Raw genomic sequence first — 65,004 nt, forward strand, 5'->3', positions numbered from 1 at the left:
AAGCCAAATTTGTGAGCGAATCGTTAGACTTCCTTTTTTATGCCCCTCCATCGGCAAATAATTGGAATCCGTATTTCGGGTAACAAGGTAGGCTATATTCAAACGAGAATAACTCTCTTGATTTCCATCGAAAAAATACAAAATTTGTGTTCAAATTCAAGCTCCGAATGCGTAATTTTCAAAACACCTAGGCTGCGTCCAAAAATTGCTTACCACTCCAAAGTTGTTGTCAAAATGGTGACCTAAGGTCACTTTTCAACATTTTCTAAGTGATTACAGTTCAGGAATAATTGGCTACCAACGTCATTTTTACCCAAAATCTGATGTCGAGATCAATGATCTCGCGATATAGGAAAAATATTTCCAAGCCAAATTTGCAAGCGAATCGTTAGACTTCCTTTTTTATGCCCCTCCATCGGCACATAATTGGAATCCGTATTTCAGGTAACTCGGTAGGACATATTCAAATCGGAATAACTCTCTTGATTTCCGTCGAAAAACTACAAAATTTGTGCTCATACTCAAGTTTCGAATGTGTACTTATTAAAACACTTAGGCTGCGTCCAAAAATTCCTTACCATTCAAAAGTTACTGTCAAAACGGTGACCTAAGGTCACTTTTGAACACATTTTCTACGCGATTACGGCTCTTGAATAACTAGCCACTAATGTATTTTCTACCCAAAATTTGATTTCGAGATTATTGATCTCGCGATATAGGAAAAATATTTCCAAGCCAAATTTGTGAGCTAATCGTTAGACTTCCTTTTTTACGCCCCTCCTCCGGCAAATAATTGGAATCCGTATTTCGGGTAAAAAGGTAGGGTATATTCAAACGAGAATAACTCTGTTGATTTCCGTCGAAAAAATACAAAATTTGTGTTCAAATTCAAGCTCTGAATGTGTAATTTCTAAAACCACTAGGCCGCGTCCAAAAATTGCTTACCACTCAAAAGTTGTTGTCAAAATGGTGACCTAAGGTCACGTTTCAACACATTTTCTAAGTGATTACAGCTTATGAATAACTGGCTACCAACGTCATTTTTACCCAAAATCTAATGTCGAGATCATTGATCTCGCGATACAGGAAAAATATTTCCAAGCCAAATTTGCGAGCGAAACGTTAGGCTTCCTTTTTTATGCCCCTCCATCGGCACATAATTATAATCCGTATTTCAGGTAACTCGGTAGGACATATTCAAATCGGAATAACTCTCTTGATTTCCGTCGAAAAAATACAAAATTTGTGCTCATATTCAAGTTCCGAATGTGTACTTTCTAAAACACTTAGGCCGCATCCAAAAATTCCTTACCATTCAAAAATTACTGTCAAAACGGTGACCTAAGGTCACTTTTGAACACATTTTCTAAGCGATTACGGCTCTTGAATAACTAGCCACTAACGTATTTTCAACCCAAAATTTGATTGCGAGATTATTGATCTCGCGATATAGGAAAAATATTTCAAAGCCAAATTTGTGAGCGAATTGTTAGACTTCCTTTTTTATGCCCCTCCATCGGCAAATAATTGGAATCCGTATTTCGGGTAACAAGGTAGGCCATATTCAAACGAGAATAACTCTATTGATTTCCGTCGAAAAATTACAAAATTTGTGTTCAAATTAAAGCCCCAAATGTTTACTTTCTAAAACACTTAGGCCACGTCCAAAAATTCGTTACCATTCAAAAGTTATTGTCAAAACGGTGACCTAAGGTCACTTCTGAACACATTCTTTAAGCGATTACGGCTCTTGAATAACTAGCCACTAACGTATTCTCTACCAAAAATTTGATTTCGAGATTATTGATCTCGCGATATAGGGAAAATATTTCCAAGCCAAATTAGTGAGTGAATCGTTAGACTTCCTTTTTTATGCCCCTCCATCGAAACATAATTAGAATCCGTATTTCACGTACCTCGGTACGACATATTCAAATGGGAATAACTCCCTTGATTTCCGTCGAAAAAATACAAAATTTGTGCTCATATTCAAGCTCCGAATGTGTACTTTCCAAAACATTCAGGCCGTGTCCAAAAATTCCTTACCGTTCAAAAGTTATTGTGAAAACGGCGACCTAAGGTCACTTTTGAACACATTTTCTATGCGATTACGTCTCGTGAATAACTAGCCACTACTGTATTTTCTACCCAAAATTTGATTTCGAGATTATTGATCTCGCGATATAGGAAAAATATTTCCAAGCCAAATTTGTGAGCGAATCGTTAGACTTCCTTTTTTACGCCCTTCCTTCGGCAAATAATTGGAATCCATATTTCGGGTAAAAAGGTAGGCTATATTCAAACGAGAATAACTCTGTTGATTTCCATCGAAAAAATACGAAATTTTTGTTCAAATTCAAGCTCCGAATGTGTAATTTTTAAAACACCTAGGCCGCGTCCAAAAATTGCTTACCACTCCAAAGTTGTTGTCAAAATGGTGACCTAAGGTCACTTTTCAACACATTTTCTAAGTGATTACAGCTCATGAATAACTGGGTACCAACGTCATTTTTACCCAAAATCTGATGTCGATATCATTGATCTCGCGATATTGGAAAAATATTTCCAAGCCAAATTTGCAAGCGAATCGTTAGACTTTCTTTTTTATGCCCCTCCATCGGCACATAATTGGAATCCGTATTTCAGGTAACTCGGTAGGACATATTCAAATCGGAATAACTCTCTTCATTTCCGTCGAAAAAATACAAAATTTGTGCTCATATTCAAGCTCCGAATGTTTACTTTCCAAAACATTCAGGCCGTGTCCAAAAATTCCTTACCGCTAAAAAGTTATTGTGAAAACGGCGACCTAAGGTCACTTTTGAACACATTTTCTAAGCGATTAAGGCTCGTGAATAACTAGCCACTAACGTATTTTCTACCCAAAATTTGATTTTGAGATTATTGATCTCGCAATATAGGAAAAATCTTTCCAAGCCAAATTTGTGAGCGAATCGTTAGACTTCCTTTTTTACGCCCCTCCATCGGCAAATAATTGGAATCCGTATTTCGGGTAAAAAGGTAGGCCATATTCAAACGAGAATAACTCTGTTGATTTCCGTCGAAAAAATACAAAATTTGTGTTCAAATTCAAGTTCCGAATGTGTACTTTGTGAAACACCTAGGCCACGTCCAAAAATTTCTTACCATTCAAAAGTTATTGTCAAAACGGTGACCTAAGGTCACTTTTGAGCACATTTTCTAAGCGATTACAACTCATGAATAACTTGCCACTAACGTATTTTCCACCCAAAATTTGATTTTGAGATTATTGATCTCGCGATATCGGAAAAATATTTCCAAGCCAAATTTGGGAGCGAATCGTTAGACTTCCTTTTTTATGCCTCTCCATCGGCAAATAATTGGAATCCGTATTTCGGGTAACAATGTAGGCCATATTCAAAAGATAATAACTCTCTTGATTTCCTCCAAAAAACTACAAAATTTGTGTTGAAATTCAAGCTCCGAATGTGTACTTTGTAAAACACTTAGGCCACATCCAGAATATTTCCTAGCCAAATTTGTGAGCGAATTGTTAGACTTCCTTTTTTATGCCCCTCGATCGGCAAATAATTGGAATCCGTATTTCTAGTAACTCGGTAGGATATATTCTAACTAGAATAACTCTCATGATTTCCATAGAAAAAATACAAAATTTGTGCTCAAATTCAAGTTCCGAATGTGTACTTTCTAAAACACTCAGGCCGCATCCAAAAATTCCTTACTATTCAAAAGTTACTGTCAAAACGGTGACCTTAGGTCACTTTTGAACACATTTTCTAAGCAACTACGGCTCGTGAATAAATTGCACCTAACGTATTTTCTACGCAAAATTTGATTTTGAGATTATTGACCTCGCGATATAGGAAAAATATTTCCAAGCCAAATTTGTGAGCGAATCGTTAGACTTCGTTTTTGATGCCCCTCCATCGGAAAATAATTGGAATCCGTATTTCGGGTAACAAGGTAGGCCGTATTCAAACGAAATTAACTATCTTGATTTCCTTTAAAAAAATATAAAATTTGTGTTCAAATTCATGCTCCGAATGTGTACTTTCCAAAACATTCAGGCCGTGTCCAAAAATTCCTTACCGTTCAAAAGTTATTGTGAAAACGGCGACCTAAGGTTACTTTTGAACACATTTTCTAAGCGATTACGGCTCGTGAATAACAAGCCACTAACGTATTTTCTACCCAAAATTTGATTTCGAGATTATTGATCTCGCGATATAGGAAAAATATTTCCTAGCCAAATTTGTGAGCGAATCGTTAGACTTCCTTTTTTGTGCCCCTCAATCGGCAAATAATTGGAATCCGTATTTCGGGTAACTCAGTAGGACATATTCGAACGAGAATAACTCTCTTAATTTCCATCGAAAAAATACAAAATTTGTGCTCATATTTAAGCTCCGAATGTATGCTTTCCAAAACATTCAGGCCGTGTCCAAAAATTCCTTACCGTTGAAAAGTTATTGTGAAAACGGCGACCTAAGGTCACTTTTGAATACATTTTCTAAGCGATTACGGCTCGTGAATAACTAGCCACTAACGTATTTTCTACCCAAAATTTGATTTCGAGATTATTGATCTCGCGATATAGGAAAAATATTTCCAAGCCAAATTTGTGAGCGAATCGTTAGACTTCCTTTTTTACGCCCCTCCATCGGCAAATAATTGGAATCTGTATTTCGGGTAAAAAGGTAGGCTATATTCAAAAGAGAATAACTCTGTTGATTTCCGTCGAAAAAATACAAAATTTGTGTTCAAATTCAAGCTCCGAATGTGTAATTTCTAAAACACCTAGGCCGCGTCCAAAAATTGCTTACCACTCAAAAGTTGTTGTCAAAATGGTGACCTAAGGTCACTTTTCAACACATTTTCTAAGTGATTATAGCTCATGAATAACTGGCTACCATCGTCATTTTTACCCAAAATCTGATGTCGAGATCATTCATATCGCTATATAGGAAAAATATTTCCAAGCCAAATTCATGAGCGAATCGGAAGACTTCCTTTTTTATGCCCCTTCATTGGCACATAATTGAAATCCGTATTTCAGGTAACTCAGAGGGACATATTCAAATGGGAATAACACTCTTGATTTCCGTCGAAAAAATACAAAATTTGTGCTCATATTCAAGCTCTGAATGTGTACTTTCTAAAACACTAAGGCCGCGTCCAAAAATTCCTTACCATTCAAAATTTACTTTCAAAATGGTGACCCAAGGTCAATTTTGAACACATTTTCTAAGCGATTACGGCTCGTGAATAACTAGCCACTAACGTATTTTCCACCCAAAATTTGATTTTGAGATTATTGATCTCGCGATATCGGAAAAATATTGCCAAGCCAAATTTGGGAGCGAATCGTTAGACTTCCTTTTTTATGCCTCTCCATCGGCAAATAATTGGAATCCGTATTTCTAGTAACTCGGTAGGATATATTCTAACTAGAATAACTCTCATGATTTCCATAGAAAAAATACAAAATTTGTGCTCAAATTCAAGTTCCGAATGTGTACTTTCTAAAACACACAGGCCGCATCCAAAAATTCCTTACTATTCAAAAGTTACTGTCAAAACGGTGACCTTAGGTCACTTTTGAACACATTTTCTAAGCAACTACGGCTCGTGAATAAATTGCACCTAACGTATTTTCTACGCAAAATTTGATTTTGAGATTATTGACCTCGCGATATAGGAAAAATATTTCCAAGCCAAATTTGTGAGCGAATCGTTAGACTTCGTTTTTGATGCCCCTCCATCGGAAAATAATTGGAATCCGTATTTCGGGTAACAAGGTAGGCCGTATTCAAACGAAATTAACTATCTTGATTTCCTTTAAAAAAATATAAAATTTGTGTTCAAATTCATGCTCCGAATGTGTACTTTCCAAAACATTCAGGCCGTGTCCAAAAATTCCTTACCGTTCAAAAGTTATTGTGAAAACGGCGACCTAAGGTTACTTTTGAACACATTTTCTAAGCGATTACGGCTCGTGAATAACAAGCCACTAACGTATTTTCTACCCAAAATTTGATTTCGAGATTATTGATCTCGCAATATAGGAAAAATATTTCCAAGCCAAATTTCTGAGCGAATCGTTAGACTTCCTTTTTTATGCCCCTCCATCGGCAAATAATTGGAATCCGTATTTCGGGTAACAAGGTAGGCCATATTCGAACGAGAATAACTCTCTTGATTTCCTTTGAAAAAATACAAAATTTGTGTTGAAATTCAAGCTCCGAATGTGTACTTTCCAAGACATTACGGCCGTGTCCAAAAATTCCTTACCGTTCAAAAGTTATTGTCAAAACGATGACTAAAGGTCACTTTTGAACACATTTTCAGAGCGATTACAGCTTGTGAATAACTAGCCACTAAAGTATTTTCTACCGAAGATTTGATTTCGAGATTAATGATCTCGCGATATAGGAAAAATATTTCCAAGCCAAATTTGTGAACAAATGGTTAGACTTCCTTTTTTATGCCCCTCCGTCGGCAAATAATTAGAATCCGTATTTCAGGTAACAAGGTAGGCCATATTCTAACGAGAATAACTCTCTTGATTTTCTTCGAAAAAATACAAAATTTGTGTTCAAATTCAAGCTCCGAATGTCTATTTTGTGAAACACCTAGGCCACGTCCTAAAATTCCTTACCATTCAAAAGTTATTGTCAAAACGGCGACCTAAGGTCACTTTTGAGCACATTTTCTAAGTGATTACGGCTCATGAATAACTTGCCACTAACGTATTCTCCACCCAAAATTTGATTTCGAGATTATTGATCTCGCGATATAGGAAAAATATTTCCAAGCCAAATTTGTGAGCGAATGGTTAGACTTCCTTTTTTATGCCCCTCCAACGGCAAATAATTGGAATCCGTATTTCAGGTAACAAGGTAGGCTATATTCAAACGAGAATAACTCTGTTGATTTCCTTCGAAAAAATACAAAATTTGTGTTCTAATTCAAGCTCCGAATGTGAACTTTCTAAAACACCTAGGCCGCGTCCAAAAATTGCTTACCATTCAATAGTTGTTGTCAAAATGGTGACCAAAGGTCACTTTTCAACACATTTTCTAAGTGATTACAGCTCATGAATAACTGGCTACCAACATCATTTTTACCCAAAATCCGATGTCGAGATCATTGATCTCACGATATAGGAAAAATATTTCCAAGCCAAATTTGTTAGCGAATCGTTAGACTTCCTTTTTTATGCCCCTCCATCGGCAAATAATTGTAATCCGTATTTCGGGTAACAAGGTAGGCCATAGTCAAAAGAGAATAACTCTTTTGATTTCCTTCGAAGAAATACAAAATTTGTGTTCAAATTCAAGCTCCGAATGTGCACTTTCTAAAACACTTAGGCCGCATCCAAAAATTCCTTGCCATTCAAAAGTTACTGTCAAAACGGTGACCTAAGGTCACTTTTGAACGCATTTTCTAAGCGATTACAGCTCTTGAATAACTAGCCACTAACGTATTTTCTACCCAAAATTTGATTTCGAGATTATTGATCTCGCGATATAGGAAAAATATTTCCAAGCCAAATTTGTGAGCGAATCGTTAGACTTCCTTTTTTATGCCCCTCCATCGGCAAATAATTGGAATCCGTATTTCGGGTAACTCGGTAGGACATATTCAAACGAGAATAACTCTCTTAATTTCCGTCGAAAAAATACAAAATTTGTGCTCAAATTCAAGCTCCGAATGTTTACTTTCTAAAACACTTAGGCCGCGTCCAAAAATTCCTTACCATTCAGACGTTATTGTCAAAACGGTGACCTAAGGTTGCTTTTGAGCACATTTTCTAAGCGATTACGGCTCTTGAATAACTAGCCACTAACGTATTTTCCACCCAAAATTTGATTTTGAGATTATTGATCTCACGATATAGGAAAAATATTTCCAAGCCAAATTTGTGAGCTAATCGTTAGACTTACTTTTTTATGACCCTCCATCGGCAAATAATTGGAATCCGTATTTCGGGTAACAAGGTAGGCCATATTCAAACGAGAATAACTCTCTTGATTTCCGTCGAAAAAATACAAAATTTGTGTTCAAATTCAAGCTCCGAATGTGTACTTTGTAAAACACTTAGGCCACATCCAAAAATTTCTTACCATTCTAAAGTTATTTTCAAAACGGTGACCTAAGGTCACTTTTGAACACATTTTCTAAGCGATTACAGCTCTTGAATAACTAGCCACTAACGTATTTTCTATCCTAAATTTGATTTCGAGATTATTGATCTCGCGATATAGGAAAATATTTCCAAGCCAAATTTGTACGCGAATCGTTAGACTTCCTTTTTTTTGCCCCTCCATCGGCAAATAATTGGAATCCGTATTTCGGGTAACAAGGTAGGCCATATTCAAACGAAAATAAATCTCTCGATTTCCTTCGAAAAAATACAAAACTTGTGTTGAAATTCAAGCTCCGAATTTGTACTTTCCAAAACATTCAGGCCGTGTCCAAAAATTCCTTGCTATTCAAAAGTTTTTGTCAAACCAGTGACTAAAGGTCACTTTTGAACACATTTTCAGAGCGATTACAGCTTGTGAATAACTAGCCACTAAAGTATTTTCTACCGAAGATTTGATTTCGAGATTAATGATCTCGCGATATAGGAAAAATATTTCCAAGCCAAATTTGTGAACAAATGGTTAGACTTCCTTTTTTATGCCCCTCCGTCGGTAAATAATTAGAATCCGTATTTCAGGTAACAAGGTAGGCCATATTCTAACGAGAATAACTCTCTTGATTTTCTTCGAAAAAATACAAAATTTGTGTTCAAATTCAAGCTCCGAATGTCTATTTTGTGAAACACCTAGGCCACGTCCAAAAATTCCTTACCATTCAAAAGTTATTGTCAAAACGGCGACCTAAGGTCACTTTTGAGCACATTTTCTAAGTGATTACGGCTCATGAATAACTTGCCACTAACGTATTCTCCACCCAAAATTTGATTTCGAGATTATTGATCTCGCGATATAGGAAAAATATTTCCAAGCCAAATTTGTGAGCGAATGGTTAGACTTCCTTTTTTATGCCCCTCCAATGGCAAATAATTGGAATCCGTATTTCAGGTAACAAGGTAGGCTATATTCAAACGAGAATAACTCTGTTGATTTCCTTCGAAAAAATACAAAATTTGTGTTCTAATTCAAGCTCCGAATGTGAACTTTCTAAAACACCTAGGCCGCGTCCAAAAATTGCTTACCATTCAATAGTTGTTGTCAAAATGGTGACCAAAGGTCACTTTTCAACACATTTTCTAAGTGATTACAGCTCATGAATAACTGGCTACCAACATCATTTTTACCCAAAATCCGATGTCGAGATCATTGATCTCACGATATAGGAAAAATATTTCCAAGCCAAATTTGTGAGCGAATCGTTAGACTTCCTTTTTTATGCCCCTCCATCGGCAAATAATTGTAATCCGTATTTCGGGTAACAAGGTAGGCCATAGTCAAAAGAGAATAACTCTTTTGATTTCCTTCGAAGAAATACAAAATTTGTGTTCAAATTCAAGCTCCGAATGTGCACTTTCTAAAACACTTAGGCCGCGTCCAAAAATTCCTTGCCATTCAAAAGTTACTGTCAAAACGGTGACCTAAGGTCACTTTTGAACGCATTTTCTAAGCGATTACAGCTCTTGAATAACTAGCCACTAACGTATTTTCTACCCAAAATTTGATTTCGAGATTATTGATCTCGCGATATAGGAAAAATATTTCCAAGCCAAATTTGTGAGCGAATCGTTAGACTTCCTTTTTTATGCCCCTCCATCGGCAAATAATTGGAATCCGTATTTCGGGTAACTCGGTAGGACATATTCAAACGAGAATAACTCTCTTAATTTCCGTCGAAAAAATACAAAATTTGTGCTCAAATTCAAGCTCCGAATGTTTACTTTCTAAAACACTTAGGCCGCGTCCAAAAATTCCTTACCATTCAGACGTTATTGTCAAAACGGTGACCTAAGGTTGCTTTTGAGCACATTTTCTAAGCGATTACGGCTCTTGAATAACTAGCCACTAACGTATTTTCCACCCAAAATTTGATTTTGAGATTATTGATCTCACGATATAGGAAAAATATTTCCAAGCCAAATTTGTGAGCTAATCGTTAGACTTACTTTTTTATGACCCTCCATCGGCAAATAATTGGAATCCGTATTTCGGGTAACAAGGTAGGCCATATTCAAACGAGAATAACTCTTTGATTTCCGTCGAAAAAAATTACAAAATTTGTGTTCAAATTCAAGCTCCGAATGTGTACTTTGTAAAACACTTAGGCCACATCCAAAAATTTCTTACCATTCTAAAGTTATTTTCAAAACGGTGACCTAAGGTCACTTTTGAACACATTTTCTAAGCGATTACAGCTCTTGAATAACTAGCCACTAACGTATTTTCTATCCTAAATTTGATTTCGAGATTATTGATCTCGCGATATAGGAAAATATTTCCAAGCCAAATTTGTACGCGAATCGTTAGACTTCCTTTTTTTTGCCCCTCCATCGGCAAATAATTGGAATCCGTATTTCGGGTAACAAGGTAGGCCATATTCAAACGAAAATAAATCTCTCGATTTCCTTCGAAAAAATACAAAACTTGTGTTGAAATTCAAGCTCCGAATTTGTACTTTCCAAAACATTCAGGCCGTGTCCAAAAATTCCTTGCTATTCAAAAGTTTTTGTCAAACCAGTGACTAAAGGTCACTTTTGAACACATTTTCAGAGCGATTACAGCTTGTGAATAACTAGCCACTAAAGTATTTTCTACCGAAGATTTGATTTCGAGATTAATGATCTCGCGATATAGGAAAAATATTTCCAAGCCAAATTTGTGAACAAATGGTTAGACTTCCTTTTTTATGCCCCTCCGTCGGTAAATAATTAGAATCCGTATTTCAGGTAACAAGGTAGGCCATATTCTAACGAGAATAACTCTCTTGATTTTCTTCGAAAAAATACAAAATTTGTGTTCAAATTCAAGCTCCGAATGTCTATTTTGTGAAACACCTAGGCCACGTCCAAAAATTCCTTACCATTCAAAAGATATTGTCAAAACGGCGACCTAAGGTCACTTTTGAGCACATTTTCTAAGTGATTACGGCTCATGAATAACTTGCCACTAACGTATTCTCCACCCAAAATTTGATTTCGAGATTATTGATCTCGCGATATAGGAAAAATATTTCCAAGCCAAATTTGTGAGCGAATGGTTAGACTTCCTTTTTTATGCCCCTCCAACGGCAAATAATTGGAATCCGTATTTCAGGTAACAAGGTAGGCTATATTCAAACGAGAATAACTCTGTTGATTTCCTTCGAAAAAATACAAAATTTGTGTTCAAATTCAAGCTCCGAATGTGAACTTTCTAAAACACTTAGGCCGCGTCCAAAAATTGCTTACCATTCAATAGTTGTTGTCAAAATGGTGACCAAAGGTCACTTTTCAACACATTTTCTAAGTGATTACAGCTCATGAATAACTGGCTACCAACATCATTTTTACCCAAATTCCGATGTCGAGATCATTGATCTCACGATATAGGAAAAATATTTCCAAGCCAAATTTGTGAGCGAATCGTTAGACTTCCTTTTTTATGCCCCTCCATCGGCAAATAATTGTAATCTGTATTTCGGGTAACAAGGTAGGCCATAGTCAAAAGAGAATAACTCTTTTGATTTCCTTCGAAGAAATACAAAATTTGTGTTCAAATTCAAGCTCCGAATGTGCACTTTCTAAAACACTTAGGCCGCGTCCAAAAATTCCTTGCCATTCAAAAGTTACTCTCAAAACGGTGACCTAAGGTCACTTTTGAACGCATTTTCTAAGCGATTACAGCTCTTGAATAACTAGCCACTAACGTATTTTCTACCCAAAATTTGATTTCGAGATTATTGATCTCGCGATATAGGAAAAATATTTCCAAGCCAAATTTGTGAGCGAATCGTTAGACTTCCTTTTTTATGCCCCTCCATCGGCAAATAATTGGAATCCGTATTTCGGGTAACTCGGTAGGACATATTCAAACGAGAATAACTCTCTTAATTTCCATCGAAAAAATACAAAATTTGTGCTCAAATTCAAGCTCCGAATGTTTACTTTCTAAAACACTTAGGCCGCGTCCAAAAATTCCTTACCATTCAGACGTTATTGTCAAAACGGTGACCTAAGGTTGCTTTTGAGCACATTTTCTAAGCGATTACGGCTCTTGAATAACTAGCCACTAACGTATTTTCCACCCAAAATTTGATTTTGAGATTATTGATCTCACGATATAGGAAAAATATTTCCAAGCCAAATTTGTGAGCTAATCGTTAGACTTACTTTTTTATGACCCTCCATCGGCAAATAATTGGAATCCGTATTTCGGGTAACAAGGTAGGCCATATTCAAACGAGAATAACTCTCTTGATTTCCGTCGAAAAAATACAAAATTTGTGTTCAAATTCAAGCTCCGAATGTGTACTTTGTAAAACACTTAGGCCACATCCAAAAATTTCTTACCATTCTAAAGTTATTGTCAAAACGGTGACCTAAGGTCACTTTTGAACACATTTTCTAAGCGATTACAGCTCTTGAATAACTAGCCACTAACGTATTTTCTATCCTAAATTTGATTTCGAGATTATTGATCTCGCGATATAGGAAAATATTTCCAAGCCAAATTTGTACGCGAATCGTTAGACTTCCTTTTTTTGCCCTCCATCGCAAATAATTGGAATCCGTATTTCGGGTAACAAGTAGGCCATATTCAACGAAAATAATCTCTCGATTTCCTTCGAAAAATACAAAACTTGTGTTGAAATCAAGCTCCGATTTGTCTTTCCAAACATTCAGGCCGTGTCCAAAATTCCTTATTGCTATTCAAAAGTTTTTGTCAAAACAGTGGACTAAGGTCACTTTTGAACCATTTTCAGAGCGGATTAAGCTTGTGAATAACTATGCACTAAGTATTTTCTACCGAAGATTTGATTTCGGAATAAAGATCTGCGCGATATAAGGAAAAATATTTCCAAGCCAAATTTGTGAACAAATGGTTAGACTTCCTTTTTTATGCCCCTCCGTCGGTAAATAATTAGAATCCGTATTTCAGGTAACAAGGTAGGCCATATTCTAACGAGAATAACGCTCTTGATTTTCTTCGAATAACTTGCCACTAACGTATTCTCCACCCAAGATTTGATTTCGAGATTATTGATCTCGCGATATAGGAAAAATATTTCCAAGCCAAATTTGTGAGCGAATGGTTAGACTTCCTTTTTTATGCCCCTCCAACGGCAAATAATTGGAATCCGTATTTCAGGTAACAAGGTAGGCTATATTCAAACGAGAATAACTCTGTTGATTTCCTTCGAAAAAATACAAAATTTGTGTTCTAATTCAAGCTCCGAATGTGAACTTTCTAAAACACCTAGGCCGCGTCCAAAAATTCCTTACCATTCAAAGTTGTTGTCCAAAATTGGTGACCCAAAGTCCACTTTTCAACACATTTTCTAAGTGATTACATCTCATGAATAACTGGCTACCAACATCATTTTTACCCAAAATCCGATGTCGAGATCATTGATCTCACGATATAGGAAAAATATTTCCAAGCCAAATTTGTGAGCGAATCGTTAGACTTCCTTTTTTATGCCCCTCCATCGGCAAATAATTGTAATCCGTATTTCGGGTAACAAGGTAGGCCATAGTCAAAAGAGAAGTAACTCTTTGATTTCCTTCGAAAGGGAAATACAAAAATTTGTTGTTCAAATTCAAGCTCCGAATGTGCCCTTTCTAAAACACTTAGCCGCATCCAAAAAATTCCCTTGCCATTCAAAAGTTACGGTTCAAAAACGGTGACCCTAAGTCAAACTTTGAACGCATTTTCTAGCTATTACAGCTCTTGATAACTAAGCCACGAACGTAATTTTCTACCCAAAATTTGATTTCGAGATTATTGATCTCACGATATAGGAAAAATATTTCCAAGCCAAATTTGTGAGCGAATCGTTAGACTTCCTTTTTTATGCCCCTCCATCGGCAAATAATTGGAATCCGTATTTCGGGTAACTCGGTAGGACATATTCAAACGAGAATAACTCTCTTAATTTCCGTCGAAAAAATACAAAATTTGTGCTCAAATTCAAGCTCCGAATGTTTACTTTCTAAAACACTTAGGCCGCGTCCAAAAATTCCTTACCATTCAGACGTTATTGTCAAAACGGTGACCTAAGGTTGCTTTTGAGCACATTTTCTAAGCGATTACGGCTCTTGAATAACTAGCCACTAACGTATTTTCCACCCAAAATTTGATTTTGAGATTATTGATCTCACGATATAGGAAAAATATTTCCAAGCCAAATTTGTGAGCTAATCGTTAGACTTACTTTTTTATGACCCTCCATCGGCAAATAATTGGAATCCGTATTTCGGGTAACAAGGTAGGCCATATTCAAACGAGAATAACTCTCTTGATTTCCGTCGAAAAAATACAAAATTTGTGTTCAAATTCAAGCTCCGAATGTGTACTTTGTAAAACACTTAGGCCACATCCAAAAATTTCTTACCATTCTAAAGTTATTTTCAAAACGGTGACCTAAGGTCACTTTTGAACACATTTTCTAAGCGATTACAGCTCTTGAATAACTAGCCACTAACGTATTTTCTATCCTAAATTTGATTTCGAGATTATTGATCTCGCGATATAGGAAAATATTTCCAAGCCAAATTTGTACGCGAATCGTTAGACTTCCTTTTTTTTGCCCCTCCATCGGCAAATAATTGGAATCCGTATTTCGGGTAACAAGGTAGGCCATATTCAAACGAAAATAAATCTCTCGATTTCCTTCGAAAAAATACAAAACTTGTGTTGAAATTCAAGCTCCGAATTTGTACTTTCCAAAACATTCAGGCCGTGTCCAAAAATTCCTTGCTATTCAAAAGTTTTTGTCAAACCAGTGACTAAAGGTCACTTTTGAACACATTTTCAGAGCGATTACAGCTTGTGAATAACTAGCCACTAAAGTATTTTCTACCGAAGATTTGATTTCGAGATTAATGATCTCGCGATATAGGAAAAATATTTCCAAGCCAAATTTGTGAACAAATGGTTAGACTTCCTTTTTTATGCCCCTCCGTCGGTAAATAATTAGAATCCGTATTTCAGGTAACAAGGTAGGCCATATTCTAACGAGAATAACTCTCTTGATTTTCTTCGAAAAAATACAAAATTTGTGTTCAAATTCAAGCTCCGAATGTCTATTTTGTGAAACACCTAGGCCACGTCCAAAAATTCCTTACCATTCAAAAGTTATTGTCAAAACGGCGACCTAAGGTCACTTTTGAGCACATTTTCTAAGTGATTACGGCTCATGAATAACTTGCCACTAACGTATTCTCCACCCAAAATTTGATTTCGAGATTATTGATCTCGCGATATAGGAAAAATATTTCCAAGCCAAATTTGTGAGCGAATGGTTAGACTTCCTTTTTTATGCCCCTCCAACGGCAAATAATTGGAATCCGTATTTCAGGTAACAAGGTAGGCTATATTCAAACGAGAATAACTCTGTTGATTTCCTTCGAAAAAATACAAAATTTGTGTTCTAATTCAAGCTCCGAATGTGAACTTTCTAAAACACCTAGGCCGCGTCCAAAAATTGCTTACCATTCAATAGTTGTTGTCAAAATGGTGACCAAAGGTCACTTTTCAACACATTTTCTAAGTGATTACAGCTCATGAATAACTGGCTACCAACATCATTTTTACCCAAATTCCGATGTCGAGATCATTGATCTCACGATATAGGAAAAATATTTCCAAGCCAAATTTGTGAGCGAATCGTTAGACTTCCTTTTTTATGCCCCTCCATCGGCAAATAATTGTAATCTGTATTTCGGGTAACAAGGTAGGCCATAGTCAAAAGAGAATAACTCTTTTGATTTCCTTCGAAGAAATACAAAATTTGTGTTCAAATTCAAGCTCCGAATGTGCACTTTCTAAAACACTTAGGCCGCGTCCAAAAATTCCTTGCCATTCAAAAGTTACTGTCAAAACGGTGACCTAAGGTCACTTTTGAACGCATTTTCTAAGCGATTACAGCTCTTGAATAACTAGCCACTAACGTATTTTCTACCCAAAATTTGATTTCGAGATTATTGATCTCGCGATATAGGAAAAATATTTCCAAGCCAAATTTGTGAGCGAATCGTTAGACTTCCTTTTTTATGCCCCTCCATCGGCAAATAATTGGAATCCGTATTTCGGGTAACTCGGTAGGACATATTCAAACGAGAATAACTCTCTTAATTTCCGTCGAAAAAATACAAAATTTGTGCTCAAATTCAAGCTCCGAATGTTTACTTTCTAAAACACTTAGGCCGCGTCCAAAAATTCCTTACCATTCAGACGTTATTGTCAAAACGGTGACCTAAGGTTGCTTTTGAGCACATTTTCTAAGCGATTACGGCTCTTGAATAACTAGCCACTAACGTATTTTCCACCCAAAATTTGATTTTGAGATTATTGATCTCACGATATAGGAAAAATATTTCCAAGCCAAATTTGTGAGCTAATCGTTAGACTTACTTTTTTATGACCCTCCATCGGCAAATAATTGGAATCCGTATTTCGGGTAACAAGGTAGGCCATATTCAAACGAGAATAACTCTCTTGATTTCCGTCGAAAAAATACAAAATTTGTGTTCAAATTCAAGCTCCGAATGTGTACTTTGTAAAACACTTAGGCCACATCCAAAAATTTCTTACCATTCTAAAGTTATTTTCAAAACGGTGACCTAAGGTCACTTTTGAACACATTTTCTAAGCGATTACAGCTCTTGAATAACTAGCCACTAACGTATTTTCTATCCTAAATTTGATTTCGAGATTATTGATCTCGCGATATAGGAAAATATTTCCAAGCCAAATTTGTACGCGAATCGTTAGACTTCCTTTTTTTTGCCCCTCCATCGGCAAATAATTGGAATCCGTATTTCGGGTAACAAGGTAGGCCATATTCAAACGAAAATAAATCTCTCGATTTCCTTCGAAAAAATACAAAACTTGTGTTGAAATTCAAGCTCCGAATTTGTACTTTCCAAAACATTCAGGCCGTGTCCAAAAATTCCTTGCTATTCAAAAGTTTTTGTCAAACCAGTGACTAAAGGTCACTTTTGAACACATTTTCAGAGCGATTACAGCTTGTGAATAACTAGCCACTAAAGTATTTTCTACCGAAGATTTGATTTCGAGATTAATGATCTCGCGATATAGGAAAAATATTTCCAAGCCAAATTTGTGAACAAATGGTTAGACTTCCTTTTTTATGCCCCTCCGTCGGTAAATAATTAGAATCCGTATTTCAGGTAACAAGGTAGGCCATATTCTAACGAGAATAACTCTCTTGATTTTCTTCGAAAAAATACAAAATTTGTGTTCAAATTCAAGCTCCGAATGTCTATTTTGTGAAACACCTAGGCCACGTCCAAAAATTCCTTACCATTCAAAAGTTATTGTCAAAACGGCGACCTAAGGTCACTTTTGAGCACATTTTCTAAGTGATTACGGCTCATGAATAACTTGCCACTAACGTATTCTCCACCCAAAATTTGATTTCGAGATTATTGATCTCGCGATATAGGAAAAATATTTCCAAGCCAAATTTGTGAGCGAATGGTTAGACTTCCTTTTTTATGCCCCTCCAACGGCAAATAATTGGAATCCGTATTTCAGGTAACAAGGTAGGCTATATTCAAACGAGAATAACTCTGTTGATTTCCTTCGAAAAAATACAAAATTTGTGTTCTAATTCAAGCTCCGAATGTGAACTTTCTAAAACACCTAGGCCGCGTCCAAAAATTGCTTACCATTCAATAGTTGTTGTCAAAATGGTGACCAAAGGTCACTTTTCAACACATTTTCTAAGTGATTACAGCTCATGAATAACTGGCTACCAACATCATTTTTACCCAAAATCCGATGTCGAGATCATTGATCTCACGATATAGGAAAAATATTTCCAAGCCAAATTTGTGAGCGAATCGTTAGACTTCCTTTTTTATTAAATAATTGTAATCCGTATTTCGGGTAACAAGGTAGGCCATAGTCAAAAGAGAATAACTCTTTTGATTTCCTTCGAAGAAATACAAAATTTGTGTTCAAATTCAAGCTCCGAATGTGCACTTTCTAAAACACTTAGGCCGCGTCCAAAAATTCCTTGCCATTCAAAAGTTACTGTCAAAACGGTGACCTAAGGTCACTTTTGAACGCATTTTCTAAGCGATTACAGCTCTTGAATAACTAGCCACTAACGTATTTTCTACCCAAAATTTGATTTCGAGATTATTGATCTCGCGATATAGGAAAAATATTTCCAAGCCAAATTTGTGAGCGAATCGTTAGACTTCCTTTTTTATGCCCCTCCATCGGCAAATAATTGGAATCCGTATTTCGGGTAACTCGGTAGGACATATTCAAACGAGAATAACTCTCTTAATTTCCGTCGAAAAAATACAAAATTTGTGCTCAAATTCAAGCTCCGAATGTTTACTTTCTAAAACACTTAGGCCGCGTCCAAAAATTCCTTACCATTCAGACGTTATTGTCAAAACGGTGACCTAAGGTTGCTTTTGAGCACATTTTCTAAGCGATTACGGCTCTTGAATAACTAGCCACTAACGTATTTTCCACCCAAAATTTGATTTTGAGATTATTGATCTCACGATATAGGAAAAATATTTCCAAGCCAAATTTGTGAGCTAATCGTTAGACTTACTTTTTTATGACCCTCCATCGGCAAATAATTGGAATCCGTATTTCGGGTAACAAGGTAGGCCATATTCAAACGAGAATAACTCTCTTGATTTCCGTCGAAAAAATACAAAATTTGTGTTCAAATTCAAGCTCCGAATGTGTACTTTGTAAAACACTTAGGCCACATCCAAAAATTTCTTACCATTCTAAAGTTATTTTCAAAACGGTGACCTAAGGTCACTTTTGAACACATTTTCTAAGCGATTACAGCTCTTGAATAACTAGCCACTAACGTATTTTCTATCCTAAATTTGATTTCGAGATTATTGATCTCGCGATATAGGAAAATATTTCCAAGCCAAATTTGTACGCGAATCGTTAGACTTCCTTTTTTTTGCCCCTCCATCGGCAAATAATTGGAATCCGTATTTCGGGTAACAAGGTAGGCCATATTCAAACGAAAATAAATCTCTCGATTTCCTTCGAAAAAATACAAAACTTGTGTTGAAATTCAAGCTCCGAATTTGTACTTTCCAAAACATTCAGGCCGTGTCCAAAAATTCCTTGCTATTCAAAAGTTTTTGTCAAACCAGTGACTAAAGGTCACTTTTGAACACATTTTCAGAGCGATTACAGCTTGTGAATAACTAGCCACTAAAGTATTTTCTACCGAAGATTTGATTTCGAGATTAATGATCTCGCGATATAGGAAAAATATTTCCAAGCCAAATTTGTGAACAAATGGTTAGACTTCCTTTTTTATGCCCCTCCGTCGGTAAATAATTAGAATCCGTATTTCAGGTAACAAGGTAGGCCATATTCTAACGAGAATAACTCTCTTGATTTTCTTCGAAAAAATACAAAATTTGTGTTCAAATTCAAGCTCCGAATGTCTATTTTGTGAAACACCTAGGCCACGTCCAAAAATTCCTTACCATTCAAAAGTTATTGTCAAAACGGCGACCTAAGGTCACTTTTGAGCACATTTTCTAAGTGATTACGGCTCATGAATAACTTGCCACTAACGTATTCTCCACCCAAAATTTGATTTCGAGATTATTGATCTCGCGATATAGGAAAAATATTTCCAAGCCAAATTTGTGAGCGAATGGTTAGACTTCCTTTTTTATGCCCCTCCAATGGCAAATAATTGGAATCCGTATTTCAGGTAACAAGGTAGGCTATATTCAAACGAGAATAACTCTGTTGATTTCCTTCGAAAAAATACAAAATTTGTGTTCTAATTCAAGCTCCGAATGTGAACTTTCTAAAACACCTAGGCCGCGTCCAAAAATTGCTTACCATTCAATAGTTGTTGTCAAAATGGTGACCAAAGGTCACTTTTCAACACATTTTCTAAGTGATTACAGCTCATGAATAACTGGCTACCAACATCATTTTTACCCAAAATCCGATGTCGAGATCATTGATCTCACGATATAGGAAAAATATTTCCAAGCCAAATTTGTGAGCGAATCGTTAGACTTCCTTTTTTATGCCCCTCCATCGGCAAATAATTGTAATCCGTATTTCGGGTAACAAGGTAGGCCATAGTCAAAAGAGAATAACTCTTTTGATTTCCTTCGAAGAAATACAAAATTTGTGTTCAAATTCAAGCTCCGAATGTGCACTTTCTAAAACACTTAGGCCGCGTCCAAAAATTCCTTGCCATTCAAAAGTTACTGTCAAAACGGTGACCTAAGGTCACTTTTGAACGCATTTTCTAAGCGATTACAGCTCTTGAATAACTAGCCACTAACGTATTTTCTACCCAAAATTTGATTTCGAGATTATTGATCTCGCGATATAGGAAAAATATTTCCAAGCCAAATTTGTGAGCGAATCGTTAGACTTCCTTTTTTATGCCCCTCCATCGGCAAATAATTGGAATCCGTATTTCGGGTAACTCGGTAGGACATATTCAAACGAGAATAACTCTCTTAATTTCCGTCGAAAAAATACAAAATTTGTGCTCAAATTCAAGCTCCGAATGTTTACTTTCTAAAACACTTAGGCCGCGTCCAAAAATTCCTTACCATTCAGACGTTATTGTCAAAACGGTGACCTAAGGTTGCTTTTGAGCACATTTTCTAAGCGATTACGGCTCTTGAATAACTAGCCACTAACGTATTTTCCACCCAAAATTTGATTTTGAGATTATTGATCTCACGATATAGGAAAAATATTTCCAAGCCAAATTTGTGAGCTAATCGTTAGACTTACTTTTTTATGACCCTCCATCGGCAAATAATTGGAATCCGTATTTCGGGTAACAAGGTAGGCCATATTCAAACGAGAATAACTCTCTTGATTTCCGTCGAAAAAATACAAAATTTGTGTTCAAATTCAAGCTCCGAATGTGTACTTTGTAAAACACTTAGGCCACATCCAAAAATTTCTTACCATTCTAAAGTTATTTTCAAAACGGTGACCTAAGGTCACTTTTGAACACATTTTCTAAGCGATTACAGCTCTTGAATAACTAGCCACTAACGTATTTTCTATCCTAAATTTGATTTCGAGATTATTGATCTCGCGATATAGGAAAATATTTCCAAGCCAAATTTGTACGCGAATCGTTAGACTTCCTTTTTTTTGCCCCTCCATCGGCAAATAATTGGAATCCGTATTTCGGGTAACAAGGTAGGCCATATTCAAACGAAAATAAATCTCTCGATTTCCTTCGAAAAAATACAAAACTTGTGTTGAAATTCAAGCTCCGAATTTGTACTTTGTAAAACACTTAGGCCACATCCAAAAATTTCTTACCATTCTAAAGTTATTGTCAAAACGGTGACCTAAGGTCACTTTTGAACACATTTTCAGAGCGATTACAGCTTGTGAATAACTAGCCACTAAAGTATTTTCTACCCAAAATTTGATTTCGAGATTATTGATCTCGCGATATAGGAGAAATATTTCCAAGCCAAATTTGTGAGCGAATCGTTAGACTTGCTTTTTTATGCCCCTCCATCGGCAAATAATTGGAATCCGTATTTCGGGTAACATGGTAGGACATATTCAAAAGATAATAACTCACTTGATTTCCTCCAAAAAAATAGAAAATTTGTGTTCAAATTCAAGCTTCGAATGTGTACTTTGTAAAACACTTAGGCCACGTCCAGAAATTCCTTACCATTCAAAAGTTTTTAAAACAGTGACCTAAGGTCACTTTTCAACACATTTTCTAAGTGATTACAACTCATGAATAACTGGCTACCAACATCATTTTTACCCAAAATCTGATTTCGAGATCATTGATCTCGCGATATAGGAAAAATATTTTCAAGCCAAATTTGTGAGCGAATCGTTAGACTTCCTTTATTATGCCCCTCCATCGGCAAATAATTGGAATCCGTATTTCGGGTAACTCGGTAGGACATATTCAAAAGATAATGAACGCATTTTCTAGCGATTACAGCTCTTGTAATAACTAGCCACTAACGTATTTTTCTACCCGAAAATTTGGGGATTTCGAGATTATTGATCTCACGATATAGGAAAAATATTTCCAAGCCAAATTTGTGAGCGAATCGTTAGACTTCCTTTTTTATGCCCCTCCATCGGCAAATAATTGGAATCCGTATTTCGGGTAACTCGGTAGGACATATTCAAACGAGAATAACTCTCTTAATTTCCGTCGAAAAAATACAAAATTTGTGCTCAAATTCAAGCTCCGAATGTTTACTTTCTAAAACACTTAGGCCGCGTCCAAAAATTCCTTACCATTCAGACGTTATTGTCAAAACGGTGACCTAAGGTTGCTTTTGAGCACATTTTCTAAGCGATTACGGCTCTTGAATAACTAGCCACTAACGTATTTTCCACCCAAAATTTGATTTTGAGATTATTGATCTCACGATATAGGAAAAATATTTCCAAGCCAAATTTGTGAGCTAATCGTTAGACTTACTTTTTTATGACCCTCCATCGGCAAATAATTGGAATCCGTATTTCGGGTAACAAGGTAGGCCATATTCAAACGAGAATAACTCTCTTGATTTCCGTCGAAAAAATACAAAATTTGTGTTCAAATTCAAGCTCCGAATGTGTACTTTGTAAAACACTTAGGCCACATCCAAAAATTTCTTACCATTCTAAAGTTATTTTCAAAACGGTGACCTAAGGTCACTTTTGAACACATTTTCTAAGCGATTACAGCTCTTGAATAACTAGCCACTAACGTATTTTCTATCCTAAATTTGATTTCGAGATTATTGATCTCGCGATATAGGAAAATATTTCCAAGCCAAATTTGTACGCGAATCGTTAGACTTCCTTTTTTTTGCCCCTCCATCGGCAAATAATTTGAATCCGTATTTCGGGTAACAAGGTAGGCCATATTCAAACGAAAATAAATCTCTCGATTTCCTTCGAAAAAATACAAAACTTGTGTTGAAATTCAAGCTCCGAATTTGTACTTTCCAAAACATTCAGGCCGTGTCCAAAAATTCCTTGCTATTCAAAAGTTTTTGTCAAACCAGTGACTAAAGGTCACTTTTGAACACATTTTCAGAGCGATTACAGCTTGTGAATAACTAGCCACTAAAGTATTTTCTACCGAAGATTTGATTTCGAGATTAATGATCTCGCGATATAGGAAAAATATTTCCAAGCCAAATTTGTGAACAAATGGTTAGACTTCCTTTTTTATGCCCCTCCGTCGGTAAATAATTAGAATCCGTATTTCAGGTAACAAGGTAGGCCATATTCTAACGAGAATAACTCTCTTGATTTTCTTCGAAAAAATACAAAATTTGTGTTCAAATTCAAGCTCCGAATGTCTATTTTGTGAAACACCTAGGCCACGTCCAAAAATTCCTTACCATTCAAAAGTTATTGTCAAAACGGCGACCTAAGGTCACTTTTGAGCACATTTTCTAAGTGATTACGGCTCATGAATAACTTGCCACTAACGTATTCTCCACCCAAAATTTGATTTCGAGATTATTGATCTCGCGATATAGGAAAAATATTTCCAAGCCAAATTTGTGAGCGAATGGTTAGACTTCCTTTTTTATGCCCCTCCAATGGCAAATAATTGGAATCCGTATTTCAGGTAACAAGGTAGGCTATATTCAAACGAGAATAACTCTGTTGATTTCCTTCGAAAAAATACAAAATTTGTGTTCTAATTCAAGCTCCGAATGTGAACTTTCTAAAACACCTAGGCCGCGTCCAAAAATTGCTTACCATTCAATAGTTGTTGTCAAAATGGTGACCAAAGGTCACTTTTCAACACATTTTCTAAGTGATTACAGCTCATGAATAACTGGCTACCAACATCATTTTTACCCAAATTCCGATGTCGAGATCATTGATCTCACGATATAGGAAAAATATTTCCAAGCCAAATTTGTGAGCGAATCGTTAGACTTCCTTTTTTATGCCCCTCCATCGGCAAATAATTGTAATCTGTATTTCGGGTAACAAGGTAGGCCATAGTCAAAAGAGAATAACTCTTTTGATTTCCTTCGAAGAAATACAAAATTTGTGTTCAAATTCAAGCTCCGAATGTGCACTTTCTAAAACACTTAGGCCGCGTCCAAAAATTCCTTGCCATTCAAAAGTTACTCTCAAAACGGTGACCTAAGGTCACTTTTGAACGCATTTTCTAAGCGATTACAGCTCTTGAATAACTAGCCACTAACGTATTTTCTACCCAAAATTTGATTTCGAGATTATTGATCTCGCGATATAGGAAAAATATTTCCAAGCCAAATTTGTGAGCGAATCGTTAGACTTCCTTTTTTATGCCCCTCCATCGGCAAATAATTGGAATCCGTATTTCGGGTAACTCGGTAGGACATATTCAAACGAGAATAACTCTCTTAATTTCCGTCGAAAAAATACAAAATTTGTGCTCAAATTCAAGCTCCGAATGTTTACTTTCTAAAACACTTAGGCCGCGTCCAAAAATTCCTTACCATTCAGACGTTATTGTCAAAACGGTGACCTAAGGTTGCTTTTGAGCACATTTTCTAAGCGATTACGGCTCTTGAATAACTAGCCACTAACGTATTTTCCACCCAAAATTTGATTTTGAGATTATTGATCTCACGATATAGGAAAAATATTTCCAAGCCAAATTTGTGAGCTAATCGTTAGACTTACTTTTTTATGACCCTCCATCGGCAAATAATTGGAATCCGTATTTCGGGTAACAAGGTAGGCCATATTCAAACGAGAATAACTCTCTTGATTTCCGTCGAAAAAATACAAAATTTGTGTTCAAATTCAAGCTCCGAATGTGTACTTTGTAAAACACTTAGGCCACATCCAAAAATTTCTTACCATTCTAAAGTTATTTTCAAAACGGTGACCTAAGGTCACTTTTGAACACATTTTCTAAGCGATTACAGCTCTTGAATAACTAGCCACTAACGTATTTTCTATCCTAAATTTGATTTCGAGATTATTGATCTCGCGATATAGGAAAATATTTCCAAGCCAAATTTGTACGCGAATCGTTAGACTTCCTTTTTTTTGCCCCTCCATCGGCAAATAATTGGAATCCGTATTTCGGGTAACAAGGTAGGCCATATTCAAACGAAAATAAATCTCTCGATTTCCTTCGAAAAAATACAAAACTTGTGTTGAAATTCAAGCTCCGAATTTGTACTTTCCAAAACATTCAGGCCGTGTCCAAAAATTCCTTGCTATTCAAAAGTTTTTGTCAAACCAGTGACTAAAGGTCACTTTTGAACACATTTTCAGAGCGATTACAGCTTGTGAATAACTAGCCACTAAAGTATTTTCTACCGAAGATTTGATTTCGAGATTAATGATCTCGCGATATAGGAAAAATATTTCCAAGCCAAATTTGTGAACAAATGGTTAGACTTCCTTTTTTATGCCCCTCCGTCGGTAAATAATTAGAATCCGTATTTCAGGTAACAAGGTAGGCCATATTCTAACGAGAATAACTCTCTTGATTTTCTTCGAAAAAATACAAAATTTGTGTTCAAATTCAAGCTCCGAATGTCTATTTTGTGAAACACCTAGGCCACGTCCAAAAATTCCTTACCATTCAAAAGTTATTGTCAAAACGGCGACCTAAGGTCACTTTTGAGCACATTTTCTAAGTGATTACGGCTCATGAATAACTTGCCACTAACGTATTCTCCACCCAAAATTTGATTTCGAGATTATTGATCTCGCGATATAGGAAAAATATTTCCAAGCCAAATTTGTGAGCGAATGGTTAGACTTCCTTTTTTATGCCCCTCCAATGGCAAATAATTGGAATCCGTATTTCAGGTAACAAGGTAGGCTATATTCAAACGAGAATAACTCTGTTGATTTCCTTCGAAAAAATACAAAATTTGTGTTCTAATTCAAGCTCCGAATGTGAACTTTCTAAAACACCTAGGCCGCGTCCAAAAATTGCTTACCATTCAATAGTTGTTGTCAAAATGGTGACCAAAGGTCACTTTTCAACACATTTTCTAAGTGATTACAGCTCATGAATAACTGGCTACCAACATCATTTTTACCCAAAATCCGATGTCGAGATCATTGATCTCACGATATAGGAAAAATATTTCCAAGCCAAATTTGTGAGCGAATCGTTAGACTTCCTTTTTTATGCCCCTCCATCGGCAAATAATTGTAATCCGTATTTCGGGTAACAAGGTAGGCCATAGTCAAAAGAGAATAACTCTTTTGATTTCCTTCGAAGAAATACAAAATTTGTGTTCAAATTCAAGCTCCGAATGTGCACTTTCTAAAACACTTAGGCCGCGTCCAAAAATTCCTTGCCATTCAAAAGTTACTGTCAAAACGGTGACCTAAGGTCACTTTTGAACGCATTTTCTAAGCGATTACAGCTCTTGAATAACTAGCCACTAACGTATTTTCTACCCAAAATTTGATTTCGAGATTATTGATCTCGCGATATAGGAAAAATATTTCCAAGCCAAATTTGTGAGCGAATCGTTAGACTTCCTTTTTTATGCCCCTCCATCGGCAAATAATTGGAATCCGTATTTCGGGTAACTCGGTAGGACATATTCAAACGAGAATAACTCTCTTAATTTCCGTCGAAAAAATACAAAATTTGTGCTCAAATTCAAGCTCCGAATGTTTACTTTCTAAAACACTTAGGCCGCGTCCAAAAATTCCTTACCATTCAGACGTTATTGTCAAAACGGTGACCTAAGGTTGCTTTTGAGCACATTTTCTAAGCGATTACGGCTCTTGAATAACTAGCCACTAACGTATTTTCCACCCAAAATTTGATTTTGAGATTATTGATCTCACGATATAGGAAAAATATTTCCAAGCCAAATTTGTGAGCTAATCGTTAGACTTACTTTTTTATGACCCTCCATCGGCAAATAATTGGAATCCGTATTTCGGGTAACAAGGTAGGCCATATTCAAACGAGAATAACTCTCTTGATTTCCGTCGAAAAAATACAAAATTTGTGTTCAAATTCAAGCTCCGAATGTGTACTTTGTAAAACACTTAGGCCACATCCAAAAATTTCTTACCATTCTAAAGTTATTTTCAAAACGGTGACCTAAGGTCACTTTTGAACACATTTTCTAAGCGATTACAGCTCTTGAATAACTAGCCACTAACGTATTTTCTATCCTAAATTTGATTTCGAGATTATTGATCTCGCGATATAGGAAAATATTTCCAAGCCAAATTTGTACGCGAATCGTTAGACTTCCTTTTTTTTGCCCCTCCATCGGCAAATAATTGGAATCCGTATTTCGGGTAACAAGGTAGGCCATATTCAAACGAAAATAAATCTCTCGATTTCCTTCGAAAAAATACAAAACTTGTGTTGAAATTCAAGCTCCGAATTTGTACTTTCCAAAACATTCAGGCCGTGTCCAAAAATTCCTTGCTATTCAAAAGTTTTTGTCAAACCAGTGACTAAAGGTCACTTTTGAACACATTTTCAGAGCGATTACAGCTTGTGAATAACTAGCCACTAAAGTATTTTCTACCGAAGATTTGATTTCGAGATTAATGATCTCGCGATATAGGAAAAATATTTCCAAGCCAAATTTGTGAACAAATGGTTAGACTTCCTTTTTTATGCCCCTCCGTCGGTAAATAATTAGAATCCGTATTTCAGGTAACAAGGTAGGCCATATTCTAACGAGAATAACTCTCTTGATTTTCTTCGAAAAAATACAAAATTTGTGTTCAAATTCAAGCTCCGAATGTCTATTTTGTGAAACACCTAGGCCACGTCCAAAAATTCCTTACCATTCAAAAGTTATTGTCAAAACGGCGACCTAAGGTCACTTTTGAGCACATTTTCTAAGTGATTACGGCTCATGAATAACTTGCCACTAACGTATTCTCCACCCAAAATTTGATTTCGAGATTATTGATCTCGCGATATAGGAAAAATATTTCCAAGCCAAATTTGTGAGCGAATGGTTAGACTTCCTTTTTTATGCCCCTCCAATGGCAAATAATTGGAATCCGTATTTCAGGTAACAAGGTAGGCTATATTCAAACGAGAATAACTCTGTTGATTTCCTTCGAAAAAATACAAAATTTGTGTTCTAATTCAAGCTCCGAATGTGAACTTTCTAAAACACCTAGGCCGCGTCCAAAAATTGCTTACCATTCAATAGTTGTTGTCAAAATGGTGACCAAAGGTCACTTTTCAACACATTTTCTAAGTGATTACAGCTCATGAATAACTGGCTACCAACATCATTTTTACCCAAAATCCGATGTCGAGATCATTGATCTCACGATATAGGAAAAATATTTCCAAGCCAAATTTGTTAGCGAATCGTTAGACTTCCTTTTTTATGCCCCTCCATCGGCAAATAATTGTAATCCGTATTTCGGGTAACAAGGTAGGCCATAGTCAAAAGAGAATAACTCTTTTGATTTCCTTCGAAGAAATACAAAATTTGTGTTCAAATTCAAGCTCCGAATGTGCACTTTCTAAAACACTTAGGCCGCGTCCAAAAATTCCTTGCCATTCAAAAGTTACTGTCAAAACGGTGACCTAAGGTCACTTTTGAACGCATTTTCTAAGCGATTACAGCTCTTGAATAACTAGCCACTAACGTATTTTCTACCCAAAATTTGATTTCGAGATTATTGATCTCGCGATATAGGAAAAATATTTCCAAGCCAAATTTGTGAGCGAATCGTTAGACTTCCTTTTTTATGCCCCTCCATCGGCAAATAATTGGAATCCGTATTTCGGGTAACTCGGTAGGACATATTCAAACGAGAATAACTCTCTTAATTTCCGTCGAAAAAATACAAAATTTGTGCTCAAATTCAAGCTCCGAATGTTTACTTTCTAAAACACTTAGGCCGCGTCCAAAAATTCCTTACCATTCAGACGTTATTGTCAAAACGGTGACCTAAGGTTGCTTTTGAGCACATTTTCTAAGCGATTACGGCTCTTGAATAACTAGCCACTAACGTATTTTCCACCCAAAATTTGATTTTGAGATTATTGATCTCACGATATAGGAAAAATATTTCCAAGCCAAATTTGTGAGCTAATCGTTAGACTTACTTTTTTATGACCCTCCATCGGCAAATAATTGGAATCCGTATTTCGGGTAACAAGGTAGGCCATATTCAAACGAGAATAACTCTCTTGATTTCCGTCGAAAAAATACAAAATTTGTGTTCAAATTCAAGCTCCGAATGTGTACTTTGTAAAACACTTAGGCCACATCCAAAAATTTCTTACCATTCTAAAGTTATTTTCAAAACGGTGACCTAAGGTCACTTTTGAACACATTTTCTAAGCGATTACAGCTCTTGAATAACTAGCCACTAACGTATTTTCTATCCTAAATTTGATTTCGAGATTATTGATCTCGCGATATAGGAAAATATTTCCAAGCCAAATTTGTACGCGAATCGTTAGACTTCCTTTTTTTTGCCCCTCCATCGGCAAATAATTGGAATCCGTATTTCGGGTAACAAGGTAGGCCATATTCAAACGAAAATAAATCTCTCGATTTCCTTCGAAAAAATACAAAACTTGTGTTGAAATTCAAGCTCCGAATTTGTACTTTGTAAAACACTTAGGCCACATCCAAAAATTTCTTACCATTCTAAAGTTATTGTCAAAACGGTGACCTAAGGTCACTTTTGAACACATTTTCAGAGCGATTACAGCTTGTGAATAACTAGCCACTAAAGTATTTTCTACCCAAAATTTGATTTCGAGATTATTGATCTCGCGATATAGCACGACCACAGTGGAAAAAAAAATATTTCCAAGCCAAATTTGTGAAACAATGGTTAGACTTCCTTTTCATATGGGCCCCTCCGCTCGGTAAATAATTTTAGAATCCGTATTTCAGGTAACAAGGTAGGCCATATTCTAACAGAGAATAACTCTCTTGATTTTGCTTCGAAAAAATACAAACATTTGTGTTCAAATTCAAGCTCCGAATTCTATTGTGAAAACACCTAGCCACGCCAATAAATTCCTACCATTCAAAGGTTATTGTCAAAACGGCGACCTAAGGTCACTTTTGACGCACATTTTCCTAAGTATTTACGGCTGATGAATAACTTGCCACTAACGTTATTCCCACGTCCAAAATTTGATTCGGGAGATTATTGATCTCGCGATTATAGGGAAAAATATTTCCAAGCCTAAATGCGAACGAATGGTTAGATTCCTTTTTATGCCCCTCCAAGCAATAATTGGAACCGTATTTCAGATGAACAAAGGTAGAGCTATATTCAAACGAGGAATAAACCTCTGGTGATTTTCTTCGAAAAAATACAAAATTTGTGTTCTAATTCAAGCTCCGAATGTGAACTTTCTAAAACACCTAGGCCGCGTCCAAAAATTGCTTACCATTCAATAGTTGTTGTCAAAATGGTGACCAAAGGTCACTTTTCAACACATTTTCTAAGTGATTACAGCTCATGAATAACTGGCTACCAACATCATTTTTACCCAAAATCCGATGTCGAGATCATTGATCTCACGATATAGGAAAAATATTTCCAAGCCAAATTTGTTAGCGAATCGTTAGACTTCCTTTTTTATGCCCCTCCATCGGCAAATAATTGTAATCCGTATTTCGGGTAACAAGGTAGGCCATAGTCAAAAGAGAATAACTCTTTTGATTTCCTTCGAAGAAATACAAAATTTGTGTTCAAATTCAAGCTCCGAATGTGCACTTTCTAAAACACTTAGGCCGCATCCAAAAATTCCTTGCCATTCAAAAGTTACTGTCAAAACGGTGACCTAAGGTCACTTTTGAACGCATTTTCTAAGCGATTACAGCTCTTGAATAACTAGCCACTAACGTATTTTCTACCCAAAATTTGATTTCGAGATTATTGATCTCGCGATATAGGAAAAATATTTCCAAGCCAAATTTGTGAGCGAATCGTTAGACTTCCTTTTTTATGCCCCTCCATCGGCAAATAATTGGAATCCGTATTTCGGGTAACTCGGTAGGACATATTCAAACGAGAATAACTCTCTTAATTTCCGTCGAAAAAATACAAAATTTGTGCTCAAATTCAAGCTCCGAATGTTTACTTTCTAAAACACTTAGGCCGCGTCCAAAAATTCCTTACCATTCAGACGTTATTGTCAAAACGGTGACCTAAGGTTGCTTTTGAGCACATTTTCTAAGCGATTACGGCTCTTGAATAACTAGCCACTAACGTATTTTCCACCCAAAATTTGATTTTGAGATTATTGATCTCACGATATAGGAAAAATATTTCCAAGCCAAATTTGTGAGCTAATCGTTAGACTTACTTTTTTATGACCCTCCATCGGCAAATAATTGGAATCCGTATTTCGGGTAACAAGGTAGGCCATATTCAAACGAGAATAACTCTCTTGATTTCCGTCGAAAAAATACAAAATTTGTGTTCAAATTCAAGCTCCGAATGTGTACTTTGTAAAACACTTAGGCCACATCCAAAAATTTCTTACCATTCTAAAGTTATTTTCAAAACGGTGACCTAAGGTCACTTTTGAACACATTTTCTAAGCGATTACAGCTCTTGAATAACTAACCACTAACTATTTTCTATCCTAAATTTGATTTCGGAGATATTGATCTCGCTATAGGAAAAATATTTCCAAGCCAAATTGTACGCGAATCGTTGACTTCCTTTTTGCCCTCCAGTGGCAAATAATTGGAATCCGCTATTGGTGTAAATTGTACCAAAAAAAAAAAAAAAAAAAAAAAGCAAAAAAAAAAATGATTAGAAAAAAAAAATTATAGTTTCAAACATGCTTGAAAGCTTAGGAACCACTAATAAGAATATGAAATATGTCTTGTCATGTGTAATTGACACAATTCACCTTGCTAGTTGGGGTTAAGCGAGCCATGTGTGTTACATGTTATAAGGATTAATGTTATCTTTTTATTGATTGTTGGAGCCAAGCTTTGTCCATTGATTGGTTCTACTTCAATCATAAATTATAAATGATTATTTGAAACTTTTTTGTAATTAGTAACACATTTTTCTATAAGACCATGTGTAGACACCGAATTTTATAACTTGCATTTAACCAACCGGTAGATCTTTAGATTTGTGACACAAAACAAATCTTGCTGTTCTAACAATCATAATGGTATGTCATGGGTTTTGATCGGACCACCTGATCAAAAGTTATCATACAAGCAATTTTCTGTGATCATGGCCTGCCTACACGATGGGCCTGATCGCGTCCTATTCTAAACACTTAATTTTGATTGGTTCTCACAAGAATTAATTTAAAATTAATCAAGTGTGATTTTTGATTGGATTTCATTTTATTTCATTTTTTTTAAGAAAATAATAAAAAATGTTTTTCTTTATGGCATCTTATCTGCTCTTTTGAAAAAATTCCAGAGATATGATCCATGAAAAATTCAAAAAAAAAAAAGAAAAGAAAAAATTCTCAAAAAAAAAACGTCATTATCTTCAGCTGTAACTTGAATCACATTTTTGGTCAGAAAAACGTTGAAATTTGGCTTTCTCTATTTCTGAAAAAGTTGTAGATAATTGAATTTCCTTTCAAAAAACACCCATCTTGAATCAATTGGAATTTTGAGCGGAAAATTAGAGCCAAAATACGAAGCAGGTGCAGCATCATTTCAAAATTTGAATGGAGATCAACACCAAATCTGTCCCCAGCTCATTTAAACAGATTATCTCCTCCCTTAGCTTCAGAAGAAAGCTAATAATTTAGCTTAAAGCTAAGCCATCCCTTCCCCTATAAATAGAGAAGACCTCTTCCATTCTCGGGACCCCGAATTCCCTCTAGAGAGCTAGTGAGAAAGCAGAAAAAAAAAAAGCTATTGAGCAACCATTGTTCTTACTTTGGTTGTAGTTGAGTACTTCCTTGCTTTCTCCCTAGCCCTTTAGGTCATCATTTCCCCTTTTAATTTATGCTGGTAAGTAGTTAACTTTTTTTTAATTCTTTATACTTGCTAGAATAAATGCTTACAAATCATTATTCACTTCTTTTATACTATGCTTGGATGAACATGCCTATGTCTTATTGGTTTACTCTTACATGCTTAGATGAACACTTCTAGGCCAATACACAATTTTCTTTTGAATGCTTAGATGAGCACTTCTAGGCTAAAACACAACTTTCTCTTTAATACTTAGATGAACATGTCTAGGTAATTGTTTTACATTTTTAAATGCTTGAACAAACATGTCAAAGTATTTTGATTTTGCCTAGATAAACATGTCTAGGGTTTTTCTTTTACTTCTCTTCATAATTGCTTGGATAATCAAATATGCTTAAAGGTTTTATTTTTATTTGCTTCTCTTTGCAATTATGTTGATGTCAAATCACATGACAATTTTGTTTTCCCTCACATGCTTAGATGAACATGTCTAGGCTAGGAATTCTTTATTTATATTGATCCCTTGGATGAACATGCCATTACCTTCATTTTTTTTTGTTATCTAACAAGTTTTGTTTTATTTTATTTCCCTTCATGTCAAATTCCTCTAACATATATTTATTTACACTTCTTGCAAATCACATGTTTATATGACATATTCTTTGTATTTGTTTGACATGACATGACATTGGCCACCTTAACCTAGGAGACCGGTTTTATCGGGCGAGATGGGTGCTTAATCCCTTCCCATCTCGTAAATTAGCCTCCGAACCAAGATCAAGGGTTCTAGACAATTTTTTTGTATATACAATTTTACCTTTTTTAGAATGTAACTAGGAAATAAAGCAATGTAATTTATTTTTTCTTGAAACAGTTACCTAGGAAACAAAGCATTTTTCGAGATTATTGATCTCGCGATATAGGAAAATATTTCCAAGCCAAATTTGTACGCGAATCGTTAGACTTCCTTTTTTTTGCCCCTCCATCGGCAAATAATTGGAATCCGTATTTCGGGTAACAAGGTAGGCCATATTCAAACGAAAATAAATCTCTCGATTTCCTTCGAAAAAATACAAAACTTGTGTTGAAATTCAAGCTCCGAATTTGTACTTTGTAAAACACTTAGGCCACATCCAAAAATTTCTTACCATTCTAAAGTTATTGTCAAAACGGTGACCTAAGGTCACTTTTGAACACATTTTCAGAGCGATTACAGCTTGTGAATAACTAGCCACTAAAGTATTTTCTACCCAAAATTTGATTTCGAGATTATTGATCTCGCGATATAGGAGAAATATTTCCAAGCCAAATTTGTGAGCGAATCGTTAGACTTGCTTTTTTATGCCCCTCCATCGGCAAATAATTGGAATCCGTATTTCGGGTAACATGGTAGGACATATTCAAAAGATAATAACTCACTTGATTTCCTCCAAAAAAATAGAAAATTTGTGTTCAAATTCAAGCTTCGAATGTGTACTTTGTAAAACACTTAGGCCACGTCCAGAAATTCCTTACCATTCAAAAGTTTTTAAAACAGTGACCTAAGGTCACTTTTCAACACATTTTCTAAGTGATTACAACTCATGAATAACTGGCTACCAACATCATTTTTACCCAAAATCTGATTTCGAGATCATTGATCTCGCGATATAGGAAAAATATTTTCAAGCCAAATTTGTGAGCGAATCGTTAGACTTCCTTTATTATGCCCCTCCATCGGCAAATAATTGGAATCCGTATTTCGGGTAACTCGGTAGGACATATTCAAAAGATAATAACTCTCTTGATTTCCTCCAAAAAAATAGAAAATTTGTGTTCAAATTCAAGCTCCGAATGTGTACTTTGTAAAACACTTAGGCCGCGTCCAGAATATTTCCAAGCAAAATTTGTGAGCGAATCGTTTGACTTCCTTTTTTATGCCCCTCCATCGGCAAATAATTGGAATCCGTATTTCGGGTAACAAGGTAGGCCATATTCTAACGAGAATAACTCTGTTGATTTCCTTCGAAAAAATACAAAATTTGTGTTCAAATTCAAGCTCCGAATGTGTATTTTCTGAAACACCTAGGCCACATCCAAAAATTCCTTACCGTTCAAAAGTTATTGTCAAAACGGTGACCTAAGGTCACTTTTGAGCACATTTTCTAGGCGATTACGGCTCTTGAATAACTAGCCACTAACGTATTTTTTACCCAAAATTTGATTTTGAGATTATTGATCTCGCGATATAGGAAAACAATTTCCAAGCCAAATTTCTGAGCGAATCGTTAGACTTCCTTTTTTATGCCCCTCCATCGGCAAATAATTGGTGTATTTTTTTGGAGTAGTCCCATGGTTTTTCCGTAAAATTTTTCATGTAAGATTTGGTGTTCTTATATGATTATGTTTCTATTGGTGCTTGCTCAAATTTTGTTTCCATATATTGTTATTACTTGGTAGTCATTTACTTTTACCCACCCATAGACACTGTAAGGATTTAGGTTTTTTCCCTAACAAAACATATACTTGCCTGTGACAGGGAGAAGAAAATGTCACACTTCCTGCAATTTTTAGGGCCAAATGTAGTAGTAGCACCCTTGTTGCTACATCCATTTGTTTTAAGTATTTTTGGCCTTCATCTTCATTCTCCTATTCAAATTGTCCTCCACTCTTCCAAACAACAAAAAAACTCACTACCTTCGCCACCAAAGCTCCCAATCGTTGAAAACCTCCCCCAACTTGGCTTGCACCCTCACCACTCATCCAAGGCTTAGCTCAACTCCAAGGCCCCCTAATGCTGCTTCAGTTTGGCAATGTACCAACCATGTTGTCTCATCAACTTATGTTGCAAGAGAGATCTTGTAGACCCATGATGACATCTTTGCAAACCGGCCCAAAACAAGAATGTTTAGGAAACTATTGTATGATTTCAAAGATGTTGCAGTGGCACCATACAACGAGTACTGGAGGCAAATTAAAAGTATACTTGTGCTACATCTTTTGAGTAACAAAAGGGTTCAATCCTTTCGTGGGGTGAGAGAGGAGGAACTATCTCTATTGATTGAGAAAATCAAACAGTCTTGTTCTTCTTCGGCTGTGAATTTAAGGGAAGTGTTTGCTAAGCTTATTAATGATATTGGATGTAGGGTGGCCTTGGGAAGGAAGTATGGTGACGGGGAAGGTGGGAGGAAGCTTAAGGAGCTTTTGGGGGAATTAATGGAGTTGTTGGGTGTGATTAACGTAAGGGATTATATTCCATGGCTTGCATGGGTAAGCCGTTGTTAGAATTATGTGCCCTCAAAAACAATACTGTGCATTTTTATTTGATGATAAAATTCTATTTTCACATTCATAATTTTTATAGGTATATTTCATTGTTTAAATGTGGCATGTGATGTCACCTCTGTAGGAAAAATCATGTTAATGGTTAAGGAACCAAAGACAGGGAGTAATGATTTTTCATATGTTATTAAATTGTTCTAGGCTGTGGATATTAATTGAATATTACCATTGAAGCCTACACTTGTTGTGCTGCTATATGATAGGATGATTTACTCCATCATTGAAGTAGTGACTTTAAGCAAACAAGTGGGTGTAATGTAACAAGTACATACACTGAATTGGATCTGATCAAGAACACCTTATGGAGTGATCATTGTTATTTAAAAGGTTGTTCTATCACAATTTTTCTATTGTCCTCAAACATGAGGGGTTTGTGTATATTTATTTATTATGCACATAACTTTGACAATGTCAACTGGTGATGCCAATTTTAAAGGCTATATACAGACACGTTGGGTTATGTATGTAATGAGTAAAATATATAAATGCTCAACAATGAATCCACCAGTCTCTAAAGAAGATAGTATATTCAGTTGATTTTCATATTGAAGTTGGACTCAAAACAAAACCGGCCGGTGACATTTTTCAAAAATGTTTTTTCATATATATATAATATTGTATATATATATATATATTTAAAGAGTTTTTATAAATATTTTGGAGTCCAATAGAAATTATGAAATCAAGAAATTAAGGGTCACATAAGCTAGGGACATAACAATGATATTTATCCAGTCCTAGTGGCTTGTGGGAATATAGTATGGTGGAAGGACATAGATATAAAATTGTATGAAATGGGACCTCATTTGTAAATCTCTAATCTTCAGGGGTCAATTGCAATGTGTTGATGGACATTATTGCAATATGTAGAAGTTCAGATATTTTCTTGATATGATTGAGAAAATTAAGAAATAATTTTGGAAAGAGTTTCAAGATAAGTCAATAACGTTCAAAAAGTTATTGATAAAATCCTACGGCTGAAGATTAGGATCCCTAAGGATCCCACGTCCAATCTCTCTCTAGGGTTTTTAAAAGTCTACTATAAAATAAGATTTTATAATATCATATTTAGTGGTTGGCCATCAGAACTACTGTGTGATACTGCAGTCTTCTGAAAACTCAAAAGAAATAGAGAGAGAGACGTGAATACCTTGGGAGGCAACACGCTTGGGTTGCTAAGAGAGGTACGCAATTTTATTCTATTTAGAATCCATGGTTGTGTGGTACAACGATCTTTAAATGAAAATATGATTTTGTTTTATATTGTTTCCGCAAAAGCTTTCAGTGGTATCAGAGCAAACCACAATTAATCATGGATTTTAAATTATTATTTAATATCAATATGCTTGCCGAGATATGTTTCTTATATGCCGTGATTGATATACATATGTGATATGTTAAATATTTTCATTCGGTGAAGTGGAGAACATCAATTAAAATACCTTGCTTTTGTGCGCCGCAGTAGTGTTGTAAGCCTCCAAATGCTTTATAGATTAGGTTTCATGTGTAGGCTTCATGGATTGTCTCTTATGCCTTATATATTGTATATTGCTTTTGTGCGCCGTAGCCTATACATGCTTTACAGATTGTCCTTTTATGGTTTCATATGTAGGCTTCATAGATTGTCTTTTATGTTATAGATTGTCTTTGATAGATTGTCTATTATGAACCTACATGCATGTATATGTGCTTATCTGTGTAACCTATATTGATATATATTGGTTCATTGACTCACCCTTTTATATTGATAAAATCTTGAGTATTGCCGAATTAAGGTATTGAATCTCAATTGGTGGGAGTTGTGTTAGACACATAAAGAATGATATTTAGTGCATTGACTCACTTTACAGTTACATCCCAGTGTTGATATATGCTAAGTGCTAAATAGGATAATTTTATAGAATAATTCCTATGGCCCTCCATTGTCGGTGAATAAAGGTTCTTTTAAATTAAAATTTTGTTGAAGCCAAAAGGATAGACTTGATTTTGGTTTAGTAGTTCCTCTTGTTTACTTCTTGGGAAGACAGGTGTGTGTATGACTGGTGGGAGTGTGGCTAAAATAGCAACATAATCATACTAGTACATATATCACACTTAGATAATGGTTTGCACTTATCCAAATAAACATGACCACTAAAATAGTGTAAAACATGTTTGATTTGGAGGCCAAAAGTAAATCGGGAGTCATAGATAAATTAAATAAAATTAGAAACATGAGATGAAATTATGATGAATTATTTGCCTTTATATGGTGTGCACAGTATATTTCAAAAGAAATTATTGGAGCATGCAAGGTAAGGGTTCCCGATGCCCACTTCGAACTATTTATGAATATAATTGTTATATTCTGTTCTGGGAATCTATGATATTTTGTTCTTGTGGGAGGTACCATTAGTTATTCAAAAACCTGAATATGATGGATATATGTATGTGAAAATATTATTTTGTATTATTTTGCAGATTCATTATGACCAATTTTAATCCCTTAGCTAAGATTTTGGATGAAAATCGATTGTCTGGACCAAACTATGTAGATTGGAAAAGGAACCTAATCATTGTTCTCACTGCTGATAAGATAGCTCATGTCCTTAATACTGAGGCACCAGAACTTGCTTTAGCTGATGCCACTGAGGCGCAAAGAGATGCATTTAATAAGTGGCATGAGGCTGATGAAATGGCTAAATGCTACATAATGGCCTCTATGACCAATGTGTTGCAAAAACAATGCCAAGGCCTAGTTACAGCACAAGATATGATGCTGCACCTCAAAGAGATGTTTGGAGAACAAAGCAGAAGTGCACGGCAAACTGCTATGAAAAATCTCATGTCCACCAAAATGGTGGAAGGAACTCCAGTTCGGGAACATGTCCTGAAGATGATTTCTTTCATCAATGAACTGGATATGCTTGGTGCAGAAATTGATAGTGAGACCCAAGTTGATGTGATCCTAGCATCTTTACCTGATTCTTTTAATCAGTTTATCATGAACTATAACATGAATAAGATGGTAGTGACATTGTCAGAGCTGCTCAATATGTTGAAAGCAGCTGAGGATCTCATCAAGAAAGAAAAGCCTACTGTAATGTTGGCTGAAAAATCTGATTCTTCTTTTAAGTTTAAGCCTAAGGGTAAGAACTTTAAGAGAAAAGGGTCTCAGTCATTCAATAAGGCTCAAGGTGACAAAGTGAATAAGGACACTGAGAAAAAGAAAGCAAAAGGAAATTGTTTCCATTGTGGTAAGCCTGGTCATTGGAAGAGAAACTGTCGCCATTATTTGGCTTCTCTGAAGAATGACAAACCTGCAGAAGGTATGCCTAATTTGCTCGTTATTGAAACAAATTTAATGGATGGTCCATTTGATTCTTGGTGTGTAGATTCTGGTACAATCTCACACATTTGCAATGTGTTGCAGGGGTTCAAGGAGACCCGAAGGCTAAATGAAGGGGAGGTGATCCTAAAGATGGGGACTGGTGCAACTGTTGCAGCCACTGCCATTGGAACCTTTTATTTAGAATTATCTTCTAGTAGAACTCTTGTTTTAGAAGATTGCTTATATGTGCCAGAAGTGCGAAGAAATTTAGTTTCAGTTTCAAAACTTGGTTGTTCAGGATATTCATTTCTTTTTACTTCTAAACTTGTTGTTAAGTTTAATAATAAATTTGTAACTTCTGGCATTTTACAAGATGGTCTTTATTTTTTGAGTTCTATTGATAATTCTATTAATTGTGTTGAGAATGATATTGCTACCAGTGTGTTATCTCTTAAAAGAAAAAGAGATGTTAATCCTACCTATTTGTGGCACTTAAGGCTTGGTCATATCAATATTGACCGAATCAATAGATTGGTAAGGGATGGGCCATTGAATCTTTTGAAGGTAGAGCCTTATCCAATTTGTGAGCCTTGCTTACAAGGGAAAATGACCAAAAGTCCCTTTACAGGAAAGGGAGCTAGAGCCACTGATGTATTAGGATTAATACACACTGATGTTTGTGGTCCTATGAATCACATGGCAAGAGGTGGTTTCTATTACTTCATTACTTTCATTGATGATTATTCTAGGTATGGCTATTTGTACCTAATGAAACATAAATCTGAATCCTTTGAAAAGTTCAAAGAATTTCGTAATGAGGTTGAGAAACAAGCTGGAAAATGCATAAAAGTTCTTCGCCCTGATAGAGGAGGAGAATACCTCTTGGATCAATTTAAGCAATATCTAAAGGAAAATGGGATTATTTCTCAATTGACTCCCCCTGCCACACCTCAACATAATGGTGTAGCTGAAAGAAGAAATAGAACCTTATTAGATATGGTTCGTTCTATGATGAGCATGTCAGAGTTGCCAATTTCATTTTGGGGTTATGCTTTGGAGACTGCTGTTTATTTATTAAATAGAGTCCCTACCAAATCAGTTCCTAATACCCCATATGAGTTATGGACTGGTAAGAAACCAAGTCTAAATCACTTAAAGATATGGGGTTGTCCAGCACATGTTAGAAAGTCTAATATGGATAAGCTAGGACTTAGGAGTGATAGATGTCTATTTGTTGGCTATCCCAAGATGTCTACTGGTTTCTATTTTTACAATCCTAGTGAGCAAAAAGTGTTTGTGAGCAGGAATGCTATTTTTCTTGAGGAAGATTATAGCCTAAATGAAAGTAGAGCAAAAGTTTCTCTTGATGAACAAATTGATAACCCAATGGCTGAGTTGAATGAGTATAATGAAGAGCAAGTAATAGTGCCTACTGAACCAAGCAAAATACAAGAAACTCGACGTAGTAAAAGGACTATCAGGCCTCCAGTTAGACTCACTTTGTTAAATGAGATTTATCTAATGGAGTCAGAGGAGCATGATAATGACCCTTTTACTTATCAAGAAGCAATGACTGATAAGGACGTTGAGAATTGGAAAAGGGCCATGGAATCAGAGATGGACTCAATGTATACCAACCAGGTCTGGACCTTAGTAGACAAACCAGAAGGTATTAAGCCTATTGGTTGTAAATGGGTCTACAAAAGGAAGATAGGACCTAATGGTAAGGTGGAGACCTATAAAGCTAGGCTAGTGGCAAAAGGGTATAATCAAAAGGCTGGAATTGATTATGAGGAAACTTTTTCGCCAGTAGCCATGCTAAAGTCCATAAGGATTCTATTGTCAATTGCTGCACATTATGATTATGAGATATGGCAAATGGATGTTAAAACAGCTTTCTTGAATGGACACATTCGAGAAGAAATTTTTATGGACCAGCCAGAAGGTTTCATATCTCATGGTCAAGAATCAAAAGTGTGCAAGTTGATGAGATCTATATACGGCCTAAAGCAAGCATCACGCAGTTGGAACATCCGTTTTGATGAGGCAATCAAATCGTTTGGTTTCTCACAAAATATGGATGAACCATGTGTTTACAAAAAGGTTAGTGGGAGCACTATTACATTTTTAGTGCTTTATGTAGATGACATACTACTCATTGGCAATGATGTAGGAGCAATGTCATCTATAAAAATATGGTTATCTAGTCACTTTGCAATGAAAGATCTTGGTGAAGCGTCCTATATACTCGGAATCAAATTGTTTAGAGACCGAAAGAAAAGGTTATTGGGACTTTCACAAGTCAATTATATTGACAAGATATTGGCTAGGTTTAGCATGCAAGATTCCAAGAAAGGGTTTTCACCTTTTAGACATGGAATTCATCTCTCTAATCAAATGTGTCCTAAAACACAAGAAGAGAGAGAGAAAATGAGAAACTGTCCTTATGCTTCGGCTGTAGGAAGTCTCATGTACGCAATGCTTTGCACTAGGCCAGACATTTGTTATGCAGTGAGCATTGTGAGTAAATATCAATCCAATCCAGGTTCTGAGCATTGGACAGCAGTGAAACATATCCTCAAATATTTAAATAGGACCAAACATTATTTCTTGGTGTTTGGTGGTGAGGATTTGACTGTCCAAGGGTATACAGATTCTGATTTTCAATCTGATATTGATGATAGAAAATCAATTTCTGGATTTGTGTTCACTCTTGGCAAGGGAGCAATAAGTTGGAGAAGTTGCAAGCAAGATACTACTGCAGACTCTACTACAGAAGCAGAGTATATAGCTGCAAGTGAAGCTGCAAAGGAAGCTGTGTGGATTCGCAAGTTCATTCAAGAACTTGAAGTTGTTCCTTCTATTGAGTCACCCATTACTATCTATTGTGACAATAATGGGGCTATTGCAAATGTAGTAGAACCAAGGGCTCATCAAAGGACAAAACATATTGCACGTAAATATCACTTGATACGTGATATTATACAAAGAGGTGATGTAGCAATAACAAAGATTGCCTCTGCCAATAATGTTGCAGATCCACTCACAAAGGCATTGTCTCAAAAAGTGTTTGAGAAACATTTGGAAGCAATGGGTATTAAATACATGTATGATTGGTTTTGAGTGCAAGTGGGAGATTGTTAGAATTATGTGCCCTCAAAAACAATACTGTGCATTTTTATTTGATGATAAAATTCTATTTTCACATTCATAATTTTTATAGGTATATTTCATTGTTTAAATGTGGCATGTGATGTCACCTCTATAGGAAAAATCATGTTAATGGTTAAGGAACCAAAGACAGGGAGTAATGATTTTTCATATGTTATTAAATTGTTCTAGGCTGTGGATATTAATTGAATATTACCATTGAAGCCTACACTTGTTGTGCTGCTATATGATAGGATGATTTACTCCATCATTGAAGTAGTGACTTTAAGCAAACAAGTGGGTGTAATGTAACAAGTACATACACTGAATTGGATCTGATCAAGAACACCTTATGGAGTGATCATTGTTATTTAAAAGGTTGTTCTATCACAATTTTTCTATTGTCCTCAAACATGAGGGGTTTGTGTATATTTATTTATTATGCACATAACTTTGACAATGTCAACTGGTGATGCCAATTTTAAAGGCTATATACAGACACGTTGGGTTATGTATGTAATGAGTAAAATATATAAATGCTCAACAATGAATCCACCAGTCTCTAAAGAAGATAGTATATTCAGTTGATTTTCATATTGAAGTTGGACTCAAAACAAAACCGGCCGGTGACATTTTTCAAAAATGTTTTTTCATATATATATAATATTGTATATATATATATATATTTAAAGAGTTTTTATAAATATTTTGGAGTCCAATAGAAATTATGAAATCAAGAAATTAAGGGTCACATAAGCTAGGGACATAACAATGATATTTATCCAGTCCTAGTGGCTTGTGGGAATATAGTATGGTGGAAGGACATAGATATAAAATTGTATGAAATGGGACCTCATTTGTAAATCTCTAATCTTCAGGGGTCAATTGCAATGTGTTGATGGACATTATTGCAATATGTAGAAGTTCAGATATTTTCTTGATATGATTGAGAAAATTAAGAAATAATTTTGGAAAGAGTTTCAAGATAAGTCAATAACGTTCAAAAAGTTATTGATAAAATCCTACGGCTGAAGATTAGGATCCCTAAGGATCCCACGTCCAATCTCTCTCTAGGGTTTTTAAAAGTCTACTATAAAATAAGATTTTATAATATCATATTTAGTGGTTGGCCATCAGAACTACTGTGTGATACTGCAGTCTTCTGAAAACTCAAAAGAAATAGAGAGAGAGACGTGAATACCTTGGGAGGCAACACGCTTGGGTTGCTAAGAGAGGTACGCAATTTTATTCTATTTAGAATCCATGGTTGTGTGGTACAACGATCTTTAAATGAAAATATGATTTTGTTTTATATTGTTTCCGCAAAAGCTTTCAGCCGTGTCAATGGCTTGGATGCTAAACCAGAGAAGGTGGTTAAACAATTTGATGATTTTCTGGAAGGAGTAATTGAAGATCACATAAATTGTCAAAAGAAAGGGAGTGATAACCATAGTCTAGAAAATGAAAACCAAAAAGACTTCGTGGATGTATTGCTTTGGGTTCAAAAGGAAAACATGAACGGTTTCCCTATTGACATAGTAAGCATTAAGGCTAGCTCTAATCTTGGTAAGCAACTCTCTCTCTCTCTCTCTCTCTCTCTCTCTCTCTCTCTCTCTCTCTCTCTCTCTCTCTCTCTCTCTCTCATTCGACTAAGTGCATGTCAATAGCACCACTTTGATTCTTTCCCAACATAACACCACTTAGAGCATTCACAATAGGAATTGTAAGTGCCATATGTTAGCAATATTTAGCATCAAGCCTCAAAAGTACTCAATAGTTGGCCTGCTAAACTTGTAAAATTGTAAATTTTTTTGGCATTGTGCTACAATACTATCACAAATTTGTGACGGTACTGTAGTACAATTGTAAAACAAAATTATATTTTTTTATTCTCGTGTATTTAATGTATCTGCCAATTTCTCTCTCTTCATTTTCTCTGTTTCTCATCACCTCTCTGTCCTGGCCTCTCTCTCTCATCACATCTCTCTCTCATGGTGGCTTATATTGATCAGTGTTTAAGCTGTGAAGTTCCACTAGGTACCACTATCCGGCGTGGGTCTGGTGGCAGCGTGGATTTGGTGGCGTCGTGGGCTTGGTGGTTTGGCGGCATGGTCCTCTGATGGCACTCAACCTCGCCTTCAATGATGGGCTGTGATTTTTCTAGTGTGGGTCCGGTGGTGGGTTGTGGTGTGCGGGTGGTCTAGGTACCATTGTCCGGTGTGGGTTTGGCGGCGACGTGGATTTGGTGGTGCCATGGGTTTGGTGGTTCGGCAGCATGGTCCTCTGATGGCACTCAGCCTCGCCTCCGATGATGGGCTGCCCAAGCTCGCTAATGATGGGCTATGATTTTTCTGTGGGTGGTTTGAAGGGCTATGAATTCTGATGGTTTTAGGTGTTGTGGCTGTGATGGGCTGTGATTTTTAATCTCCATTCTCTTCCTTAAATTCCTCAACTTTCCAACCAATAATTCAATGTTGTTTTCTTCAACCATAGGATTCAAGCTTTTTTTTTTCTTTAGTTTGTATTTTTTGTTAGAAAGATTTAGAATAAACAACGAAACTTTTGTGGATTTGTTTGAGAGATTTGATTATTATGTGTTGGATGTGTCTATTGTTCTGTTTTTAATTTGGGTTTTTGGTTTTGGTGGGATTTTGGTGGGTAGTGGGCAGTGGTGTGGTGGTGGTGATTGGGTTGTTGAGAGAGGGACATAGAGGCAGGGACAGAAATGAGAGAGGGCAGAGTTAGAGAATTTGTTTATTATTTTATTATATAATTTATATTATTTTAATATGTTGTATTGTAAAATAAAAGTTGGAATGTTGGGTGTGTTATAAAATGGTATGGTATAATTGATAGAGTAGCTTTTTGGGATGGTAAAATAAGATAGGATAGCATTTCCAGTTGTGAATGCTCTTACACATGAGCCTATAATAACAAGAAGGGTAAAGTACATCCCTAAAGTTTGGGGTTTTAATTTTATACCCTGAAGTTTGAGAAATTGAATTTTACACCCTAAAGTTTGGTTTCGTTAGTGAACCTCCACACTCCATTAGTTTAGGTTGTTAAGTGATACGTGGACATGCTAATGTGTATTTTGTTTTGCCAAATCAGCCTCCCAAAATTATGTCATTTTGAAAGCACCGACTATGCTCTTTGTTTTAAATGACATGACGTGATTGATTGGGCAAAAAAAAAAAAAAAAACACATTAGCATGCCAACGTTTAACCTAACAGCCTAAACTAACGGAGGGCGGGGTTTGCCAAACTAGTGAAGTGTTAAATGTTGTTGGATAAGAATGACTAATGAAGGGATCTTACTAAAAATAGTGTCGACTATAAAGGGGCTTGTTTTGTTCAAGTAACCTACGATATTTCATGCTCTTTCTCATGCATATTAACAACTTTCTTCAATATTAACCACATGTTGTTATAGGATGCATTCATTGCTGGTACTGACACTACATACTCAGTGTTAGAGTGGGCAATGATATAGCTTTTAAGGCATCCCAAAACGATGAAGAAGATGCAAAACGAAGTGAGAACAATCACTAGAAACAAAAAGGACATAACAGAGGATAATTTGGATGAAATGAATTACTTAAATGCAGTGATTAAAGAGACATTTCACTTGCATCCTATTCTTCCACTGTTACCTCTGAGAGAATCAGGTAGAGATGCCAAAATACAAGGTTATGACATTGCAGCAGGAACACGAGTTCTTATCAATGTATGGGCAATTGGAAGAGACCCTAAGATACAAGACAATCCAAACGAATTTCATCCTAAAAGGTTCTTGTCTTCTTTATAGACTTTAAAGGACATAATTTCCAATTGATCCCATTCAGAGCTGGTAGGAAGGGTTGCCCAGGAATTTCCTTTTCCATAACCACATTTAAGCTTGTTTTGGCAAAGCTTTTGCACTACTTTGATTGGACATTTCCCGATGGGACAAGAGGAGTGGACTTGGACATGACTGAATCTATTGGTATAGCCATTCATAGAAAATTTCCTCTTGTTGTAGTTGTGACTCCATGTGTTGCCTATAGTATATATAGGCAATACATTTAGCATTTGAATAAATCTCTAAGTTCAATTTGGCTAGCAAGAATGTATGATTTTTCAGTTTGAATTTCTCTTTTTTCTTGCACTCCATTTTGATTGTAGAGAATGGAACTTTAAGATAAATAAAAGAGTCCAGTATGCGATTAACAAGGAAAATAATGAAATTAACTAAAATGCAACAAAGTCTTACATTGGAAACAAATTTTTAATTTGCTTCAGCAATAACAGAAGCATTTAAGAAGGGGAATGAGGATTTATATGCATAATAATAGAGACATTTATGCAAGTAAATTAAAGCAGATGCCTAGACGAATGCCTAAAATGGTTTTGTTGATTTGTTTTTGTGTTTTTTTTTTTTTTTTTTTTTTTTTTTTTTTTTTCTTTTTTATTTATTATTTATTTTGTCTTATAATTCAATAATTGGGGTTAGGAGAATTTGAATCATGGATGTTTCTAATGGAAATACTAGCTAGAATGTATTAACTGAGTTATGAGACTTAATTTTGACTATTTAGAGAAGTTTGTGAAATAGGTATCATCAAACCCAAATATTAAAAGATAAAAGCTCCACCGAAATAGATTGGACATTAAAATGTAAACCCAAACAAACCATTTAAGTGAATGTTTACTTCATGTTCAAAAACAAGTCTACAACTACAAGGGACAAGCTGAAGGTAATCGTACTTTTTAAAGCTATTATATCATTAGTTATTGCAACCAAAACAGCTAATTTATTTGATTCTAAATAAATAAACAGTTTATTTATTTAAATATTTTTCCTTTGTATTTCTTTCTGGTAAATCCAATTTTGTTAAGTCTGCCACATGGAATCTCATTATATGCAAGAAAATTACATTTTTTCAATTGCACCATTTGGATTTCGATTTCTATAATTGAGTAACATGTTTTGTGAAATGGGTGAAAAAAAAAGAAGAAATCGTGTAAGGCGATGTTTCCAGATTTCAATAAATTTTAATCTTCTTTGATTATGTCACATGGAATCTCAGAACTTGTAAATTCAAGCACCAGTAATTTGTTGCTCAACTTGGTATTTAACCTCTATAATTGAAATACATCTCAGTAACTCAAATAAAATCAAGTAAATTTGCTTTGAGTTTCAAAATAGTATAGTTCTACCATCAATTCTGCCTTCGATTTCTACACTTGAAATGTGCTTTGTGAATCGGGTGAAATCACATTATTAGATTTGGTATTTTTATCAATTCAACTATCGGTTCTGACATGTTGAATCTCATTACAAGTAAATTGAATATGCATAATGAGTTTCTCCACTTAACCTTTGATTTTTAAAATTGAAACAAATATTTCGCCTAGTTAGAAGAATCAAGTTAATAGATATATGCTTTGGGATACCAATTTGATGGATCCTATATCATGTGAGTCAAAAAAATATAATTGGTTTCTCTGCATAGACATTATTTTTTTTATTTTTGTTTGTTTCAGTCAAAGATAGAAATTGTATTAATATAAGGAACCAAAGATACAACGGTTGCTGGAAACTAACATCATGTAGCAAAGAAAAGCAAAAGCCAGAAGAACACAGCACAGTACAGTGGCTGTCAACAAACACAAGACCAAAAATAAGACCATGGAAAAACATGGGAATTTTTTTGTGCTGCTGCTTTGTGTTGATACTCTGCTAAGAAACCCGGAGCCCCATCAAGGATGACTTTAGGTTGTTGCTGGATCTTTTAAAAGTAAAAATTTGTTGTGAGCATTCCACAGAGCCCAAGCCGTGACAGCTCAGAGTTCAAGTTAATATAATATAGTTAAGCCCAAACTCATAAGGCTTAATCTTTTGTGTAAAGTGTTCTTATATGTTATATTTATATATATATATATATATATATAAATCCTTCATTTGGAGTCTCCCCCAAGATGTTATTTCACCAACAATTCCCTTCTTGGTATTAGATTTTAAAAGTAATAGGCAGCATTACATGAGTTTGATGAAATCACTTGAATAGTTTCTGAATTTTAATAGACTTTAATTTTGCTATTTTACTTATGTCACGTTGAATCTCATAACAAGTGAGTTAGTGTAATCGATTTCTCCATCTAATTGAATAAACGCTACATGAGTATGATGAGATCATGTGAATAGATGCTTCTCAATTTTAATAGACAATAATTTTGCTATTACTTATGCCATGTTGAATCTCACAACAAGTGTGTAACCAATTTCTCCACTTAATTGAATAGGTGTTACTTGAGATTGATGAAATCCCGTGAATAGATGCTTCTGAATTTTAATATACTTTCTTTTTCTATTACTTATGCTATGTTGAATCTCATAACATTTGAGTCAATGTAACTGATTTTCTCTACTTAGTTGAATAGGCGTTACATGAGTTTGATGAGTCAGTGTAACTGATTTCCCCTCTTAGTATTGAATAAACGTTACGTGAGTTTGATGAAATCACGTGAATAGATGCTTCTGAATCTTAATAGACTTTAATTTTGCTATTACTTATACCACGTTGAATTTCATAACAAGCTAGTCAATGTAACCAATTTCTTTATTTAGTTGAACATGCGTTACTTGTGTTTGATGATATCATGTGAACAAAATATACCACGTTGAATCTCATGGCAAGTGAGTCAGTGTAACTGATTTCTCTATTTAGTTTAATAGGCGTTACATGCGTTTGATGTGATCACATGAACTGATGCTTCTAAATTTTAATAGACTTTAATTTTGTTATTTCTTATGCCACGTTGAATCTCATTACAAGTGAGTCAAATATGTGTAAACGGTTTCTCCATATAGTCATTTATTTCTAAAATTAAAACAAACATTACATAAAAAGATTTTTTTTGGATTTCACAAATCTTTCATTTCTATCATCAGTTTCATCACCTGAAGTTTCTATATATACCTCCCTACTATTATTCTAAAATGCAAGATCTCAAAACTTATTTAAAGTTTTTCCATCCCCGATGGATAACTACCAAGAGGGTGAAAACAAGTTTAGATTGCCTAAGAAAGCTTTTTCATTTATAGAAATTGATGGCATGGGAAAAACAAGAGTTTGGAATGATGCTATCATTGCTTGAAACATCCATGGAATGCTTCCCCGGCTGGTTCACGAGGTTAACACACTATTATACCGTTTCTTAAGTCATTAATGATTTTATTGTTTTAGATAGATATTGATAAGTTAGTATAATTAGATGTTGATTAACCCAAAAAAGAAGAAGATTTCATCTCAGTTATCCTGAGCATCAAACGCAACCTGGTCATCACAGGCCAATACAATATTCTCATTAGTCCCAAGACGAGGTGATTACCCAATTTTCACTTGGGTTTTGATCCTCAAAGTCTGTAAAATCTTGCTATTGTTAAAATCTTGATCCAACCATTATATATTACATTATATTTATATTAGATTAATACCTTATTGTAGTGTCATTAAGAATAGCCCAACTAATAGATGTAGAAGACTAAACATTAGGACCAGAAAGTTCATACTTTGGTTATAGTGTTGAACATCTATTGCAGCGATTACCCATGTTTGTTCCATTGTCAATTTTATTAGAAATTTTTTTCAACATGGTTAGGAATAGTTTGTTACCACAGAAAATTTTACATATGATTGGCAATATTGTAAGTATAGAATCAACAAAAGCCAAATACAACTACTAATATGATTATCTTGATATAATTTGCTTAGCCAACGCGCATCCCTGCACAGTCTGTGCTGTTGAGGATGGTGAACAACATTTGTTCATGGTCTGCGGGGAAGATATTGGAGCATTCTGCGGAAAGATTTCTCATTTGAGAGGCAATTTCTTTGAGTTGGGTTTTCCCATTTTAGCCATCATGTTAGTTGGGGAAAGTGACAAGTTCGATGCAAGCCCCTCATTATGGTAGCTCTTTCCTTATGTTTTTGTCCTTGATGAAATCCGAATACCTAATGAGTGTTGTAGCATACTCATAACATGTAAAAGAAATTTGATGTGGCAACTCATTGGTGATTGACAGCCAATGCAAAATCATACTCAAAACATATATGAATGTACCAATCGAAGTTCTATCAACTGTTGTAGCGCCAGTGTTTTGGGACCAATTGTGTTTCTTGGCGGCAGGTATTTGTCTTCTTGAGGACAAAGAATAAATTATAAGATTTGGACTTGTGAATTGAAATCCGTTTTCAAATAATATGCAATTTTTTGTATGCTTGTGCAATTTCTGATGTATGTAAAAATTTGTGAGGTTGCATCAACGTGACTAATGCAAAACCCAATAATGATTTATCTCTTCATATGTATGTCAGGGAGCAATTTTCATAAACTCTTTCTCTTGGAGGGGAATTTTCCATTGTCTTTGAATCAAGAATTAGAATGAAGCAGAATTACTCACGTCTATCTGCAACTCCAAAGAGCAAAAGATTCAACGTCAAGAAAGAGTACATAGCTGGATTAACAGAAAACAGTCCATTTGCATGGCCAAAAGATATACTTACAGAAAGCCAGGAATATCTATCAGATACAATCATTAAGTTCTAGTAGGGTTCAATAATTCTTTTTTTTTTTTTTTTTTCTTCTTTCAAGAAACAAAAACACACGGGAGAGGAAAATGGGTTATAACGCAAAGGCACACCACAACTCCACTCAAAAGTCATGGTAATTTTTAAGGGAGATTGGAGCAAGTTATACTACACATAACACACCCTCTTAAGCAATGTAGAGTTCAATAATTCAATTTGATGTGATGAATCACATCTTGACTTTTTTGTCATTTTCCCTAATATAGCTAGCATGCATACTAAGTACATTATTTGGATAGGAGGGGTGTTCATATATACCTTGTTGTTGCAGATGTCACAGTTGCCTAAGCCCACACGACAACTCTCAAACATTTTCATACTAAGTCATCTTCATTACAGTACGCTTGACACCATTTTCATGTCTTTTTTTTTTTTTTTTTTTTTGGTGGTTTGGACAAATCACCATTTGCTGACTTTTATTCCCATTCAAGTTCTCATTACTCTTGAGGCGGTTGGGCAGTAAATCCAATTTAAAAGGGGACATTAATACGAAGGGAATCGCGAGAACTAAAACATACACTTGTGCCTTAAAGAAAATGTCACACTGTCTTCAATTTTTAGGGGGGGGGGGGGGGGGGGGGGGGGTGTGGTTTGTTGCATTTGGAGGCCTAAGGCGAAAACTGATTATCTTGATTTAGATGCAAAATTACTACTAATTAACATAAACCACATAAATATTTTTTTTTTTTGAAAGTTTATTGACACAAAATTATTTAACAAAACTTTTCACAACTGTTGATGTTGCAAATTGATAGTGGTAAGTAAAAGAATAATATTAATGGTGGACCTAGATAAGAACTAATAAAAATTTGTCAACTCAACTATTGTGAAAAATGTTGTAAATTTTTTTGTGCATTACTATTTTTTTTTTTTTTAAGTGTTACATTCACAATATTTTTCACAATAAATCCTAGGTATTAAGTTGTTACTGGTTCTAATTTGAACCCAATACTAAAATTATTTTTTTTGCCATCAATAACAACTTACTACTTAGGATTTGTTGTAAAAGTATTGTGAAAAATGTTGTGGACGGAGCTGTAGGGGCATAATTTAGTAACCAAACTCTTACTGTTACAAGTCTTGGTCCAAAAAGCCCAACACAATGAATTCTTATAGAGTATGGGCTAAAGAACTCGATTTAAGTAAGTTTAAACGAAATATTGCATGGGTTAAGGGAACACACGAACAAGAACAAATGCCATTGTATCGAAAGATCACCCAGAATGATAGGGCTAAAAACTTGATTTATAGATACAAATTAGTGCAATAGGATTCCTTTGCATGCTCCCGTATTCTCTTCCTCCCTTTTTTTTTTTTTTTTTTTTTCCTTGGGGGACTTCTACACATTATATAGGCCCTTTCCTGTCATCTGGGATTTACACTTGTTGATCATCTAAACCCCCACTTGAGCACCTGTCCTATCAGACACCTCTCTCAGTTCTTTGTGAGTTGCAGTAGCCAAGGTAGCACTGTTCAGGGGTCTTCTCCACATTAATGCGGCCAGGAGAGTAGTTGTAATGCATTTAATGTGGTGGTGGCAGCCTTTGCTGACATATTTCGAGTTTCCTTCCTTTTCACGTATTTAGAAGATGGGTTTTAGTGGCTTGGATGTACCTTTGCTCCGGATTTTCAGTATCCGAGGAGAAATTCCTCCTTGGACATTTTTTCTTTGCCCCAGTGATGTCTGAATACGGATTGCTTGAGTCACGCTGACTCCTCGGATGGGCTGGTGTCCTCGAACGGGCCCAGGGCCCAACTTGTTATTTTGGGTCATAGTCCCCACAATAGCCCCTCAAAACTCCGGTTTTTATCTCCTTCCGAGGAGAAAAGCGGGGTTTTGACTTTTCAAGGGATAATCATCAATTAATTTCTGGTTCACACGTGTGGGGGCAGTTGCTTTTGACGTGCTACAATTCACGAGGCGCGGCTATTTACTCCAGGCGGCTTTATGTCTCCCTTATCTGACGGTGGGGCGCAGATCTAACGGCTGACGTTCTTCCTAGAATTTTGAGCGGGAGCGATCTCCTTTTTTCCCTTTGCTATATAAAGCTTTAAGGAGACTTGTTTTTCTTTTTGTTTACTAGCATATAAGAAGTCCAAAGAACTCCAGAGAACTCCAGCGCCCAGACATCCACGAACACTCCCGACCTTCGAATTTTTGTAGCTATTTCTGTGAGGCGTCCTTCCCTGAAGAGATTTCTAAGTGTTTCAGAGATTGTCGTAAGGACACTCATAAGTTCTACTTCCTCCTTGTAGCCTTAATTTTCACCTCGACCTTCCTTCTCGGCCAAACGGTTCGACTAGATGGGTAGATTCAAGTATCTGGTAGATACTCCAGGAAAGAGTGCTAACTGATACTCCATGGAGGCCTTTAGGGCAAAATATCGCATCCCACAGGGGGTGGTTTTGCAGTACTGTCCTCCGGAAGGAGTGCTAACTGATAGGGACATGGGTCAAGTCATCATTCCCATGATCGCTTTTATAGAAGAAGGAATGGTACTTCCTATGCGTAGGATTACTCGGGACTACTTGTTTAACCATAGGTTGACACTGCATTAGTGCGCTCCCAACATGTTTAGGGTCTTAGGCAGCATAGATGTCCTGAACGAGCGGATGGGTCTAGGCCTTACATGGCACGACGTGGTTCATATGTACGAATGCCACCATCTTGAGAAGGCGGGATACTATCTTAAATCTCGGTCCGAGATCGTTAGGCTGATCTCCTGTCTTCCTAAATCCAATAAGGGTATGAAAGATGACTATTTTATTGCCTCAGGAGAGGGGAGTGACGATTTTCATTGTCCAACTCGGGCAGGAGATCCAGGTGCGGTGTCTTTAGGATCAATCCTCCAGGAAAGAGAGGGGGGTTTAGCCCTTTAGTTTTACTGTCTGTTGGTCGGAAATTCAAAACTTTGTAACCTAACCAAAATTTCCTTCTCGGCTATTTTGCAGAGAGAGCACACGTCTCCCCTCAGCTCAGCCACATGAACGTTTAGGCCTTAAATTACCTTTTGAGGTCAGAGATCTACGTCAACGAGGACGGACAATTGCAAGCAGCTCATCTGGTTTTAGGTTATGAACCTTTGTCCCGCACCTTTCAAGATATCGGCCAATCCATAAGAGCCGGTAGTCCAAGGTTGGCTAGGATCAACGTGTCAAAGCCAAGGTTTTTAGCTAGAGACGATCTCAGGCCGGTTGTTTTGCCTGCAGTTCGAAATCCTCCACCAGCTGCGCAACTACCCCCACAAGACAATCCTGAAGTTGCAGCACAGTCTGAAGAGGCTGAATCATCTTGTCTTTCTCTTGAGGAGGAGATAGACGAGTTTTACTTCGAGGAGGATATTCCAAAAGCTCCTCTGATCGAGCTTTCAGATCCTGAGGGGGAACAGGATAGAAATTCGGTGGTCGGCGTGCCACTTGTTATTGCCTGCTCAGACAACTCTTCCAACGAGGAGGACGACAATATGGCCTCCAACAAAGGAAAAAGCCTACGAGAGCTGATGTCCTCCCGAGGCAAAGGGCAATCATCAAAAGTGCCCTCTAAGTCCAAGGCACCTATCCATCCTCCAGTTGCTCCACAACCCCCTGCCGACCTTGGTTTAAAAGTTAACCCGGACCTGAAGAAGAAAAGGCTGGTCGAGTCCCTTGAGGAAGGCGAGGTGGTCCCTCGCCAGGGTAAACAGTAAAAGACAACCCAGGAACAGAGGGACAAAAGGGCTCCATCTGTAGAGAGCTGAGAAGAAACGGAGCGGGCTGAAGTGCGCATTAATCCACGTACTTGGAGCCCGAAACACTGCTATAGGCATATCTATAGCTGCGTTTGGAGAGTTCTATAGTGGTGTTTTAAAAAAATGGGTCTATAGCACCGTTTTTTAAATGCCACTATAGGCCCTTGTAAGAGTAGGACCTAAAAAAGGCCACTATAGCCATTTTTCTTTTCTTTTTTTTTTTCTTTTTTTTAAATAAGGGCAAGATGAGGAAAAAATACCTATAGTGGTGTTTGACAAACGCCACTATAGGTCCTAGTCTTACAAGGGCATATAGTGGCATTTTACAAATGGCACTATAGTCCAACACCAAAAAAAAGTTAAGAAAAAGAATCTAGTACAAAAAAAAAAAAAAGAAAAAAAAAAAAAGGGGACCTATGGTGGCGTTTACCAAGCCACCATAGGTCCAAAAAGTGATAGCTACACCATATTCTACAATATTCCATTAAAAAAAAAAAGGGGGAATGGGTTCAGGCTTAAACAAATACTACGACATATTCTACAATATTCCCAAAAAAAAAAAAAAAAAAAAAAAAAAAAAAAAAAAAAAACTGAATGGGTTTCAACGTAAACAAAAACTATGAAATATGCCATAGAATATTCCTAGAATATTGACATATTCCAAAATATTCCATAACAACAACAACAACAACAACAACAACAACAAAAAAAAAAAAACAACAACAACAACAACAACAATCACTGGCATTTATGAAATCTCAAACTCTCTCTCTCTCTCTCTCTCTCTCTCTCTCTCTCTCTCTCTGTGGTCCTAGCAAAGAAAAAAAAGAAAAAAAAAGAAAAAAAAAAGCTCTTTCATGTTAATCTCAAAACTCTCTCAATCCTTCTCTCATTCTGCCACCGATCTATGTCGTCGGAGATCCAAAAAATGCTGACCCACGCTGTTGATCCCACTTTATCGCCGATGATGTATAAATTGGTTTGTAAAAATATGTGGTTTTATTCATTGTTCTTTGAGTTTTGTTTTTGATTTCTTAGAAAATATAGGAAAATATGTGATGAGTTTTGTGTTTGATTGCATATGGGTGCAAAAAATTTGGGTTGGAGTTTTGTATTTGGTTTCAACTTATAAGAAAATCATGTTCAATGTCTATTTGTTTTGTAAATTTAGGGGGCATGTGTTTGTATTTTTGTAAATCTAAGTGATATATTTACAAGGTTAATGTAAGAAGAGAAAAGAAAATAGTTTTTTTTTTTTTTTGAGTTCTTCATGTTCAAAATATTGATGCTTTCAAATTTAAAAAATTAAATTTTCAATTTTAAAAAATAAAAAACTTTTGATTACCAAAAATTAGTTTTTGGTAATCAAATTTTTTTTTTGTTGGTGGCTTTTGGCTATAGTTGTGTTTGACAAACACTACTATAGGTCTGCCCCATTGTGGCATTCTAAAATACTGCTATAGCCTCTTTTTTATTTTTTTATAATTTGGTCTATAGTGGCGTGTGGTGTTTAGAAATGTCACTATAGGGCAAACCTATAGTGACGGTACAATAGTGGCGTTTGTGAAATGCCACTATAGGCCCATTTGGGCTATAGCAGCATTCAATATAGTGGCGTTTTTAGTACCTATAGTAGCATTTCACAAACACCACTATAGGTCCAGTTTTTGGTAGTGTAAGTTGGATCATATAACATATACATATACAAATAGAAAATAAAATATTATCTTGACAAGAGAAATAAATAAATAAGAAAATTAACACAAAGACAATGCCAAAGAGTTTCAAGTAACGTTGGCCATTCCAACCATTTCCATCTTTTTATTTTTTTTTATGGGGAAAAACCATTTCCATCTTGGGAAAGAAAAACAAGAAGAAAAGAGGGGTAGTTTTGTTTAATAATTATAAGGGCATGAAAATTAGGGGCCCAAACCCACTTAAAATAGTGAGGCCTCTACCACCCAATTAGGCCCAAATAGATAAATATTTGTCAAGAGAGTGGGGAAAACAAGTCAGGCTTAAGTTCGAAGATTCGAATAGGAAGGGAATGATTGGAAGTTAAAAACAAATAGCATTAATGGTTCTTATCAAGTCCGCCCGAGGACAATTTTCTTACACAGGGATATACACTACTCTCTCTCTTTCTCCCTATTGTTCTTGTTTTAATCTCTTTTCCCTGATTTTTTCGGGATCCCCTCATCTAGAAGTTCTCTTCCTTTATATACTCCTATGCTTCTTACATCTTAGCCCTCCATCTGCATCCCTTTAGGTTCTCTGTAGGACATTTGTCCCATTAGACTCCTGTAGAAGGTGGTAGAAGAGGCTGTTTAGCTATGAATCTACTGTTCAGGTGTTATTTCCTCATCAATGCAGCTAATAAAGTTGTTGCCAATCATTTAATGTGAAGTTTGTATGTAAGCTTTCACAAGAAACTTATTTCAAGTACCTTGACTTTCTCCTTGAACGCCATTCTCTCCACTCGGGTCTCCAGGAGGTATTTTGTCCCTTCCCTCCTTCTCTGGGGCAAACACACTCCTCGGGTTTAAAATGCTTCCACCTAATGAACGAATAATGGTCATAGCAGTCTTGGTCTTCCTAGGACCTTAGGTCCCCACAATAATAATTAAGAAAATATTATAAAGAATTTTATTCATATACTATAAATCTCTATTATCTTAGTTTCAAGAAATGTAAAATTCTACTTCAACCCTAATTCTATTATCAAAAGTTTTAAGTAATTAAAAATAATTAACATTTTTTATTTTAATTTATTTTGATCATATATAATAATTTTATGCTTTAATAAGTGTCTTAATGTGGTTTTGTCATGTGAATCATTAACGAAAAGGCAGATAAAATGCATAGAATTTTGGATTCCAAAAATCTTTTCACATCTCAAAATGTTTCAACAAGTATTGAAGGAAAAACTAAAAAAATCCAAAACAGAAACCCTCCGTTTAATTGAGTATCATAAAACTAGGGCCGGCTGAACAATATTTAATTGATGCAATCGCCCAAGGCCCCCAAATAAAAAAAAAGTCCCCCACTTGTAAAAGAAAAAAAATTATATATATATATATATAAAATATTTACCTATATATTTTAATTACAAAAATTTTTTTAAGTACTTTTATTGGTCAATAAAATGCATTAAAAGGTCACATTTGATAGGCCAAAAACGAATTGACCCCTTGTGATGAATTAATTGATTAATTAGCCAAATTTATTAATTAATCAAATTAACATGCAAATACGTGGTAGCACAAAAAAATCACCAATCAAACTAAGTGCAGGAGAAAATAAATTGACACGGTGATTTGTTTACGACTGGGGAAAGCCTACACGACAAAAACCCCACCGGGTGATTTTAAGGTCACCACTCCCGAGAATCCACTATTATCACAACAAGCAGTTACAAGTAAAGGAATCCTAGTACATTATACCAACCTATAGTTGAACCCTTACCCCAATACCCAATTGGACTTGTTCTGTAGTGGCAATTTCTCCTTGTAATGCACGGCTCCCAGTACGTGACTAACCAATCTGATGCGTGGATTCTAGTACGTGGCTTACTCCTTTGAACGAATCCAAGTACATGACTAACTCCACAGCAACCCTTTGATTGTTGTAGTTGATCTGCAGCAGCTTCACATAGTAACACCGATAAGATCTTCAATGCTGGTGCAAGAGACTTTGCTTGATTACAGAACCCAAATGCGTACAAAAAACACAGCAAGAATTCTTTCTTCTGTAAGAGGAGGCTAGGGTTTCAAAAAGAAAACCTTATGAAACTCTCTAGGGTTTGGGTTTTTCTTTTTCCACCTCCTTTAAATAGGAGCGTAATGGGCTCTCCTATTCCAAAAAGGTTTACACAAAACTTGGGCTTTCCTAGTCCAAAAAGGATTACACAAACCCACAAATCTTGGGTTTTCCTAATCCTATAAGGATTATACAAAACCCACAAAAAAATAGCCTTTTAGAATAAAACGTTGTTAGCTATAATCTAAATCCTGTAAGCTCGATAGATCGAGACATCTATCAAGCTTTAATGAATCTCGACAGATCAAGATTTTGTCGAGGAGGTATCGAGACCGGCAGATTGCACTTTCCTTGAGCAATTCTTGAGTAATCTTCATGTCTTCAATGTAACCACTTGTAATGATCATCTTGAACCTACTTAGATTTACCCAAATATAAGTAAAGTGCGTTTTGTCAAAGGATATGCCAATTACATAAAATTATGTCCCTAACAACATTGTATCCTATAATAAAAAATACTGCACAATAACAGTGCATGAAACTTGATAGGACAAGATTGCACAGTGTTATGTGGATTGTGCAGTATTGTCCACCAACCCCAAAACATCACAAGGCCTAAACTAAGTTAGCCCACACGGCCCCACACTAATTAATAAGTTTTTACTTTTTTTTTTTAATGCAAGCTCTTATTTTATCAATTATTATAAATTATCATACTAATTAATAATTTGATGTATATTATATCAACTCTTTTGTATTATAGTTGTGGGAGGGATGAATCTCTGACCCAAGAAGGAATTGTCCTCTTTGGAAATGGCATTGAGCCTTAGTCTTTAAGGTTTTGCTCAAGATTGTACAGTGTTATGTGGACTGTGCAATATTGTCCACCAGCCCCAAAACATCACAAGGCCTAAGCTTAGTTAGCCCACATGGCCCCACACTAATTAATAAGTTATCACTTGATTCCTCAACGCCATGTAGTAGTGGTACACTCATCCTTAGGCCAAAGGCTTATAAGGCATGAGTGGGAGGCATCTCTCCCCGATGTGGGATTGAGCAAATTCGTACGGGTAGGACGTAGGTTGATCCTTGCCCATCCCAAAGAACAATACTTAATTGGGGGCCGAGACGAAAGTCCTCTCACAATAGTGATACTAATTTATTGAACCATGTAATAAATTAATTTTTATTTGTACAAGTTTAAACTTTAAAGTTTAAAAAAGAATTCATTTAAATTTTTTTCCTAAAGCCTCCAAAATTGTTGAGCCCATAAAACTATTGTGTGTCACTGTTCACTAAAGAACAATGGAACACTATTAAAAAAAAAAATTGTAAAAAACATATTTATAAAAATTATGTATATATTTTTTGCACATTTTTCTTGGGAGCAGACAACCACAAATCTTAAACTTTTTAATTTTTTGGCCTCACAGGATGTTTACTTTGGGGGTTTGATACTTTGATTGGCACTTCAAGATCCAAAATTGGGCCTTTTGGCACTTCAACTACTATACATTGGGCAATATCGCTGCTTGGCAGTAGAATAGTTGAGCATTAGCATTGGAGAATACTAATGCCAAATCTAAGAGAAATTTGGAATTTTAAGCACCAGAAGCATCTGCATTGGAGAATGCTAAACAGCAGTATTGCAAATTTTTTTGCAATGTTGCTACAGTGCAATTCTAAACATAGAATTGCACTGTAGCAATTATTGTAAAAAAATAATAATATTTTATCTGACTCTCTCTCCTCTGTCTCTCATCTCTCGTCTCTGTCTCTCATCTCTGTCCCTCCATCGCTGAACCCAAAAACCAACACCACGGCAAAACAGCCACCCAGCACCATATCACTCCAACCCAAAAACCGAAATAGCCACCCAGCACCATATGAAGCCAACCCAAAAACCGAAACAACCACCCGCAAACTAGCACCACAGAGCACAGCCAACCCAGCACCATATCACGCCATCGAGCTCAACGAAACCAACACGGCGACACCATATCACGAATTCGCGATCCACGAATCACAACCATCGAGCACGGCGAAACCCACCGGATTATAACCATTGAGCATGGCAAAACCCACTGGATCACAACCATCAAGCATGGCGAAACCCATATCATGAATTCGCAATCCAAGACCCACGATCCAAAACTGGAGCAGTGCAAGTACGAGCTCGTCATGGAGCAAATGAAGTTTTGGGTTTTATTGAAGCCTAGTTGTGAAATTTAGGATTTTTTGTTTGTGGGTTTTGTTGATTGATGCGTTTTTGGTTGATCTATGAAGTTTTGGGTGTTTGGGTTGATGGGTTATTGTTAGACTATTTCACCACCTCGCCGGAAATGAAGGCTCCGGCGGAAGAGAGTTGAAAAAGAGATGGAAGAGGGCTAAAAATGAGAGAGACGAGAGAGATGGAGAGAAAAGTTATAATTTTGTGATATATTATTTTATTATGTAGATATATTATTTTAATGAGTAAAATAGGAAAATAGAAGTTCGGGATGTGGAAGTATTGTAAAATAGTATGGTATAAATGATAAAGTGACTTTTTAGAATTGTAAAATAAAATAGCATTGCAATTTTCCAATGCTAATGCTCTCATGAGTAATGACCAAAGACACAATGCGTGAATGTATCATTACTGTATTTGTTCTTATTTAAACTGAAAGAGGAGTAGTCAAATATGAAGATAAACTCTGTCCCTAAAAACGAGGACAATGAAATGAGTGCATTGATTTCGTAGTCCTCTAAGATACGTGTTCATTGAATTCAATCAAAACTAAAAAACAACTTCATCATTTAATTTGATAGTTCTTAGTTAGATGCTTGAAAATGGTTGACATTAACAAACAAATCATTTCAAAATTTACAATGAAATGAGTGCATTGATTTCATTGTCCTCTAAGATACGTGGTCATTGAATTCAATCAAAACTAAAAAACAACTTCATCATTTAATTTGATAGTTCTTAGTTAGATGCATGGAAATGGTTGACATTAACAAACAAATCATTTCAAAATTTACAATGTGTCAGTAGAAAGAGTAAATCCTCTTTCCTCAGAGGCGGCTCTACTATTTGTTCGGGGGTTCAAATGGGACTTCAAAATATCTATATATATATATATATATATTTTTTTTGTTAGTTTAATACATTAATTTTTTTCTTTAAAATATTTTTCATACATTGACTTAAATCTTATACACTCTTATTACTAGTATTTCTAATTCTAAAGTAAGAGTAAGTGTTTGTGAATTGTAAATGTCACTCTTTATTATAATTTTTTATTATATATGTATGAGTCTGTCTAATATTGACTATGTGTATTACTTTTTTTTTGTAATGTCATTTGTGTGAATAGTGACGTGTACGTGGATGTTTGTGTGTACAATATAAATATAATATAACTTTATATAATTTAATAATTAGGAAATAGAGAGGATTTGTTACATGAGTGCTTATAGTTATTATATTATAATAACTTTTTGTCATAAAGTTAGAAAAATTTAAGAAATAAATTGCAAAGTAAGTGATTATTCAAGCATTTAATTGGTTAAGTAAACACATAGTGAATTATTTTATGTATGAATAAGTGTGGTTGTGTGCATCAACAATTAATATAGAGCCAATGAATTAAGTTTAGTCATTTAGTTTAAAATATTTTTATAATTACAATGACAAATATCTATAATATTAACTGCATAAAAATAAAAATTTAGACAAATTTAACAAAATAAAATGGTCATAGTTACCTATATTAGCAATAAATACTCGTAATGAACTATCGCAAAATTTGAAAACTTGTAGAAAGAAATTGTAAATTTTTTTTTTTTTGGTCTATAACTCGATATATTCAAGTTCTCTTTTTATTAAAAAAATTTTTAATTTAAATTTCTTAATTATCCCCCTCAACAAAGTTCTTGGAGCTGTCACTGTCTTTCCTTAGACAAAGGGTAATTCTTCTTAGTTGATAAGAAAATTGAATGAAAAAAAGTAATTAAATTTTGAATCTTTTGATGTGATATATTAAGCTTAGTTTAATGGAGTTTTTACGTGTTTTTTAAAAGTTTGGATGAAATTTCTTTTCTTGGTAGTAAATTTCTTATCTATTTTTATTGTTTTTGAAATTAAATTGCTAATCCAATAGGTCATTTCTAACTTGGTTATCTATTTTAGGATGTTGATATTGTGTGGAAATAGTTGTTTTATTGTTTTAATTAGATTTTCAAATGGTAAACTAAACTCCTTTATGTTTTTGCTATTTTGTTTTAGTTAAAATTGCTATGATTTATACAATTCTATTATTAATGTACAAGTATCAATTTCGCATTAAAAAAGAAATGTTAATCTAATCTCTTTCTTAACATGGGTAGATCTAAATCCACATTAATACATTTCATACTAAGTAATTTGTTACATGACTTACCAAATGAAAAATATATATTTTTAAAAAATATATTTTTTTAATGTGAAAAAATATAGATCGACCTGTAACTCAATTGACTCGACCTCTTTGCAACTTATTTAAAATAACCCTTTTTTTACCTAAACCTGATCGACTTGGTGCAATCCATATGTCACTTCTACTAGAATTTCTATCATTATGTATTTACATGTAAGCCACTAAAATTTTAATCAATCTTTTTCAGGATTAATTAAAATTACATTGTTGTCTCATCTAGCTATAACATTGTTGTCTCATCCAATCCTAATATGTACGAGTTGGCTACAACCAAGGAAGAAGAGCTTGCATTTTATATTGAGTGACAATGGCAATTATGATTTTGATGTTAAGGTAGAACGTTGTGGATTTGTAGGTTTTGTAAATGACGTGATTAACTGTGGGTGTTTGAGATGTGTATTTTGTTTTAGAATTAAGGAGAGAGAAAAACACATTCTATATCAACTTTTATTTTATAATATTCCTTCAAAGTTGTTGTTGTTGTTTTTTTTTTTTTTCATTACTTCTATTGAATAATTATAATAATTATTACTTTTTATGATGAACTCATTACTAACAAATTTCTATAACAATTATGTTATAATAGATATACAACATTCTCCAAGAACATCTTATATAAAACATTACAATATTATCTATGCATCGCAAGGGTAATTTACTAGTTTTTTTAAAAGGAAAAGGTTTGGCTCCAATTATCAGTAGAAAGATGACATGTGTTCTGTCATGTGCAATACACATGACACACTTGGTTGGTTGAGTTAAGTGAAACATCTACATTGCACATAACAAGAATAAATGTCATCTCATATAAATGGTTGGAGCCTAACTTTGTCCTTTTCAAAAAGTCCATTTTCATTAAGCGAATATTAACACCACCACTTTTTCAAAACGCTTAATTTCAAAAAGGGTTTGCTGAACTCACCCTTAAACTTGGTGGTACACTTAACAGTTATAAAATAAAAAAGACACATCCACGAGGCCACAATACGCTACCCAATGGAATTATATTTTATAGAAATGCTAAGTCCACAATATTTTTACATCAATTTCATAACAAATCTTAGGTGGCAGATGATGCTACCTGTTACCAATTCTAATCTAAACCCAACATTGAAATTACGTTTTTGCCACCAACAACAGCGTAACACCTAAGAATTGTTGAGAATACATTTAGATTAAAAAGAATGTTGAATTCCATTTTGATAAATAACTAAATTGCAATGTATTAAGAAATAATTTAAATATATATATATATATATATATATATTTCATTTGTTGATGCTTTGTTAAATTAAATGAATGCTAATTTGGATTGTAATGAAACAAAATTGGTTCATAATTTAGTCTCAATTGAAGTTTTGTCTCCATCTCTAGTTATCATTGTCCACTGACCATTAGTTCCACCACTCCCAAACGCAACCTCTCTCTCTGTCTCTCATTTTTTTTTTTTTTTTGGTTTATTAACATAATTTTTTAAATTATTTTTTGGATTTTTTTGAGTTGGAATGTAAAGATCTTTTTTTTTTTTTTTTAAGTA

General features: G+C 35.4%; 1 long non-coding RNA gene and 1 pseudogene across 1 annotated transcript; both read left to right on the forward strand.

Annotated features, from left to right (window-relative positions):
* The first annotated feature begins 35,634 nt into the window (after positions 1 to 35,634).
* LOC115964290 lies at positions 35,635 to 46,955 on the forward strand (annotated as a pseudogene).
* A 2,761-nt stretch (positions 46,956 to 49,716) lies between these two features.
* Positions 49,717 to 51,722, forward strand: LOC115965959. The gene is made up of 3 exons (XR_004086237.1): positions 49,717 to 50,063; positions 50,645 to 51,059; positions 51,248 to 51,722. It is a non-coding gene; the product is annotated as an uncharacterized LOC115965959 (long non-coding RNA).
* Positions 51,723 to 65,004: the final 13,282 nt, after the last annotated feature.

The sequence above is a fragment of the Quercus lobata genome, chromosome 10, assembly GCF_001633185.2.
Source record: "Quercus lobata isolate SW786 chromosome 10, ValleyOak3.0 Primary Assembly, whole genome shotgun sequence".
Lineage (NCBI taxonomy): Eukaryota > Viridiplantae > Streptophyta > Magnoliopsida > Fagales > Fagaceae > Quercus > Quercus lobata.